The sequence below is a fragment of the Prosopis cineraria genome, unplaced genomic scaffold (genome assembly GCF_029017545.1).
Source record: "Prosopis cineraria cultivar Desert tree isolate PC_DT_omini unplaced genomic scaffold, ASM2901754v1 PC1, whole genome shotgun sequence".
In the NCBI taxonomy this organism is placed as follows: Eukaryota; Viridiplantae; Streptophyta; class Magnoliopsida; order Fabales; family Fabaceae; genus Prosopis; species Prosopis cineraria.
The window spans coordinates 49,200,820-49,271,292 of record NW_026555332.1 but is presented as its reverse complement, the minus strand read 5'-3'; the positions used below and the strand labels follow the sequence as shown (position 1 = coordinate 49,271,292).

The 70,473-nt window shown below is 33.1% G+C and overlaps 7 protein-coding genes, 1 long non-coding RNA gene and 1 other non-coding gene across 17 annotated transcripts; 6 read left to right on the top strand and 3 right to left on the bottom strand.

Moving 5' to 3' along the window:
* Positions 1 to 6,926: 6,926 nt before the first annotated feature.
* LOC129286121 (myosin-binding protein 7-like) lies at positions 6,927 to 11,387 on the top strand. Of its 4 annotated transcripts, none has more exons than XR_008587484.1 (6): positions 6,927 to 7,354; positions 7,594 to 9,109; positions 9,586 to 9,632; positions 9,742 to 9,838; positions 10,183 to 10,960; positions 11,209 to 11,387. XR_008587484.1 is itself a non-coding variant. In XM_054922146.1 (6 exons), exons 2-5 carry the CDS (start codon positions 7,787 to 7,789, stop codon positions 10,913 to 10,915), a joined length of 1,554 nt encoding a protein of 517 aa, XP_054778121.1. In that variant the 5' UTR covers positions 6,928 to 7,354; positions 7,594 to 7,786; the 3' UTR covers positions 10,916 to 10,960; positions 11,209 to 11,387. The 4 variants fall into 4 exon arrangements, 1 of the variants encoding a protein (XP_054778121.1); XR_008587485.1 differs by lacking the exon at positions 11,209 to 11,387 and having other exon boundaries at positions 10,183 to 10,279; positions 10,756 to 10,786; XR_008587483.1 differs by lacking the exon at positions 9,742 to 9,838 and having other exon boundaries at positions 6,928 to 7,354; positions 10,183 to 10,279; positions 10,756 to 10,960.
* A 2,606-nt stretch (positions 11,388 to 13,993) lies between these two features.
* LOC129317212 (pentatricopeptide repeat-containing protein At5g06540) lies at positions 13,994 to 16,374 on the top strand. Its single transcript, XM_054961610.1, has 2 exons — positions 13,994 to 16,082; positions 16,161 to 16,374. Exon 1 carries the CDS (start codon positions 13,994 to 13,996, stop codon positions 15,854 to 15,856), a length of 1,863 nt encoding a protein of 620 aa, XP_054817585.1. The 3' UTR covers positions 15,857 to 16,082; positions 16,161 to 16,374.
* Positions 16,375 to 16,513: 139 nt separating this feature from the next.
* LOC129317311 (uncharacterized) lies at positions 16,514 to 18,068 on the bottom strand. 3 transcript variants are annotated; one of them, XR_008594975.1, is made up of 5 exons: positions 17,899 to 18,068; positions 17,561 to 17,726; positions 17,154 to 17,242; positions 16,943 to 17,072; positions 16,514 to 16,828 (listed from the first exon to the last, which is right to left on the bottom strand). XR_008594975.1 is itself a non-coding variant. In XM_054961686.1 (4 exons), the coding sequence occupies exons 1-4, from the start codon at positions 18,030 to 18,032 to the stop codon at positions 17,070 to 17,072; spliced, it is 354 nt and encodes a 117-aa protein (XP_054817661.1). In that variant the 5' UTR covers positions 18,033 to 18,068; the 3' UTR covers positions 16,514 to 17,069. The 3 variants fall into 3 exon arrangements, 1 of the variants encoding a protein (XP_054817661.1); XR_008594974.1 differs by having other exon boundaries at positions 16,514 to 17,072; XM_054961686.1 differs by having other exon boundaries at positions 16,514 to 17,072; positions 17,154 to 17,204.
* A 1,289-nt stretch (positions 18,069 to 19,357) lies between these two features.
* Positions 19,358 to 24,508, top strand: LOC129290742 (calcium-dependent protein kinase 20-like). The gene is given in 7 exon segments (XM_054927667.1): positions 19,358 to 20,507; positions 21,546 to 21,689; positions 21,804 to 21,894; positions 21,896 to 21,951; positions 22,486 to 22,601; positions 23,567 to 23,734; positions 24,055 to 24,508. Coding segments are annotated over 7 exon segments (1,695 nt in total). The 5' UTR covers positions 19,358 to 19,678; the 3' UTR covers positions 24,346 to 24,508.
* An 8,449-nt stretch (positions 24,509 to 32,957) lies between these two features.
* LOC129318630 (uncharacterized) lies at positions 32,958 to 34,445 on the bottom strand. Its single transcript, XR_008595264.1, has 2 exons — positions 34,305 to 34,445; positions 32,958 to 34,166 (listed from the first exon to the last, which is right to left on the bottom strand). It is a non-coding gene; the product is annotated as an uncharacterized LOC129318630 (long non-coding RNA).
* Positions 33,750 to 42,924, top strand: LOC129318613 (ABC transporter G family member 22-like). Of its 3 annotated transcripts, none has more exons than XM_054963489.1 (10): positions 33,750 to 33,893; positions 34,439 to 34,801; positions 39,405 to 39,475; positions 39,946 to 40,337; positions 40,432 to 40,615; positions 40,700 to 41,011; positions 41,355 to 41,642; positions 41,738 to 42,022; positions 42,106 to 42,213; positions 42,309 to 42,924. In XM_054963489.1, the coding sequence occupies exons 2-10, from the start codon at positions 34,441 to 34,443 to the stop codon at positions 42,528 to 42,530; spliced, it is 2,223 nt and encodes a 740-aa protein (XP_054819464.1). In that variant the 5' UTR covers positions 33,750 to 33,893; positions 34,439 to 34,440; the 3' UTR covers positions 42,531 to 42,924. The 3 variants fall into 3 exon arrangements, with proteins under 3 accessions (XP_054819464.1, XP_054819448.1, XP_054819454.1); XM_054963473.1 differs by having other exon boundaries at positions 39,384 to 39,475; XM_054963479.1 differs by lacking the exon at positions 33,750 to 33,893 and adding an exon at positions 34,072 to 34,212 and having other exon boundaries at positions 39,384 to 39,475.
* Positions 42,925 to 53,518: 10,594 nt separating this feature from the next.
* LOC129321888 (sucrose-phosphatase 1-like) lies at positions 53,519 to 57,071 on the top strand. 2 transcript variants are annotated; one of them, XM_054967850.1, is made up of 9 exons: positions 53,519 to 53,653; positions 54,506 to 54,591; positions 54,683 to 54,982; positions 55,135 to 55,161; positions 55,402 to 55,596; positions 55,705 to 55,992; positions 56,239 to 56,425; positions 56,676 to 56,722; positions 56,836 to 57,071. In XM_054967850.1, the coding sequence occupies exons 2-9, from the start codon at positions 54,532 to 54,534 to the stop codon at positions 56,905 to 56,907; spliced, it is 1,176 nt and encodes a 391-aa protein (XP_054823825.1). In that variant the 5' UTR covers positions 53,519 to 53,653; positions 54,506 to 54,531; the 3' UTR covers positions 56,908 to 57,071. The 2 variants fall into 2 exon arrangements, with proteins under 2 accessions (XP_054823825.1, XP_054823815.1); XM_054967840.1 differs by having other exon boundaries at positions 55,135 to 55,236.
* Positions 57,072 to 58,505: 1,434 nt separating this feature from the next.
* On the bottom strand, positions 58,506 to 58,577 carry TRNAC-GCA (transfer RNA cysteine (anticodon GCA)). Its single transcript has one exon. It is a non-coding gene; the product is annotated as a tRNA-Cys (tRNA).
* Positions 58,578 to 59,149: 572 nt separating this feature from the next.
* LOC129296278 (uncharacterized) lies at positions 59,150 to 60,010 on the top strand. The gene is made up of 2 exons (XM_054934867.1): positions 59,150 to 59,516; positions 59,638 to 60,010. Exons 1-2 carry the CDS (start codon positions 59,375 to 59,377, stop codon positions 59,823 to 59,825), a joined length of 330 nt encoding a protein of 109 aa, XP_054790842.1. The 5' UTR covers positions 59,150 to 59,374; the 3' UTR covers positions 59,826 to 60,010.
* The last annotated feature ends 10,463 nt before the right edge of the window (positions 60,011 to 70,473 follow it).

The window sequence follows — 70,473 nt, the reverse complement described above, 5'->3', positions numbered from 1 at the left end:
TATAAATGAAATTTATTATATTATATATTATTTGAATTTGTCTTGTAAATTTAAATTATAAAATTGATATCATATTCTCTCATATCATGTTAATTATTAAATTTAATCTATCATATAAAATTAAATTTAAAACTAACATAACATAACATACTATAATACAGTACAGTACAATACAATATAATATAATATAATATGTATGTATGTGTATACACAAAAATACACACACACAAATGCATATATATTTCAAAATATATATATATATATATATATTATATTTTAAATTTTATATATCAGATACATCCACACATGTATGTATGTACATACACGAATATATATATATTTTGAACAATATACATATATAAAATTATATTTTAAATTTTATATTTCATAAAATATATATATATATTTATATAATTTGTTCATCTTAGATAAAGCATTACATTCATTGAATCTAGACGTATTCAAGGTTTAATAAACTTGAACATTATAGCTCAAGTTGGGCTATTCTTGTATGTAATTTTATAGGCCCATATGAAGTTGGTAGTAAGCTAATTACGCTACTAGCCTACAAATTACAAATGGCTTCTAGTACGATATTGCAACTACCTAATTCATACGAGAATTGATTATCCGATGTAATCTATCTATAATCGTATCACATCTCTTTTGTCATGTAATATTTTAATTAAGTATGAGACATGGAATTGTCATTCTCCTTTACTTGACCATTACTTTCTCAATCTCTGAGTGGACTGACTATAATAAGAAAAAAACTCTTTTCATTATAGTATGACTATACATTTTTTAGCCTTACTCATCGAGGGGCCAAGTAATGTCTCTTAATTAATGTGAGGAACAAATTCAATCTTGATCGCTCATATTCCTCTGTTTGAATATTACTAAACTCAATCGTAACCTTTATGATCACCCAATCAAAGTTAACTTTTATCTAGGTCAAATTTCAATAATCATCATGTAGGAATTCATGATAATCCCAGGTCAAAGGGCTTAGTAACATGGTTACATGAGATAAGCTTGTAGCTTATACCATGAAGCTTTTTCATAGAGGGTTGGTCCAGCATTTTGTACGTTCAAGCGACTACGACTTTGATTTATATCTCTATAATTAATCAAAGTCATATTAGTCTTCTTTACATTTAGGATAATTATTATAATTTATCCAAGGATACAGTTATCATAATGAACATATTGATATGATAACAAAAGAGAAATTTATTAAATAACAATGTTCATAATATAATAATTGACCTTAAGGTATAATTTTCAACAGAATCTTTATCTTCAATAGATAAATATATGGGCATAATAATATCAACCTTATCCCTACCTTGTTCATAAATCACAAATATAATTTTGTGTTTTTAGATAAAGGATCAATTTATTGAAAAAGGGATGAAGGTACAAAAAGTTTCGGTCAAAATAACATTTCAATTGGTGTCTTCTACATAAAATTTCTAAACCTATCATGACATACCGAAAGACAATTACAATAGGAGAAATGTGCAAGAAGCTAATCAATGGCATTGCTGATGATGCAAAAACTCTGCCTTGTTGTTGACACCCAAATTAACCTCCTTCTATTGGAGGGTATGAAAATACCTTGAGAATCAATGAACAATCCAGAAGAGATGATCTGCCATAGAATATTATGCAAAAACCAAAAAATGGATATGCATACATTTTGTTTCAGAGGAATAGGCTAAATAATCTTTTTTGGGAAAGAACCTTCCAGAGCAATGAAAACTATGGTATTAATAGTTTTGTCATTGTTCACCTTCCTTACTTCGTTCCAAAATAATCACCAACTGCTAAAACCTAGGCTCCTGTATGGAAAATATATAAATTAAATCCAAGGTGGCTTAAGAATAGGATCCTTCACCTTCCTTTTATCCAAATTTGTTAGCTACCTGATGTTTAAAATTGCCCTCAATTGAGCTAGAACTGTGGTTAGGCTTGTGTTATTGCCATAAATGGACCCTTTCATTATTGTATTCCCAAATTTTACAAATGACAAACAATTATTACCATTGTAAAAACCGCATTTGGGTCTTTATTGATTAAATTAACAAGCCATCCTTTCAGCCATTATATAATCCCGCATGCCTACATTTGCTTTATTCATAGTCTTAACAGAGATCCAAACTATATTGCACACACAAAGGGGCAAACCAGAAACACATGATTCAAGTCTTCTTGATCTTTCTTACGTAACATACAATCCACATTGACTGGTAGGCGATGGTTTCTTAAGATATCCGCTACTAAAAGAGCATTCCTCAACAACCTCTAAACCCTAATAATAATAATAATGATAATGATAATAATAATGATAATAATCCTGTAAGGCATCTTAAGGCTTCATAAAGCTTCTTATATGTGTGGCGGCTCTTATTCTTCGATGATTCTGGTTGCTAGAGCCTAACCCTTTGTCACACTATAAGAACCATAACAACGTCTTCCCCAAGATATTTTATCTTTTAATTCAAATAGTGAAAAAAAAGTGTTTTGCATAGCCCATTGATGTTCGAAAGAATGCAACCACTAAAGAAGTCCTAGGTTCCAATCTTAACCATTATACTATAGCAAATCCATGATCCGGCTAACTTTTAAGCATGGTTCAACCAATCGACATTAGCCATTGTAAATGGTGATTTAGAGGTGTGTTAGATCCAAAGTAAACCTTCCACAAAAGTTGATTGGAGCTTAAATCCTTAACTTGGGGCACTCCTCTCCACATCCAAGATATATAAGACAGAGCCTTAAAGGTAAGTGTCTGTTAATCTAAAACTTTCTTTTTAAATATTCTTGTGATAAAAAAAAGATGAATTATTAGACAAGATCCCCTACAAGTGTTTAGCTAGAAGTGCCTCATTTTAAAAGATGTATTGTATTATGATCCTTATTTTCACCCTATAAGAAGATGCTACAAATATTATCGAGCCGTTTAGCCCATACTTTAGGAAGCTTAATACATGACAACTAGTAAACTAGAAAAGAAGAGAGAATGGATCTGATTAGTGCTAGTCTCCTTACCTGTGAAAAAAGAGCAGCCTTTTGTGACTATAAGTGTGCAACAACTTTATCTAGTAGTTCTTAAAACAGCTCCTTCTTGCTTCTTCCTGTGTCTATCCAAATGGCTAGATATTTTCCTAATCTTGGTGAAATTTAATCCCCACAACATCCATTATATCTTTCTTTAAGGAACCAGAAGAATTAGGACTAAACACTAGCTCAAATTTCTTCTTATTAATTGTGAATCTAAGGAATAGACTAAATTCTTGAAGGACTTTGTCAATTAGCTAGCCTTGCTTAATCAAGGCTTTGAAAAAGAAGACTGTATCATTAGCATACATAAGACAAGACATACTAATAGAATCCCTCCCTATGTTAATTCCTTCCTATAGCCTTTATTTTGTAGTGGCATGATAAAACATTGGCATATATTATAAAGAGAAATAGAGAGAAGGGATCTCCTTATCTAATTCCCTTTCCTAGCACAAAAGGTTTTAATAGAGCCCCGATTACTAATAGACTATATGAAAATGTTATAACACATTGCACTATCATGTTAATCCACTTATGAGGAAAATTCATTCTAGCCAAGACCTTTTCAAGAAATTCAAGCTAATAGAGTCACAGGCTTTTGAGAAGTCAAATTTTAATTTCAGCAAAGAATTTTTCCTTTTCTCAGAGAACGAACCTCATGCATAACTTCTGAGGTTATTAGAATATTATTAGAGAAGAGTCTTCCTTTGACGCACTTTGATTAAAAGTAATGTAAGGATCAATAATATCTTTCAATCTATTAGAGAGGACCTTTGAGATGATCTTACAACAGACATTATAAAGACTGATCGATCAAAAGTCTTTTGATAGCAAGGTAATGGTAGACTTATTCATGTCCTTAAGCAAAAAGCTTGAATTTTAGAAGTGAGACATCATATCAAAAATTCCTTACTTGATTGGATCCTAATGCATTTGGAAGGAACGAGCATGAAAACCATTCAAGCCAGTTGCATACATACCCCATTGTCATCCTAAATACGATCTACTCTATAGATTGCCTTCCTCTGCTTAACAATTGTGTGGAAATATTTCATGTTATGGTCCCCATCAATCATCCAGGTTAACTTTGCCTACTGTGCCCAGATCACCTCCTCACATTCATACAAGTATTCCAATTTGTTCTTGAGTGTTTTCTCTTCATAACCCTTAAAAGATACATTGTTTGAGTAAAATGCACAATCCACATCTAGTTGTAGTCAAAACAATTCGCTTGACAATTCTCTGTACAAACAAGTAGGCCCTATGTATCCAATTTCTCCTGATTTATGGGCTAGGACTTTTTATTCTTTATGCGCATTCATAAATGATTTTTTTACATAAAAGATATTTTATTTTTTATATAAAAATAAATGATTTTACTAGCCAAAGCATTTTTGAATGAATCATCATTTTTTGTTTATGTATATAAAGCATAGAGGGATGACCAATGTCTTCAAAATAAAAGGAAAGAAGATAAAAAAGGAACCATATGATCTACATCGCCACATGCTCTAGGATGACTTTTTTTAGTACCAAAATAATTATCTTATAGTGGTATTTTTTTGGGTAAGATCTTAAGAGTAATTTTTTTTAGGTAAAAGAAAGAGGTACAAGGCCTAGCTACAAACTTTTAAGGGTGACATTTAATTGCAACAACTGTCAAATTGTGATCAATCTTTGGTTTGTAATGAATTCATTATAATTGTAAGAACAACGAGACAAAAATACTCACAAAATCATCAATCAGGGGCACTCAATAGCCTAGAGTAAAAAAAAAAGATGGGAGTACCTATAGTGTTATTTTAGTAGGTGTAATAGTAATCAATCCGTCAAAATTACTCAACATTTGTTACTTTTCTACCTAAACCTCAAAATTCATGCCACGTGATTTCTTCCCATTGTCACATATCCTACCCCTTCCTTCCATCCCTTTTTACTTTTTTTTTTTTTTGCAAAACCTGAGATTCAACACAGTAAAATGGGTTGCATGCAATCAAAGATTGAGAATGAAGAGACCATGACTTGCTACAAAGAACGCAAGCACTTCACAAAGGAGGCTTTCTCTGCTCATAATGCCTTCGTGGCACGGACTTCTTACCTCACCTACCTAAGAACATTGGCGTAGCCTTGAGCAATATTATCCACGGTGAGGTTCAAAATCCCTAATTGGCTTTTTTGTGCTACTGCTTCACCCCGTAATGCTCCAATTGTGGCGCTACTCCTGCTATATGAGATTGTGAACTTGAAAATGATGAAATTGATTCAGGAAGCAAAAAAGGCATTTACAACAATATTCACAACAAAGATTTCAAACATTTTCCAGCAAAGATTGCTTGGAGAAATTTCTAAAGGGCTAGTAACTGTTACATTTATTATAGTAATATTATAGGTATTTTTATTTTTTTTTATTTTAAACTATCAGATGTTCTTAGATGATGATTTCGTGAACATTTTTGTCTCTTTACCTAATGTTTTTTAGTTCATAAAAAAATAATCAATTTTTATTTAAATATCAATTAAATGGTTAATATTTGAGAGATTTAATTGACTGATTACTATTACACTTATTATAATAATGTTATGAATATTTTTATTATTATTTTTTATTTTAAGCTACTAGATATTTATAGTTGATAATTTTACAGATATTTTCACCCATGTTCCTGATTGTAATCAAATGGATAGATGTGTTTGATGATCACGAAGCCTAATTTTAGCGAAGCAGTACGGACGGTGGATGGGACGGTACTCGTGGATTTAGCTTTTTCACTTGTGATGCTTATCCCCTGCCGCGATGAGCAATCGAATTTAGCTTTCTCACCTGTGGTGCTCGCCTTTTTTTTTTTTTGCGTAAATTAAAAATAGTTAATTTTTTTGGCTAAAGCAACATTAATTATTAATCACGATCTACCAATCAAGACCCCATCATGAATCATGAGTTATAATTATGAGTGGGTTGAAAAGGAAGCAAGAACATAATTTTATAGTTGAAAAATAATTGCAATTTACTCGTATTGCTTATACAGCTCGTGTTTTCTATCTGTCGATCTTCAACAGTTTTATACCCATTCCCTTTACGTGGCAGCCAGAGGGAAATCTTTTTTTTAATGCCATCAAGGCAAAAACTGTGTTGGAAGGGAGTGGAAGTAAAATAAATAAGAGGAAATTACATTTAAGTCCTAAAAAAAGGTTAATTATTTAGTTTATTAATAATTAAACTAAGGTTATTAATTGTTAATGAATTTTAGCGTAATTAATTTTTTTACATGAAATATATATAGTTCTTTTAATAAATAATTATCCATCTCGTTTTACGTTCAAGCTAAAGGAACGAAATGCACTACTATTTCACAGCCCACATATTAAAAATGGATTATCTGTTACTCAAACTAACTTTCCTTTTTTAAAAAAGGTCAATAATAATATGTGTCTAGATAAGATCAACATTTGACGTCACTATGACAAAATTTACCTCTAATTAGACAACTGGAGTATTTTTACAACTGAAAATACTTATGTAACATTAATTTTTTAATTAGTCATGAATTGTCACTCATCATTTAGAAGTAAAAACTAAAAGAGATGGAAAAGAAAGGAAGAAATGAAAATTTTTAATAATCATAATTTCATATCTTTACTTAATAAATAGTAAAAAGATAGAATAATATTGGTCCTCAATATAAAATTTAAGAAATACTATATGGTAAAAATATATAAATCGCAGTTGAGGAGGGATTAAACGACTGAACTAACGCGGTAAATAGGTTCAAAGTTGGAATCGAAGAAAGCAGTACGAGCCATCAGGCAGGTCACTATTGCGGATGATACAAGGTGACGACTTACAAGCTACGCACCCTCTCTCTCTCTCTCTGGGTCTCTGGGGACAGCATTGACATTTGAGAGAAGCACTACTACGATTTTCAAGAAATCTTAGCCCTGACGAATAGATACAAACAAAAACAAACCCCGCAGCATCTATACGTAAAACAAACAAAATCACATTCTAGGGTTTCCAAATCATCTCTCCCTTTTATTTTTTCCCTGTTCTATTTTCCCTCCCTCCAAACACCGTTCCCGCTTGTGCATACTTCTCTCACAAGAAAGCGGGGACGAATGTTTTGGTCTTTTTCTCCCTCTCCCCCTCTCTTGATTAGTTGTTTTGTGGCCTCTTCTTAATTTTGCTTCGGACCTCTAATTGAGGGTGAAATTTCCAGGAAATTGAGCTTCAATTTCTGCTGCGTACGACCTCAGCCGGCGGCTCTTGATTCCTCACAGCTAATTCTTTAAGGTTATTTTTTTCTAATTAAACTTTCTATTTCTGGTTTTTGTTTTTATTTTTCATAATACTCTGCTTTAGAAATATTTAACTCTGCTCGAATTCATTTCTCGTTAAGGTTTGAGCTTATTTCCAAGTCGAAAATGCCGGCACTGACCCTTGTTCTCTGGAATAATCTCGTTTCCACCATGCTCGCGTTGTTAATCTGTTTTATCATCTGGTTTCATGTCGTTATCTCTTCTTTCTTGTAGGTTTTCCTGAGATTGTTTGGTCTGTGAGGGACAACAACGAAGGATCTTGGGATAGCGTGAGTGTAAGAGAATGCCTGATGTTGACGCGAAGGGAAGATGCTATAGCTCGCTTGAAATATATTATTCTCAGATTATTGATTTGTCAGACCTTTGGTGATTTTCAATTCGTTGAAGTTCGAATGTGATTTGGTTTATGGATTCGGGAGCAATTCCATCTTCCACAAATTCAGTAAAATGTTGCGACTGCGCCTGCAGTTGTTCATTGGCAGCTGATTCTTCGGCAACCTGGCTTCGTACAGTCAAAAGGAAGCTTGGTGAGTTTGAACGGGACGACAAATTCTCTGTACCCGAGTTGGATTCATTTTCAGTTGCACGGGTCCAAATAGAAAATGAATGTGAAGCCTTACGGGAGACAGTTGCTAGGCAACTACAAGCAATACAAGATCTACACGCTGAATTGGAAGAGGAGAGAAATGCTTCATCAACGGCAGCAAATGAGGCCATGTCTATGATATTGAGGTTGCAGAGGGAGAAAGCAGAGATTCAAATGGAAGCCCGGCAGTTCAAGCGATTTGCAGAGGAGAAGACATCACATGACCAGGAGGAGCTTTTAGCACTGGAGGACTTGTTGTATAAGAGGGAGCTGACAATACAGGCGCTCACATGTGAAATTCAGGCTTATAAGCACAGGATGATGAGTTATGGTCTCACAGAATCAGAGGCTGCAGGTGAAATGAGCCTGAACATGGGGGAATTGAGTGATCAATATGAATTGCCCTCCTATGACTACCCTCCTTTAAAATGCAGTGGACATACTGCCATGGATGCTGACAATGATGAGACAGATATTGAGAAATATGCATTTGTTGAAACTCCTTCTGATAGGTTGAGAAACTTGGAAAATAGAATCTCCCAAATGGAGAGAAATTCTATTCATCAGCAGGTGGATGAGGATAATAAGACAGGGAAAACAATTCTAGAGAAGGAGGTAGTTGGACAGTCTCCAAGGCGGATTAGACATTCAAGAAAGATATCCAATGACTCAAGTTCATTTACGGTGGATTCTCCCAAGAGCTTTAGGAAGATGGAATATGTCTCACAACCAGATGATCGTTCCCATTTGAGAAGGGTAGATTATGCATCAGAAGCTGGTGATGATATGGGTGACAGAGTTTACACTATTGACTCTGTTCATACAGTGACACCAGACAAAGGTATTTCAGAGTCCAAAAGTGGAGTTGTTCATGAAGATTATTCGACTGCTCCAATGGAGACACTAAATCGTGCTGAATTTGAAGATCCTGACATAAAGAAGCTTTACGTGAGACTTCAAGCTCTTGAGGCTGATAGGGAATCAATGAGGCAGGCTATCATTTCAATGCGCACTGATAAAGCACAGGTTCTTCTGCTTAAGGAAATAGCTCAACATTTGTGCAAAGAGATGTCACCGCAAAGGAGAATGACAATGAGGAAGCCGTCTGTTATTAGCAGTTTTTCATTCTTGTCAATTTTTAAGGTAAAAAAAAAAATCTACTGGCATGATACACGTGTTTTTACCATATTTTGGATGTGACTTTCTCATGTCTATCCATGTTTTATTTATTTGATTTTTTTGGTGCCATTACTCATCTATTCTTTATTAATCATTTGTATGCCCTTCAGTTGAGGTTTTAAAGGTTTCTTGCTGGAGGTTTCCACTTCCATTTCCCAAATTTTTGAAAATTTCTTACAGGCAATTGCCAAGTGAAATCAAATTTTTTTTTTTCAAGTTTGTTTTTCAATATTGGTGCGGTTAACTTATCAAGTGAGTGCATGAAACATTTCAATTAATTCTTTAATGGCAAGTGCTCCCCCCTGGCCCCCAAAATAAAGGATAAAAGAATCCCGAAGTCTTGAGCATCATCAAGCTAATGATTGTTGTGTTATTGTTTTCATCAGGACAAAATTCAGTGCTGTTACTCATGATTTTTTTATCTCATTTTTTGTATTCAGTGGATGATATCGTTGGTTTTGTGGAGGAAAAAAGCTGGTCAAAGCAAGTAAGTAGATATCATTGTAATAGCTTAAAAAGATAGTTTTGCTTTGCATGAATTGATTTCTATTTGTCACTAATGACTGAGTAGGCTACTGAAATTTGTGCTGAATCAGGAATGAATTGCAACCATTTTAGCACAAGAATTTATTTTAAAGAGAGAACAATTGCAGAATTCACGCAGCTAATGCTTATGAAACATACAAATTCAATGTAGAGTCTCCTCCTTCGACCTTATGATACTTGATTCATATTGGCTTAAGTTTGGATATTTTGAAAATTATCGGAAGATATAGTCTCATAATGGTATAGAAGCTGCTAACATAATTCTATGCTAGAACTTTTCGGATTCTCTCTGAATTGGTGACTTCATATTGATACTATTACTTCAAGGCACACGCACATTGGCAATTTGATTGAGTTGGTGTCTTCTTTTTATGCTAGCATATATTTTGGGAACCACTTGTGTTAATATTTTTAATATTGGGTTGAGACGGTATCCTTGAATAATCCGTTGACCAGATATTATCTATCTTCCAAAATTTCTTTGACAATAGGTATATGTTTGGGCTACCAGCCAGTGGTGTGGGCTTGCTAATGCTTTTGGACAAGAGGCCACGTGGAAGGCCTCGGAGATGCGTCTCAATCACCCAGGTGGGAGATTAATTCTTGAATTTCTTTACTGGCTTACAGAGGGTAAGCTCAGATGTGGGAATACCAGTCGCGGATTGAATTTTAATCACACTACTACCACTTTGAGATTTCTCTCTCTCTTTCTTGCTGCCTGGATCATTGTGACACACAGAAAATGGTGTTCTATGCAGTTTTCTATTATTCCTCTGGCATAAAATTGAATATAATTTGTTGGGTGACTGGTGAAACTTGCGGTTTGAGCATACATGCTCATATGGTTAGTTTGAGTTGAGATTGTAGCATACGTCTTTTGACAGTTCTCCTGTACATCACTATGTTTCGAGTTTCATCTTTATTGGACTATGTAGTTCCACTTCATTTCTCCATCTCACCACTTACCACTAGTTTGATTGTGGGTTCTTGCCCATGTCGTCTCTTTCTGTATTGATAATGTAAGCTTGTATAATATTCATATTGTATATTTGATCAAGTATCAGTGACAATTTGTGGTTTACCGATGGTCCGCTATTTTTGTCCCAATTGAATCGGTGAATGGGATTGGGCTACCAGGCATGCAAGGAGAACAAGAAGTTGACCAAGTCATATTTGACAAAACGAATTTGCAGCTGCACTCTGGCCCCACTTGCTTTGAGTTGATTGTTGACAACTCGGAGATGTTGGAGAATTACAGGCTTGCTTGAGGTACGCTGCTCTGAATTTGCATGATCATCATGTCTATCTTAGAACCTTTTGAGGACAATTCACGAGTGGCATACACGATTCATTAGCTAATTTTTAAAAATAATAAGAGGGAGAAAGGTAGGGCAATAGGTCGATTGCATTTAAAGATGAACAAAGGGATAAGGATTTTTCTTTCATTGTTCTATTAGAATTAAATTGGAGTAATAATGGATTGGATTGATCATTTTAAAACTAATCTGGCCTTGCAGGTTGTGCTGTTATGTTGTCCATACTTAGGCTTAAAATGAGGTAGATACGTACGACTGGGTTAACGACGATGTGATTGGCCTGAATAGAATTTCAATTTAATATTCCAATATAAGTGTATTGAAAGTTGCATTGTTGACAGAGTCATGAACACCATTTATTTATTTATTTTATTTCTCTATTTCCTTAGCATAAAGTTGATAGTGTTTAAAGTATTCTTAAAGTGAAAATTGCTCTAATTTTTTTTTATAAATATTGCTTATAATATTTTAAAAAATTTATTTCATATTTTACACCAAAAAATTTCATATTTGTTGTGTTGAATGTTAAAAATTTAATTTTCTCTTAATTTTAAAAACTTTTATTTTTATATTAATCAAATTATACTTAATACTTCATTTGTTGTATGAATTTGGTAGTTTTCTGATTTTAGAAAGAATTTAAATTTTTTATTTAGAAGAAAATTGTGAATTTGTGTGATGGACGTAATTGGCCTGAAAAGTTGGGGGACTATAATTTTTTATTTTGAGATAATTAATAGAAGTTGAGGAATAGGTTAGTTAATAGTTATACTGGCTTCGGAGAGCATAATGAGTGATGGCAATTTAGTTCTTTTGTTTTTTTTTTTGGGCCTGAATGTAAATTAATTCTGAAGCAGTTAGTAAAATCTTTTGAATTTTGAACGCAAAACATGGTTTTCTTTTTAATATCCATTTAAGCAATAACCTGCTATATCCTAAAAGAAGCCAAATTCTGATATTGAAACTTGTAGGGAAGATGACAATAATTTTTTCTAATTATATAAATTATAATTGAATTTGTTGAAATGTCAAGATTTCATTAAAGTTTTTAAAATTTTTTATATTATTAATAAATTTATATAAATAATTAAATTATTTTTATTAAAAATAAAATGATCACAAATTTTATTTAAATAATTATAATTTTTTTCTTGTATTCATAATAATAAATTATAATTTTATATGTTAAATTTTTATTATTGCTATATGCGTTGAAAATAATAAATAATAATTATAAATTTTATTTAAATTAATATAATTTTTTTTATTTGTAATAATGCAGCAGTAAAATAATTTTTCACATGTTAAATTTTTTATATTGTCACAAGTGTTAAAAATAACAAGTAATGATTATAAATTTTATTTAAATGATTATAATTTTTTTATATTAACAATATTACAACAGAAATTATAATTTTACATGTCAAATTTTTAATATTATTGTAAAGGTAATTTTGTTATTTATATAAATTTATTTATGATTGACAAGTTTCTAAAGATCTCAATAAAGTTATAGTATTTTGAAAGATCAAACTGTCAAGATTTTGTTGTTATTTTCTTCAAATTTATATTTGCAACTAGATAATTGAGGATGAGATTTTGAAATGGTCAAGTAACGCTCATAACTCTGAAAATACAAATACAGGACAGTTAAGGAAAATAGGAGAAAATGAGGGTAAAAATAAAAGGAGTTAAAGTAATTAAAAAATATTCAGAAAAATTCGGAAGCTATTGAAAAAAGTCAGAATTTATTATAGAAAATTGAACCATCATCTCCGATTATATGTTTAGAAAAATAAATAAATGCACTGACATGTTTGCTTACTAAACTGTCTAAAATAATTAGATCTAATAATTTTTAATTATCCACCTTCAAAATACAAATCTCTAATAAAATCTAACATGACTTAATTTTTATTTCTCTTTTACATGGTTTCTCCCTAGCTTTGTATTAGAAAAAAATAATTTAAAAATGGTACGACGTCGGAGTAACAGTAACGATCCAGTTACCCCTATTTTTGTGGTGAAAACAATCTACTGATCCATTTAGCCTTGACGTATTACATTGATGTTTATGTAGCTACGTCAATTGAAATATATTAAGTGGCATAATAGTAGATGGATCATGACAAGCCGCTTGGAATGACGAAGGTGTGATATAAATAATGATTAAAAGTTTAAATCCTCTTGCTATTAAAAAAGCATAACAATTTTTTTAGAATAAATTACGAACTCTTTTAGAAGATTTGCGAAATGCATCTTCTTTCATCTATCTGCTGGAAAAAAAAAATGCCTTGTTAGCATCTTCTTTCATCTATCTGCTGAAAATAATAATAATAATAAGAATAATACCTTGTTAACTTTCTCTAAATTAAAAGATGAACTGCAATTATATTTATTTTTATGAAAATTGATTTCATATGGTGAGATAATTATTAAGTATGTATTTGATTGATATAAAAATAAGCTATTGCACTTGACAATATATACAAGGAAATTTCACATGCTGCGTGGTGAAATCGAAATTTAAATCATATGGCTAACAAAATTGGAATTTTAAGTCACACAAAATTATAAATGAATATATATATAAATATATTTACCAAAGAGCAGATGTCTTGGTCTTTCCTTCTGTCTACGAAGCATGTGCGAAATATCTGGTACATTGAAATCATAAAACCGATTTCATTAATCTCCCGTGTATGAAATCTACAGATCCTTTGACGCGACCCCACCTCATTAGTCATTCTTATAGTGTTGAGTCTAAGTCGGGGTCGACTTGCGTGTTCTACATGGATTTAAGCAAAGCCGTTGTGGGCGCAGGATGGCTCATCTACTTTGAGGCGGGACCAGATAGGGGAGAAGCCCGCCATAAAGCTCTCTGACTTTGAATCCCTCAATTCTGATACGACAACATAGTAACATGTGGAAGTGCTCAACCTTGTTTCTGTAGATTCTTAGCCCACCGAAACATGAACCTCCGAAAATGACCGGCAGTAGTTTGATCCTGCAAACGCTGAGGCTTAAGAACCCCAAGCTTCTGCTTCTGGAATATTGCTCCAATCTTCGTGATCTCAATATCATCCATGCTCATATGATAAGAACCCTTGCCTTCTTCGACGTATTCGTAGCCAGTCGCTTGGTTGCCTTCTGTATAGACACCACCGTTGGAACAAGCTTGCTGGATTATGCCGTTAGGGTCTTCTCCCAAATCCAGAATCCTAATCTCTTTGTCTACAACGCGTTGATCCGCGGCTGCTCAAGCAGTGAAAATCCAGAAAATTCATTTCATTACTACACACAAGCGCTTCGCGCAGGCATTCTTCCTGATAATTTAACTTTCCCATTTTTGGTTAAGTCATGTGCCCAGTTGGAGTCTGCTGCTATGGCCGCTCAAGCGCATGGTCAAATCATTAAGCATGGGTTTGAAAACGATGTCTATGTGCAGAATTCCCTTGTTCATGTGTATTCAACAGCTGGGGACATTAAGGCAGCGAACTGCATTTTCCTTAGAACTCATCGATTTGATGTAATCTCCTGGACTTCCATGATCGCAGGTTATAATAAATGCGGGGATGTAGAATCTGCACGCGACCTGTTTGATAGAATGCCGGAGAAAAATTTGGTGACGTGGAGCACTATGATCGGTGGATATGCTCGGAACAATTGTTTTGATGAAGCAGTCGCATTATTTCAAGTTCTTCAGGAAGAAGGACTGAGGGCAAATGAAGTGGTGATGGTGAGTGTGATATCTTCATGTGCCCATTTAGGTGCTCTTGAAACGGGGGCGAAAGCCCATGAGTATGTGATAAGAAACAACTTGACTATGAATCTGATCCTTGGAACAGCTATTGTTGAAATGTATGGAAAATGTGGGAATATCGAGAAAGCTATTCAGGTTTTTGAGCAGCTCTCAGAAAAGGACACAATTTGTTGGACAGCTTTGATTGCTGGACTAGCCATGCAAGGTTATGGGCAGAAAGCCCTTCACTGTTTTTCTGAAATGGTGAAAGCAGGGTTTAAGCCAAGAGATATCACATTTACAGCAGTATTAGCAGCTTGCAGCCATGGAGGATTGGTTGAAAGAGGTTTGGAAATATTTGAAAGTATGAAGAGGGTTTACAGTATAGAACCGAGGTTGGAACACTATGGATGCATGGTTGACCTTCTTGGCCGAGCGGGGAAACTGGAGGAGGCGGAGAAATTTGTTCTCGAAATGCCAGTGAAGCCAAATGCTGCAGTGTGGGGGGCATTGCTCGGAGCTTGCCGGATTCACAAAAATGTAGAACTTGGAGAAAGGGTGGGAAAGCTTTTGATACAGCTGCAGCCAGAACACAGCGGATATTACGTGCTGCTTTCAAACATTTATGCACGCACTAACAAGTGGGAAAATGCGAGCATCGTGAGACGAATGATGAAGAACAGAGGAGTTAGAAAGCCACCTGGTTGTAGTCTCATTGAGATGAATGGAAAGATTCATGAATTTATGGTTGGAGATAAATCACACCCAGAAATAGAGCAGATAGAAAGAATGTGGGAAGATATACTCCAGAAAATCAGATTAGCAGGGTACGTTGGAAGTACAGGTGATGCATTGTTTGACATAGATGAAGAGGAAAAGGAAGATGCACTTCACAGGCACAGTGAAAAATTGGCCATTGCATTTGGAATTCTGAAGGCAAAAGCTTGCATTCCAATACGCATAGTGAAAAACTTGCGAGTCTGTGAAGATTGCCACACGGCCACAAAGTTTATCTCAAAGGTTTTCAAAGTAGACTTAATTGTCAGAGATCGAAACCGTTTCCACCATTTTAAAGAAGGCTTGTGTTCTTGCATGGATTATTGGTGATGAGCTTTGTAACGTTTTTTCATTCGCCAAATGCTCACGCTTGGATTTGAATAATATATATTCGGGAGAGGCTTAACATTTCATGATTTATGCACTTGTCAACTGTGTTGAAGAGCTCGCTGACACATCTATGAATAAAGCTCGCTGGATTATTTGGGTTGTGGGTGTTTTCATCAAATACTTGTTCATTTCCTCTCCCCAAGACTTTCAACTAGTACCCTTGAAGGTTAAGTTTCAGCCTTCGCCATCTCTCCTTCCTCTGTTTTGGGGAAGGTTAAATACTAACTAGTATCCATTTTGGCAGGTATAGAACACTGCAGCCGCTTTTGAGCTTTGGCTTTGCAAGCTTGTTCCATGTTCAAACGCTTCAATCATTGTCTCTTAACTCCTATATGCTGTCCTCCACATCAACTTCACATCCATGGCAGTAAGCGGAGTCCGAAGAACGTTTAGCTAATATATAACTAACTGTTCATGTTGTTTGCTAGCTATTTTTTAGAGTATTTTAACTTTACTAACTTGAGGTTCAAAGGCAGCTCGTCCTTTCAATGTTTTACCCTATAAAATAAGTGAATCTAAGTACAACAGGAAAAGGAAAATAGAAGTAATGGGGCAAATACCAAGAAAAAAGGGTTTGCTAGTGTGTACCGAGTCAATAGCTGCCAAGGCAGACGATTGACCAGCAGCTGATGAAGGCTCAGTAACACTGAAAAACTTGGCTGCACTTTTGAATTGTTTGACGGGCTTGCAAGATACCGTTGTTGCGAATTTCAGCAACAGAATTTTCAAGCTGACAGCCTGACGCTAATTAGGAATAGGATCAAACCAGGGAAAAATTTATATACTGAGGCAAAGAAATTGCATAAACACCACAAACCATGGAATTCCTTGCTGTCTCTTGGCAGTTGAATCAGGAAAAAGAAAGAAAGAAAGATTCTCCAGGTTACTGGCCTGCTTCGAAGGTGGAATTTTCTGAATAAAGTAACACGGTAATCTCAACCCATTTAGAAGCAGTGATAATCTAAACAAGACGTCAACTGACAAATTAAAGATAAGTCTCATGATGAATTCAAAGAATATAATAACCTTTGCATTTTCTTTTCCAGAGGACAATTTAAACCTGGATATCTTTGCAGGAAATAATTCACCAACACGTGTGTCAGTGTATCTTGGGTTTCTTAATAATCCTCGTCTTTTGATCCCGTTATCCATCTCACTAGGTTGCAAAAATAAACAAATCAAGTCATTAAAATCTAGTCTAGTGAAACAACTACTTGAAAGAGAAGCAGAAACTTACTTTGTAGGACCACTCAAGGTCTACAGCATATTCCTTCTTCAACTGCTCTCCCTGTCAAGGTACAGATGATATAGACATGAGAATTGTCCCTGCACCAGAGTTCAGAGACAGTTAACATTGCCCATAAAGAATAGGAAACTTATATGAAATTTTACTCCAATGCAGCTGACTCAAAATCATCATGATCTTTCAAAAATGCTTAACAGGATGCAACAAGCTAATCGATAGGAGATCAAGCAAGCCTTAATCTTGCACCGGATAATTTCAATATAGAATGACACATAGTCAGCTCCAAGCAAAACATATGAAATACATACAACTCGATATTAGTCTCTTCAATTCTATCCTTAATTTTAAAAATTCGCGTTTCCATCAGAACCAAGATATGAAAGCTTGATGAAACTTACTCTCAATTCTGACGGTGACTCTCTTTTTACCATTGTGCCAGCGTCAGCCCGATGAAAGAGGGGAGATAAAGAAGTTGGTGCGACATTTGCCATGCGACGGTCGAGATCCGCAACCGCAACTTCATTACTGATCAAGATACATTCAGATTTAGCGAGTGAGCTGCATCTGATTTGACACCGAACATAATTTCCATAATCAGAGAACAAGCAACATAAACTCTAGCGTATACGAAATGAGGGAAGGAAATTCGGTTTACGGCCATTCACACTGTCAACATTATAATAAGCGAAAAGAAAGGGCAATTCCAATGATAGGAATTTGATATGTGTGGTCTAACCTCTTAGAATAAGAAATTTCCCGAGCACAATGGCGCCTGAAGTACGAGTTAGAGCGGATGGAGAAGGGGATGAGGTAAGGAGTTAAGCGTGAAGCTAAGCCCAGGTGGGAACTTGGCGATGAAGTTTGTTGCATTTATTATAACCTTACATTTGAAACGGAATTTTATTTCCCGCCTGTTTCTGACGCCGTTGGGAACGTTAAAAGTTTTTATAATATTTTTTGCTAAATCAAAGCATGATTTTTCTATTGTACAAAATTCTATAAGAGAAATTGTTGCTAGTCTAATTATAAGAAAATTTAAAATAATATTATATATATTAATAAAATTTAATAAAAACATTTTATAAACTTATTTTTTAAAACAAAAATATAAGTTTTTAAAAATTCCTTTTATTTAATATAAATTTAAATTTACACATTTAATTGTTATATAAAAATCATTGCAATTCTCTCTTTACTTAAAAGATGGTATTATAAAATTATTATTAATAAAATTTTATTTTTATTAAATTATCTCATATTTTGAAATAACAAAATACTTTAAAAATTTTGTTATAATTTGGGAGAGTAGTTTTTATGAGGAGAATTTTACTTTGGGGGGAGGGACCTCAAAATGAATTTATTTGTTGTTAACGTTTGTATTCAGACTCACTTTTTATGAATTAAAATACAATTTTATCCCTAAATGCTTTTCAGTCCGTTATTGTAACTAATTAAACTCATTTGTTATTATCTCTCCTTTGTTAACATTAAATCATATCAAGATTTTAATTAAATTGTGACATTTCAATTGCTGGATTGATTTTTGACAACCACTTTATAATGATCTATATATAGGCTTTTTTGTTTATAATGTATATGAGAAAATATATTTATTTATAATAATTAATCTTATAAATTAATCTACTTAAGACAATAAGAAGCCAATCCTTTGTTTTTCAAATTGTAGGAAATCATTGAACCAACAAGTACTTTAAAATATATAATGCAAATATATAAATATATATATATATATAACTTTCAAACATTTTCATCAGCTATTATGAATTTTGAACGAATTGTTGTAAACTTTTAAATAATGGCGTCATAAAATTACAGAAAATTTAAACTTCAGCTGGCAAGGTGCTGACAGCGAATTGTTGAAATTGTAAGGGGATGTGCGATGTATTGTTCACATGGAAGTCGGTTTCAAAAAGAATACCAAAAAGGAAAAACCTAGAAATCCGTTTGAACGAATAATATTAATTTTTGTTCAAGTATGGTGATCGGAAAAAAATTTTACGTGGCATCGCAATTGGGGTTTGTACCGAAACTCAACCCGTAGGATGTGCATGTGTGCATGGATATTGTTTGTCAAGAGAGCACGAGTGAGGCCGAAGAAAGATGTTACATGATCTTTCATCAAGGGCATAAAATCCAAACGCTTTCTATGGATTCGTTTCTTTTTCTTTCTTTCTTCAAACTCCCGAATTTTATCGGATGTTCCGAAGGGACATTTAACCCCTGACTCTGATACAATGTCTTATATCGATTGATCATAAAAATATGAAAAGATCCCAAGAACGAGTGACATAGGAGTATTAATTATTTTTTCTTTAAACAATCAATTGATTTTACCATTCATAGGAAACAAAATCCGGCCTATTGGGTCATGGGACAATTCCAAATCCCTAGAATCGATGCGGCTCCCTTCTGTGAAGCGGATTCAAATGATATTTACTGTCTCCCAATTTGATGTTAAAGGGCCAGTGGCGAACGCGCTAAAAACATAAATTTTGATGGGCAATAACTGTGTCTTGCAATCTGTTTCGGCCGCTGTCTGGCGAGACCGCCCTCCGGCCGGCAGGCTTCCTCGGCCGGATGTCACCTCCACGGATAGAACTCCGGCAAATGCAGCTCCTGATTCCTCCAAAGTTTCCACTGCTCCTGAGGGTCCTGACCCTTCAGGTGCGGGTCAGAGTAGACGACCTGAAACGATGGAGATTGCCGATGTCGAATCCAAACCATGGGAGCCTGAAAAGCCTCCCGCTGATGCAGCGAAAGCTGACAAATTCATTCACGTTAAAAGAGCGTCCAGTGCTGGACGTCAAATTGAATCGGTGTTAGGAAGAAAAACTCAAAACTTGAAGGATGTGTATCTGGGGAGGAAGCTAGGACAAGGGCAATTTGGGACGACATTCTTTTGTACAGAGAAGACAACTGGAAAAGAGTTCGCTTGTAAAACGATCGCCAAGAGAAAATTGACAACTCTTGAGGACGTGGAAGATGTTAGAAGGGAGATTCAGATAATGCGCCATTTGGTTGGTCACCCCAATGTGATACAAATAGTCGGTGTATACGAGGACGCCGTTGCCGTAAATCTTGTTATGGAATTTTGTTCTGGTGGGGAGCTTTTTGACAGGATCATACAGAGAGGACACTACACTGAGAGGAAGGCTGCTGAGCTCGCAAGGGTAATACTCCGTTTACTCCGTGTTGTGGAGGCCTGCCATTCTTTGGGTGTCATGCATCGGGACTTGAAGCCAGAGAATTTTCTGTTCTCCGGCCAGGAAGAAGATTCATTTCTCAAGACAATAGATTTTGGGCTTTCTGTGTTCTTCCAACCTGGTATAGTCATAACTAGACTCTGAGGTGGCTGGTCTGTAAACAGTATAGCTTCTTGTATATTTGAGATGATTATTACAGCCGTGAGTAGCATTGATCCGAGTCCTTTCATCTGTTTACCATATCCGTTGACTTTGGTGATCCATGCTTCTAGACTCAGCCTATGTCACTGTTCAATAGGAAATGCTTAGCTGTTTTATGAAGCTAAATTTTCTGTGTGTTGATCTAGTCTTAGTTCTTTGAATAACAATGAACAAGAATCTTTCAGGGCCATTTGTTGTCAGACATTCCAAGTTCTCCTCTAATTCTTTAAATGCTGGTCAAATTAAGTAAAGTCTTTATGTTACAATGCGTAGTTCAAAAAGAAAAGGGAAACAAAGTTAGATGGCTTCTTTTCCCATTTGTTTTCTTGACTACCTCCCCAATGTTCCATTTTAAAATCCATGTTTCCAATCAAGTAATTCTCTGTGGAAAATTGCAAATTAATTTTTGTTTTATTCAAAATCTCCAAGCAGCTATTGTTAATTGTTTTCATGTCTAATTTATTTTTAGTTGAATGGGGAGAAGATTTTCCCCCCGCAAATTTTGTAGATACAATAGGACAATCAGCAGTCAAAAACAACTGCCTTCTGTTACTTGAGTGTCTTGCTCAACAAATTCAATCAACGTACCCAAAAGGACCCAAAAGGAACCTATTTGTTTTAGTAGGAGTATTTTTTGTAAATTCTACAGATAGAAAGAGTGATAACCTGTTTACATGGGTTAGATATCAAACTTGTGAGCACAATGCAGGGTTCGTTTACTCAAGTTGCAAACAACAATTGTAATTAATAAACTTTCAATCATATTATCCTTGGATCTTAAGAGCTATTGTTTAGAACGACTATGCAATGTGACCTGAGGTCCATAGCAGATTACTTGGGTGCTGCATGATAGACTGTGTACCATTGTCTTTAAGCTTGTTGACACTTCAGCTCTTGCAATTTCTTGTGCTTATTAAGAACTTTTCAATTCAAATTAGGAAAATATTTATCCTTTCAGGTCAATCATTCACCGATGTAGTTGGCAGCCCATATTATGTGGCCCCTGAAGTTGTGCTGAAGCACTATAGTCAAGAATGTGATGTTTGGAGTGCTGGGGTGATCATTTATATATTACTATGTGGAGTTCCGCCATTTTGGGATGGTGAGAAAGATATACCATCTGACCTTGTTGTGTTAATTTCTTTGTAATATCTATTTGTGTTTGAGGTGTATATGAATCACATAAAAATTTGTAAAATCTTTTGTGATGGACCAGAGACTGAGGAAGGAATTTTTGAGCAAATTTTGAGAGGAGAACCTGACTTTATCTCTGAACCATGGCCTAGCATATCTGAAAGTGCAAAGGATCCGTAGAATGCTAATAAAGGACCCTAAAAATAGGATGACAGCACATGAAGTTCTTTGTACGTATGCATGTTGCTCTTTTACATGATTTGTCCAAGTTGCAACCTTGAAAAGTTCACAATTTACACTCTCCCTAAGTTTAGATTTAACAGCCTTATATGAAAGTTTATCTTGTTAGTTAACTACTTATCACAGTCTCTAAAAAGTGAGTTGATGCTGTCTGCAACATATTCTAATTTTTTTTTGGTAAAACAGATTCTGACGGTTTGTTCCAGCTGGTTGGTTGAGATCAAAAGCATATTTCTTATTAAATTTGGCATTTCATACAATTCCCAGCTACAAAGAATGTGAAGTATATTGGCATTTAGCCAGTTCAATTAAGCATATAGAGGAAAGCATAATTATTGAACCCTGCGGTTTTTTTTTTTTTCCCGGTTATATCTGTAACAAACCTGATGTTAAATCTAAGCTTTCATCCTAGTTAGGTCAATTGATCTACTCATATGATTGTTCTTAATGAATACCATACATTGAGGCCTAGTAAAATTATCTTTAAATACCCGAGTCCATTAGAATGAGCTCTTGATGTGCAGGCCACCCTTGGGTTCAAGTTGACAGTGTTGCTTCTGACAAACCTCTTGATTCTGCTGTTTTATCTCGTTTGAAAAAATTTTCTGCTATGAACAAGCTTAAGAAGATGGTCATTCGAGTGAGTACCCATCATCAACTTGAGATTGAAAGTCCAACTTGGAAGTTATTTAACATGTTTCTTATGTGATGTTGTTCTGTGTGTGAGTGCAAAGAAAGATTTCTGTGTCACAAATTACGAGTGTAACTCTTGGATTAAGACACTGGCAGTTTGTTCTTGACTTTTTTTACCCCAGAATCTACTGAAAATCTCTCTCTAAAAATCAAACACAAACATGATTTTTATTGTTTATGATATTTACATTTTGTAAGCATTGGGAGTTTAGGGATGATCGTGAGAGGATTGAGATTCAAAGTAAAAGTCTCTTGGTGTACTTTGGAAAACAAAGGGGAATATCATAGAAATGGAAGTGATAACCTAAATGGCGGCAAAATATCTCTACATAGATGAACAGAAAGTGAATAGCATCATAACTTTAGGTGAAAGTATTCTAAATTATACAAGTGCCCTTAAAATTCCTTCTCAACAAAAATTAGTAGTGGATGCATTTGTAATTTAAAATTTTCTTAATTCCTATCTCCTCATTTATATCACATCCAAACAAATGATAGAATCATTTCCTTCTCATTCTCATTGCCCTTAGCCCTTTCTCTCTTCATTTTATTTCCAAGCTAAGGATTAAAATTTTGCAACCTTGGACTGAGGTGTGAGACTAATGCTGTTTTTACCAATTGTCATTGATATTCAGATCTGTAATGGGCATATAAGTTCAGGTCTGGTGCAAAACTAGTATTTAGTTTTGAGTTTGTTTCCTATTTCCTTGTGATGCATATGCCTATGCTTCATGGTCTTTTTTATGGCTGATAGTGTTTTAGCTGTTTATAAATGGAAAAAATTATGTAAGAAATTATTTGCTTGAGTAATATTGTATTTGCATGTAAACAGGGTTAGAGTTTGTTCCGAACTACTATTTAATGTTGTCACTTGGGTTGTCTGGTTTGACTCCCTGTATTTTCCTTTGGAAGGTAATTGTTGAAAGTCTGTCTGAGGAGGAAATTGGAGGGCTGAAAGAAATGTTCAAGATGATAGATGCAGACAATAGCGGACACATTACTCTAGAGGAACTGAAAAATGGATTGGAGAGAGCGGGTGCCAATCTCAAGGAACCTGAAATTGCCAGCTTGTTGCAAGCGGTAAGCGTGTTATACACTGCAAAAGGAGGATGCTGTTTTCTTCTTCTTTCCTGGCATGTGCTAGGAAGTATGTGAAAGGAGAACATATTCTTCCCCTTCCTGTTCTAATTTGGCCATCATTCTGTGGAATTATTTTTGTGAGTGGAGTGTTGTCTCTCTACCTTGAGTCTTGGTATTATTGTGACGTGAACCCTGCCTGACACCACCTATGGACCATTGAGTTGCAGTGGGATGAAATAATGCATTATTGTGTTCAACTGAAAGGATTGGTCTTGTGTTCCATCTGTTTAACCTTGTGGCTTTTGTTGTTTAAAATTCAGGCAGACATTGATAACAGTGGTACCATCGACTATGGTGAATTCTTAGCAGCCATGCTTAATGCAAACAAGGTTCACAGGGAGGAACATCTATTTTCAGCTTTCAACTACTTTGACAAAGATGGGAGTGGGTACATTGCACGAGATGAACTTGAACACGCCTGCGAACAGTTTGGTCTGCTAGATGTTCAACTAGATGACATGATAAAAGAAGTTGACCGGGATAATGTAATTTATTATGTTTTACTAGTTCACATCTTTTCTCATGGACCTCAATATCAGTGTGCTACATAAATAGAGGATCCTCCATATATATTTGTTGTAGATCTCTGGCTTTGCAATTTTATGTCTCTCTCACACGATGCACGCAGACTTTATGCATGCCATTTCTCTGAAAAAGTGATGTCTTATTGAATGATAAAAAATGTTCATATGCTGTGTGAGGGAAATTGAGACTGTGCTTTATAAAAGAGGAACTTATTTTTTCCATCTTGTTTTCCCTTCCTTTCTCCCAAAAACTGAAAAAAAAAAAATTATGGATGCCATTTCATTTTCGCCCTTTTTTTTTTTTTTGGGTAACGCTGTAACCTGTATGTTATGCTTATTTCTGGATGGGCGAATTGATTACAGCGAGTTTGTTGCCATGATGGAAGACGCTGGTATTGGCAAAAAGGGACTATAAAATACTATGAGCAAAATTGGGGGTGCTTTCAATTAAGCATCGGTGAACTCTTGGCAAATAAGGGATCTGTTGCGCAGCTTTGGGCTGGCATCTTATCTTGCACATGTAAGCGGATGCTCTTCATATAAGAACGGAGGATAGGATTTTAGTTCAAGCTTTTGAGTTTGTTTGGATTGAAAAGAATGGAGGATAAGGAAAAAGGAAAAGTTTGGATTTACGCATTTCACTTGATTTAAATGTAAATAAAACCTTTCTTTAAAAACCTCCTAATTTTTGCACTTTTCTCACTCCGAACATGCTCTAAAGAGAAAAGGAGCGAAGTGCTTCCCTCGGTCAGTGTTACTCTTTGGTGCCATTGCCTAGCCATCGTGCAACTCCAACAGTGTGTATGAGTGCACTGTATCATGTTGTATCTTCTCATGTGTTTATCTGCACTGCCACTTCCAGGGTATACACTTCCCTGACTGTACCTTCTGTTTTGTTTTGTTTCTTTCTTTCTTTTTTGTTTTTTGTAAATCTCCATTTTTGCTGATAATGCGGTCCAACTAGTCTGATAAGGTGCATGTAGTGTTGAAATGAAGTGCCAGAATTTTGTGATCACAGAAAAACTGACCCTGACGTTTTGAGGATGAGATTATTAGTAGTTTTTGGAAATCTGTATTTTTTTGACATTTTACTTAGATCTGTCAATATTTGAGATTTATTGCTCGGATCTGGACCTTCATTTTGTCACTTCTGGCTCAGGCGTCCACTTCTTATCCAAGCCCAACTGGGTTGCATTAACTGTCTATACTTCTAAATGTGTCCTGCTTTGGTGGACGAAAAACAATATGTACTTCTTGTCTCTTTCTTTTTTGGTTTGGTTTTGGCTTAATTTGTTGGTCAATGGTGGATTTTCTTTATCTTAGCTAGTGAACTGATTCATTCTATTATTATTAATATCATTTGTGTGTGTGTTGCTACTTGCTATTCCAAATTTCCTTTTAAAATATGATGATGTCTCATTTAAAAAATCCTACAATCGAATAAATGCAGGAAAATTAAATAAGTATGCCCATCGTTGACACCGGCACGTAGCTTGGTGCGTATGGGTCAATTACTCGCCTTTGCATTTCCATGTTATGATATTATTTATAGTTGTCCAAACAGAACTCAATCGTAGTTGCTGGAATCTGACAGGAAGAGGCTAAGTTAGATCAGGGCACTTTATGTATGTACTTATGTAAAAAATCTCTAGCCGCATCTCATGCTAATTAGTAGATCAAATTTGAAGTATCTAATTTTGATTTAATAGTGAAAAAATAAAAAGAATGAAAGAGGGTGGAAAGAGGAGAGGGGAGAATACTCACCTTACAAGCATTGGGTTCTCATCTTTTTGTGTGTGTGTGTGTGTGTGTGTGATATATGATGTGAACGGTTTAAATTTAATTTAATTTCCATTCCAAAAAAAATTTATTTTATTTTATTTTATGTTTCTTTCATTTTTTGTTTTGATCAAACTTTCCCAACATGTGAAAAAAATACAATACAAATTAAAAACTTTAAATTTAAACTGTTTTAAAAGGATCATTGTAGTGAACAGTGAATGAAAACGCCGAATGGGGGCGCAAGGCATCATGTTCTGTAGTGTAGCAATTTGCTTATTCAATAATTGTCAATTATGTATTTTCGTAATATTGGCCATATTATTTATGTAGTAATAATATGGTATAACATGATTTCATAAAAAAATAGTAAGTATAGCATGAAATGGACTCTATATTTTATATTGATGATATCTGTATTATGCTAGCATATCGTATGAGTTTATCGAGGGAAAAGTTTGATATTTAATCATTCAAGATCAGTTTTGTTCTATAATGAAGCTTGGACATAATTTATTCATTAATTGATTCAATGTCATCATTCAGCAATTACAAATAATATAACTTGTTTTTCAAATTAGGTATAATTTCTTGTATATAGATATAGTTCTTAGCACACGAATAGTGACCCCTAAACTCAGCACCCTCCTTCACATTTACCTTCTCCCTCTCTCTTTCATATCCGTTAGACTGAGTCAATAATTTAAATAAGTAAGCATATTTCTCCGGACCACACTATAAATAATTAATTAACTAACTTATATGTCTTAAAAAAAGTTGATTTACAACTTGATTTTCTAAAAAATGTTCACATTTTCCCTCTTATGCCATTGAGTAGAATGTTTAAACTACCCTCATTAATTACATTAAAGATAATGAATAAAAAAATAAAGAAAACAAGCACATTTACTAATAAATGAAAAAAATATAACATAATCTAATTTAGTATAGGCTTAACTTGAAGTTAAATAGGACCCAAATTAGTTCATAAAATTGGAAGACTCATCTTGATAATTCTAGTACCTCACTTTGCTTTTTTTTCCCCTTTTTCCTTATAAGAGACAATAATTCATTCCAATTTGATCAACTTAATTATGATAACAAAGATATTTATAATCATATAAAAGTTATCACAAAACATTAAAAGCTAACCATAATAAATTTATAACAATCTCCAATAAAAACAAAGAACATTTCAATTACAACTTAAAGGATTCAAATTCATAACAAAATTCAACAAAGTTCAACATATCTAAACTATATTACAACAAGGGAAAATAGTAATCAAGGATTATTGATCGAAATTTATATTAATCAAAGGTTATCTATTGTCAAAACCCGAATAGATATTTGTTATTTCAGGTTAATTTTTTATCAATAAGTATTCATTCGAGTTTTAGCAATAATTTATTTTAAATTAATAATAGATTATTCAAGCTTGTTTTTTATTAGAGTTTTGACAACAATTGATTCTTAACTAATATTAATTTTAATCAATAATCCTTGATTGCTATCTTTCCTTGCAACAAGAAGCTAACAACAAACTTCAACTAATAATTATAATTATATTAAAATAATTTTATAAGACCAAATCAAGCTAAGTGGTATAAAATTTTGATCTCATATTCAATTTAGCTAAAAGATAAAGTCTAATCTCATTGATCTTTTTAGTTTTTTATATCAATTTTTTTACAAAATCAGATCAGACTGGCCAAGTTTATTTAAATTAAATAGGATTGGATGATTTTTACACTGCCTAGTCGAGGGGAGCATTTACTTTCAATGCTTTTCTTTGAATTTGTGATTAATTCAGGAAAGTTTTAAATGCCACCATTGAAGTGGCCAAAATTGAACAAGCACTATATGAATGAGAAAATTTATTTCATAATAACACGCGCCTGGTATATTATTTACTAGCCTTGACGGTCTTTTACAATCATCGTGCTTTTTGCTTTCCCATGTGCGATATTTCATCGCGTTTTTTTTTTTTAATCATCATTCATCCATTCAATAAACTTAAATCATGGAGTAAGAAGTTTTGAAATTCGCTTAAAACTTCCTTATCTCTAATTAATGACAAAATTAAAATTGTTGCAGATTTTTTTTTTTTAAATGGATCAAATTCGCAAACAGCCACATGCCCTTACTTAATTACTAATTTTTTCATAGGTAAGGCTAATAACCATTTCTTAATCAAGAAGAGTAAACATGCACATTCACCACAGATCAAATTTCTCTTACGGGGAGGAGTTTCGTCCTCATAAAGATAGGGATATGAGGATCAAGATATCCTCGCTAGGAAACTTAACCCAATCATTCATCACATTGAATATGAAACTTACAATCTTTCTCTATTTACGCGCATTAGAGTAACTTCTCACACCACTGTTCAGGGCCATGGAAGCCACAAGGTAAGTGAGACAATTGCCTTAGGCCTCCAAAAAAATATATTAATACCTCTATTATATATGTGTAATTGATATTCATATTATTATATATTTAATTGTAAGTGAAAAAGAATAAAAAGTGTTGATTGTTTTTTCAATTGAAAAGTTCCAACCATTCCCAGTATAACATTAATTATTGAGTTAAATTCATTATCTGCATAACAAAAGAATAATGAGATTCATAATACATTAATTTGTGTTACATTAGCTTGCTTTAAATTCCTATCACAGTCTCACTTTTTGTTTTCTCCTTTTCTCATTCCAAAGCCTAAAACATTGACAAATATTAATATCAAGATTTTGTATAATTTTAAACTATCAATACGACACTTTTAAGCCTTACTAAAATCTTATTTATAATTTGTATAATTGTTATTAGTTTTTCACACTAAGTGTTAATATTATTAGTCTTAATTATATCTTTTTTGTTAAAATGTATTGCTATCCCATATTAGTATTAATATTCTATCTCAATATATAAGATAGGGTAGGAGTATTTTGTCAATACTAATTTTTATTTAACTATTAAATTAATTTAGTATTTTATTAGAATTACTATACTATAAAATTTTAATATATAATTTTGTGAAAAATGATCAGTGGATTTTTTTTAAAGGATAATTACACATGTTTGCCAAAGGCCTTAAAATATCTTCACACGGCCCTGCTGCTATTATACTCTAGAATGAGATGATGATAAAAATTTTATTCCTTTAAATTTATTTCAATTATCAGTTTTATTTTTAAAATTTAATATTTATCAATTAAATCCTTCAAGATTGTTTTATATATCTTTTTGTTTTTTCAAGTTTATCTCAGCTTCTGAGATGAAGGAACTGTGATATACATGATGAATCAAGGGAGTATTTCAATTAAGGATCATCGTAGAGAATTAATTTCAGGTGGATCTAAAAAAATTTTAAAATTCTAATCCAATTCAAGAAAAAAAATCCAAAGAATTTCAACAATAAAAATATCAAAATATTCTTCACTTGTTATGCAAGATTATTAGTTTTTAATTTTCTTACTGCACTTGTTAATTTATCAATATCACTTAAAAATTACATCCGTTTGTCAAACAATCAGTAATATTAGTATTTAATTTATTTATTTTACTTGTTAATTTATTAACATAAGTTATAAATTACAAGACCTAATAGTAATTTACAACTAATGTTAATAAATTAACAAGTAAAATTAACAATTTAACAACTGATACTATTGCTTATGATTAAAAAATTGATGTCAAATTTTATATAATTATTGACATATCAATTCATATAATTTACAACTCATATTAATAAATTAACAAGTACAGTAAAAAATTAATAACTAGTAATTTTACATAATAAGTGAAGGATATTTTGATATTTTTACTGTCAAAATTTTTTTAACTTTTCTTTCCTTAACTAAACTGAAATTTTAAAATTTTTTTGAACCTGCTTAAAATTGATTCTCCACAATGGTCTTTACCTGAATTTCTCCCATGAATCAACAACGAAAAACTTGCCAAAAGAATGATGAACATGATGATGAAAAGGCCAACCAATAATAAGAGGTGATGACTATGTTTTGATAGGGTGATTTTCACTGTACAATTATAACACTGTTATTATTTTTCTTTTAAATCATGAGAACTAAGCAAAGTTATAAAAATTTAAAGATTTTATTATATGATTTAAAATTTGAGGTGGAAATAAATAATCTTGACAAATTTAAAAAATAAAAAATTTCATTATCTCCATTAAAACTTTAAGAGCCAGGTCAAAGTAAGCTGATTCCTCTTTATTTTTTCTCTTTCTATTTTTTCTTCAGTTTTTATTTTAATTATTAAATTTATTTTTAAATGATTAAGTTTCAATGTTGCATAAAATTATTATTAAAATATAAAATTTTATAAAATATTAAAATGTGAAAATAATTAATTAATTAATTTAATAAAATATTAATTTTAATCATTTAAAAGTAAATTTAACAGCTGAGATGAAAAGTGAAAAGGACAAGGTGAAGAGAAGTCAATCCCAGCTAAAAGTGGGGGCAGCGCCCCTGAGGGCTGGGGATCTAATTATGAGACGGTATAAACACGTGGAAGCAAGATGGAGGAAGAAGGGCCAGATGGTAAGCACGTGTCAGATGATGTGCAGTGCTTGTCACCGGCATCCATCAAGAGACAGAAAGATCTAAACGGTCCACTGTGGATTCTGGAAGGCACACGTGGCGAGTAAGCACGACTCAGCTCCGCATCTTGCTCCCAATCATTGACCATATATCTGATCTCTTAACAGCAACATTAAAAAAAAAAGTCATTTTTTAAAATAAAATAATTATAAAAACGCATATCCACGTATATCATTTTGCATCAAAGAATTCTAAATTTATCATGTTTAATTTTATACATATTATAAATTAAATGCAAATAAATTAATCAACAATAATCCGTTGGGGGAGAGCCATTATCTTAGGGGCCTAACATGGACACTCCACCTGTCACGACCACATCCTCGTCACGTGACTTTCCCTTCCACCCCGGGCACCGCCCCATCTCTCTTCTCTCCATTTTTTGTTGTTGTTGAGAGAGGGGTTTTGTGGGGTTGGGGTAGGACAGTTCGTGGCAGAGGTGGACCCTTGGATTCTTCGTATACTCTGCCTTTTCCAATGCTACATGCTTAAATTACTTTTTTTTTTTTTTGGTGTGATTCCTCCCTTTAATCCTTATCATTTGAAACTGAGAGATATTTAAAAACTATGGTAAAAAGAGAAGTTCTTAAGTAATCTTCGAGCCTTGAGTATCTGAAAAAACTTGATTTAAACGTGTTTCATAGGAATAAAAAAAATTTAAAATCCATCAACCTTATCTTCAAATTTAACAAGTTTTCAAATTTATTTTAATTAAATGTATATACTTTAAAAATATTTTTTTCAACACTTAATGTAAAATAAAAGGAGAAATTTATATTGAAAATTTAATAAAATGATTTATAAATAAAAAAAAATCTTCTCCCCACCCCATAAATTAATAACACCAGAGGGAGTATGTAATCATCGGAAGATTGATGCCACGAGCCTACGACAAGAAGTTTGGTCAAGTAAATTAATCAGCATAGGTCATGATGTCATAAATATAGATTAAGGCTTAATATAGTGCGGAGGAAATATAATAATCAATTAATTAATGTGAATAGACCAAAGAGGGAATGACTAGGTGCAGCGATGGAGGAAGAACGACCAGCCATCCACGAGCTTTGAGACAGGGGCCTTTATTACCGCCAATCACTCGGCATCCACCCAACATATTCTTCTGGTCCCCACACTTCTTCCACACCACAAAATTGTCAATGTACCCTTTTGTCCTTTCCTTCCCCTCTAATTACCTTTTCTCAATAAAGCCGTCTTTCCCATTAGTATTGCACCAGATATGACATTGCTCAGGAAAAAGTGTTAGTGACGGTTCATTTTCTTCCCAGTTACACAACTTCTTGCCGTGTCCCAAAAAAAAGAATTTTGCAGATCATTTTCCCCGTCATACTTCTTCTTCTGGCCCGGCTAACTGCCCCATCTAATGATACGTACGTAGCTGAAATTTTTGTCCCCTTCCTCTCAGCAGAAAACTATTACTCCGTGGCAACTATTACCAACACACGTTTAAAATATCGCATTTAGTTTGGACTACAAAAATATTGAGAATTAGTTTTTTCCCATGCATGTGCATTTAATTTCCTTGACATCTATTAGCTAATTAATTAAAATCAACACCAAAAAAATTATAGTGGGAAAATGGGACAGAGTATACGTACGTTCTGTGAAAAGTTAGATGGCTAATGTAAAAAGCACGCAGAAACATGCACGTCAGAGAGATAAGAGAGCATGAGTATAAGATGACATCATTAGTGTACACTTCATTACTTATTACTATTACTTTAACCCCACCTACACGCCCTAAGCAATATACGGGTAATAATTTAGAGCATTGAAAATTCCGATCACGCGAGTTTTCTCTGAACAGGCTGAGCGATTGATGCTTTGAGTGATTATTTACCAAGGGAAAATAATGTTTCAAGTGACAATTATTTAATAAAAATTATCAATATATATATATATATCAATATAATCAATACCTTCAATAAAATATATAACAAAACCAGCCATATTCTCTAATCACGACCGTGTAATACATGGAGAAACATGTGTAACTATTGAATATTTAATCAATCATCATATCATGTAGCCGTAGGCAACACAACCTTTTTATCACTCTGAAAATTAAATTAAAACTGGCCCTGTTCGCTCGTAATACAACACACTTTTCATGAAAGTCTAGCAGTGCCCAGCATAACGACGATAGAATTTGGACAGAACAGAATTATACCTCTCATGAAAGTTTCAAAGAAGATTTCTCATAACAAGGAGCTGTGCTGAGCTTAAATGATAAAAGAGATATATAGAAAGGACAAGGAATAAAGGAAGTCGACACGCACACTTGACGAGGCACGTAAGCTTGTAGCTACCTACTATACGAGTTTGTCCTTTTGCAGTAGCAACATAGCTAATTAAATTCAAAGAACTTACACAAATGGAATGGGAAACACACGAAATATCAGGAATCTATCTTAGAAGGGAAGATGCAGACATCTTTTTGGACGCAAAAATCCAAGAACCTAGCTTCCCTCCCGTGCAGGGCAGCCTTGGAGCAGCGAGGTCGTCATCCTTCTTCATGGCTTTTGTCTGCAACTGGGCTACTTGATCACAAGCCGGCACATCCGCCACCCTCTTGCATGCACATATACAAGGTTAAAACTGGCATTAAGCAATTCATTAATAACAAAAGTACGCGTGCATGCATGCCAATGTCAATCATGTATTCACATCATTCATCTCCATCCTCATCAGTCATCACAATACTGGGAAAATGAGAAACGAGAAACACGTTAAATCCCGGACACGTGTACGGCAAAGATTGATGGGTCGGAAGGAATGAGGTGAGGTGATTAATGCATGTCCATTAGATATCTCTACGGATTTAACAGGTGCGGTACTTATCAAGAATTGAATTTTATGGGGTTCATGTACACTTGCCTTGCTGTGATAGGATAGAACAAGGGTATTCTGGTAACTGTGGCTGGGCCTCTTGATTGCTTCGTGTATGTAAGAGGGTGTGTGATGGTGAGTCATGAATGTGCTCCAAATAAAGTCCACGTGGATGGAGCAGCTGGTTCTTTAAATTTATAGCTAGTTTTGGAGCAACGTTAATTCCCATTCCGTATAGGATCTCTAAAGTAAAAATAGCCATCTCTCTTTGTCGTCGACGCCTCATCGTCTTCTTCTTCGCAACTTTATTTTTCGCCTGAAGCGGTATGGCCAAACTCAGCTATCCTCTTGTATTATCGCTGATGTTCTCCTATATGTATCCGTAACATTCAAAAGTCTCTTAAATAATTGTTATATATATATATATATATATCTTTCATCTCCACCAATAACATTTTGAGTAGTAGAGACTGCCACATCACGTATTGGCTATCTCTGGCTCCCAGCGTGTCAGAAGTGTTATCTTCTACAGAAGTAATAGCGTTCCCGACCCATTCTTTTTCTTTTTTCTTTAAAACTCTCCCTAGATATATACGCCTGGCAGGAAACAAGTTATAAAGCATATATATCAGTTTAAATTCCGGTATGGATTTAATTATTGCGAGAAATCTACAGTATAGTTGTTTGCATTAATATATGGAATGACAATCACAATGATGGAGGGTAATATCAAACCTCTAAACAAATGCTTGCCACTCAAGTGTATGCTGAGCAAAAATGATATGATTTCCCTGTAAATAAATTAACAGTTATATATTGGTCAACTTAATCTAAAGATGGGATTCATTTGCTGTGTAATATCATGTCAGAGATGGAGAAAGCAAATTCGAGTGGGTTGGCAAGGACGAGATCCGAGCAGCTGGTGGAGAAGGTGGTTGCAGCGCTGAAGTCAGCGCCGTCGAGTGAGTCGATGAACGGAATAATGGATAGTGGGGGAAGCGGAGGAACACTGTCTCGGAAGTCAAGTAGGAGGATGTCGCCGGGAGGGAAAAACAGCCACATAAGGAAGAGTAGGAGTGCTCAGATAAAGGTGGATTTGGATGACGTAGGCAGCGGCGCCGCCCTCAGCCGAGCTTCCAGCGCCAGCTCGGGCCTCTCTTTCTCCTTCACTGGCTTCACTATTACTCCTGATGAAACCACTGACTCTAAACCTTTCAGGGACGAAGACATTCGTAAGTTCCTTTCTTCTTCGCCCTCACTCGTTTTTCATCAATCACATGCACCTAAATCTATTCATTCATAGTAACTGGTCCGAAGGGGTCCGTCTACCGTGCTCATCAGGTGTTCATGCGTTCTTCATCGTGAACGGTCCAAATTTAAAGTTTTTTTAATTTTAATTTTAATTTTTAAAATTTACAAACTTTTTAACAATAATTTATCCCAATTTAATTTTAATATTTTTATAAATTATCTATCTAGATATATTCTGGACAATCTAAATTTAACATTAATTTTTTATAATTTTTATTTTAATAAATACAATATTAAAAATAAAAATAATATCTTAACAATACTTTTCTTTTACAAAATATTTTTTTAAAAATTTATTAGTTAAAAATTTTAAATTTGGACTATTCAAAATAAATATGGATAATCAAGTTATAAAATTATAAAAAATTAATATTAAAATTGAACAGTTCAAATTAAACCTAGACTGTCTGGTTGCTAATAAACAAATTTATTGAAATTTTTTATTATTTTATAATTTTTTATTTTATTAAATATAAAATAAAATTTAAATTTAAACCATTCAAATTAAATCAGCTGAATGGTCTAAATTTCATCAAATTGTGCTCGTCAGATGAACATTGAAAAATGAAGAAGGCTCTGGTCTGAAGAGATGTCAAAACGGTTATCATTTTTTATTTTTTAAAATAAAAACATTTTAAAGTTATTTTTATTTTATTTTTCTTATTTTCAAAATATACTATATTTAATCATTAAAAATTACAATTATCTTAACCAATAATTGCAACAAATCACTGTCATTAATCACAGGGAACCATCAATATCGATCAATTATTTAATTTTAAAAACTATCTTCAAATTAATACAACCAAATTTTTTTTTGGTTTTGTTTTGAAAAATAATTTCAAAAACGTATTGTAATGTTTAGAAATACAAACTGAAATAGAAAGCACTTACACTATATTTAGAAGTTTTTTTTATAGGAAATTAAAATAGAATGAAGTGAGATAGCTAAGAAATTTAAATCATTGTTTATATGTTTTTTTTAAGGGGATGGAATAGCAAAAATGGGCCTTTGAGACCTCCTTTGTCATCTACAGTTTAATATTTTTTGCCTTTTTAAATTGGGAGGTTAAGAATAAAGTGACATAATATTATTATTTTATTTATAAAATTACTCTTAACCTCCTATCTTAATAAAAAAATATCATATGTTATTTTATTTTTCCACCATTTCTCTCGCCTCTGGCTAGAGCCACATATGGGCAAGGTTGGGTCAGACATCATCACTACTCGGTGCCTAGTTTGATGTGCAGTCGAGTGTTAGACTAACTTGATTGACTTGAAAATATTTTTATAAAGATATAAAAAAATTTCCTTAAAAAACATTATTATTACTTAAAATATATTCTTCATAAAATTAATATTAGAATCAAAAGTAATATTTTAAAAGTTTAATTGAACAACATTTGCCAATTATTTTTATATAACAATAAGTTAAAAATAAATTTTAAATTTTGAAAGAGATTTAGAAAATTATAATGATAAAAAATATTTAAAAATTATAAAAATAATATAATTCATGATAAATTTCAACAAAAAATAATTCCACAAGATAGATATTATTTATTAAAATTTTTTTAAAAAAATAAAAAACTTACGCATGTTCAGGTAAGGCAGGGTTTGACCCTAGTCGATGCCCGACCTAGTGTGCCCAAATCTTCAAGTAGGGATAGCTGATGAGCATTCAAGCATAGTGCAAAGTCTTATATTCCACCATATCTCTCTCGCTCCAGTGATCTCTCTCTCTATCCCCTTTCAACATTACAATTCTACTATGTTTTTTTTTGGTACAACATGTATGTTTGCTTCAGTAATTATGTTACTTGTTTTTTTTTATTTTTAATTATTGGGCATTTTGTTTGACTATTAATTTTAATTATTATTATTGTTATTTTTTGGACAAATATTATAATTATTTAATGGACATTATTATTTTCTTTAATTAGTCATATAAGTAATATTGAAAAAAAAAAGTTATATTCCATTTATTTTATAAAAACTCCCAAATAATGAAGATTTTTGTTTTACTCCACTCTGATCCACTCCACTCTATTTTATTTTATTAATGATTATTTATTTTCATTCAATTTTAAATTCTCAAACGCACTCTTAATAACTGACTTTTTTTTTTGTTTTTTTGTTTTTGCTCCTTCACTGTACACTATGAATCCAGTGGTACTGGCTATATGCGTGAGGTTGATGTGTTATATATAGGTTGGCTAGTCAGTAGTCACTACTCACTATCATGTGCCCAATATTTTTTTTTTTATCAACTTCAATTACAAATTTGTAATTCTTCTGTCGGTAGAATCAGGTCATATTTTTTTATATATTAGATAGACTGTATATTTTTAATAATAATAATAATTTTTTATCAAAAAATTAATTTAAAAAGCATCTTCATCAAAAATTATAAATTTAGTTTAGCTTAAAACTGTGTTGTAATATACTATTTAGGGATGGAACAGATTAGGTCGAGTTAGGCTTTGGTCATATGTCTAAGCCTATATGTTAAATTAAATACTTAAGCTTAATTAAAAGCTTGTATAAGGATTTTTTTACGGCTTAAGCCTGAGCCTATTTAAAATTTAACTTGGTCTGAAAATTTATTTAAAAATAAAATTTTTAAATAGACTCATATTTTAATTTTAAATATTTTAAGTATATTTTAAAATTGTTATAGTTTACAATATATAACTTAATTTATCAATTATAATATATAATAATTGAAAGCGCTTACAAACTATAATACAATATAATAATAAAGTATACAGACCCAATATGATCAAAAGCATAACTACAAATAAAAAAAAAATAGAATGATTAAAATTGATGTATTTATGATATATTATTACATAATATATATGTGTATAAATAGGCCAACTTATTGAATTCATGGGCTAAATCTTTAAAAAATAAGTTTGATTTATTTAATTATATAAATTTAATTAAAAAATTAAATTTAATTTGAGTTCGTTTAATAAATAAATTTAATTGGATTTAAAGTAGGTTAAGTTATAGGTTTTTAATAAAAAATATATACAAAAAGCATGACCTGGGTGGTCAAAAAGCGAGTGGTGCAGGTTGCTCCCAGCACAAAAGCGAGTGGTGCAGTTATAGGTTACACCATGCCACTTGCGTGTGCGTGTTCTCCTTAGCGAGTCACGGGCAATTAGCATATTTCGAATGCCCTGAAAATTCTTGTTGCGATATATATTTACCAAAATACATTTAGATCCACCCACTGGCATTTAATCCACTAGTCACTTTAGTACGAGAGGACTTGGCAACCATTGAGAGAGCAATCAAAGCCAGGAGTGATTATCTCAACTATTTGCTGGTGTGGAAAACGGGAATTCGGATTTGGAATGACCCCTCCTATTAAATTGTTTCCGTTCTTGTCAACTAGACATCAAACCAGTTGGATCATGTTCTGTCCTATTCCATACTTTTCTCTAGCAAGCGACCACTTGCACTCTGGACCCCAAAAAAAAAAAAAAAAAAAAAACACGAGCAAGTTGCACTTCTTGTCTCCTCGTGGTTTTTATTCGTAATTTCGTATGCTATTGTAATATGAAAAAAAAGAACAAGTCAGTTTTAAATAGTAACAGACAACTACTCAACCAGTGTTAGTTCAGTTGGCCTATAACCCTCCGCGATGTGTTCAAATCTCGCTATTATTGATGTGAGTACCTTATTATATTAGATAATTAGTAAGCGTTTGTTAAAGTTAGGTATAGCTTAGTCTTGGCGAACCCTTAAACTGGACTCACTTAAAATTTTTTGGTGTAAAAATATAACAGACAGCTGTGTTAAAAAAATTAAGGGGAATATCCGAGCTCCATGTCACCACCATTATTGGAGCTGCCCCCTCTGTTTTCAAGTTCTTCTCATTGTTTGTCGTTCTGTATTCCTATTTTGCGGGAGAACATTTTGTCTCGATGATGGGCCCCTCATTCTAATTAAAGTTTGACTTCTTTCGTGCCTCCTTCGCACTTAAACCTTGTTTGATTTGAGAAAAGAAGAAAAAAGGAGAGGGAGAGGGGCAGGGAGAGTTCCCCCCAATTTGGGGGGAGGCCTTGGAGTTTACCAAATCCTCCCCTTATCCCATTCAAACAAGGGTTATCCTCCTTTTGTTTGATAAAGTGGAGGGGATTGAAAAATTTTTTCTCTCCTTCCTCCAACCAAACAAGCTCTTAACTTTTTATTGTCTCTTGTCTTTTGATCAGTCTCTTTGACTTTTCATTGATTCATACACATACATTAGCACTGTGCATTGAAGTCATGAGAAACGGAATGCTCTCATTAATGCTCTAATATTTTTTTTTCCCTGCTAATTAAGGAGAATACCACCACATATTTCATTAAGCATACTTATAAAACATGCATCATATCATATGTGTACGCCCGCACTGTACTGAGCAAAACTCTTAGCTGCCTGGAAAAGAATGAAAGGCTTCTGCTGAAGGATCTTCCTTCTCCCTTGTTGTATTGTTTAAAAAGGATTGCATATGTATATTGCAGCGGAGGATATTGAAGCTGGAACTTGCCACCTCAAGTTTCAAACGGAACCCACTTTGCCGATTTTTCTCAAGGTAAGCATCTCTCCTCTCCTCTCTGCACCTACCTACCCCTCTGCTAGGTCTTCAAGGCTTCTATAAATAGCGCGTATGATTCAATGTGTTATGCTATGTATTTGGGCAGGAAATTTAGGGCGAAACATCATTTAGCAATCAACGCCTCCAATATAATAGAATAGTCAGGTTGAGTCTTGTACAGAGTTTCATTTCATGGCATTGTACAAGACTACCTCTTTGTTAACCTTGAATAATTAGAGCATATAGCAGGGCCGAGCAGCACGTTCACACACATTAATTTCTAGCATACCTTAAAGACCTTGGTTCGGGTTTGAAAGTGCAAAACATGGTTTTGCTGAGAAAGAAGGGTGTTTACTGTGTAGTGTGCATAGCTAGTTCACGAGAAAATTGAAGATATCTTGGTGCATTGAGCTAAACCTTGATGCTAATTAATTCAACGAACTAAATTCTTTTTCTGTAATGCGCAGTTCAAGGATGTGAGCTACAAGGTGGTGATCAAAGGCATGACAGCAAATGAGGAGAAGGATATCTTGAATGGGATCACTGGCTCTGTGAATCCAGGAGAAGTTTTGGCGCTGATGGGACCCTCAGGGAGCGGAAAGACTACCCTTTTGAATCTGCTTGGAGGCCGGCTGATTCAGTCCACTGCTGGTGGTTCTATCACTTACAATGACCAGCCGTATACCAAATATCTTAAAAGCAAGATAGGCTTTGTGACTCAAGATGATGTTCTGTTTCCTCACCTTACTGTGAAAGAAACACTTACATACGCAGCCCGGCTGCGACTTCCCGATACATTCACAAAGGACCAAAAGGAAAAACGAGCTTTGGATGTCATCTATGAGCTTGGCTTAGAAAGGTAACAATTCCCATGAAGTGCATGGTAAGAAAGTTTATCTTTATGATTTAATTATTATGGGCTGTGAGGGATGCTCTCTTTTCATGTAACCTAGATGCAAAGACACTATGATCGGTGGCTCCTTTGTTCGTGGGGTATCTGGAGGAGAGAGGAAAAGAGTTTGCATCGGTAATGAGATTATAATCAATCCTTCGCTTCTTTTTCTGGACGAACCAACTTCTGGTTTGGATTCTACAACAGCCTTGAAGATCGTTCAGATGCTACAAGACATAGCAGAGGTACTAATTATATAATTCTAATTCTTTCCCTTCGGGATCAAATTCGTGTCAACTTATCAACAGAATACTCTAATTTGACGGCAGGCTGGTAAAACAGTGGTGACAACAATTCACCAACCATCAAGCAGACTGTTTCACAAATTCGATAAGTTGATCCTGCTAGGAAAAGGCAGCTTGCTGTACTTTGGCAAGGCATCTGAAGCAATACCTTACTTCCAATCTATAGGATGCTCCCCTCTTATTGCCATGAATCCGGCAGAGTTTTTGCTAGACCTCGCCAATGGAAACGTAAATGATGTTTCTGTACCGTCCGAGTTGGAGGATAAAGTGCAGATCATGGGAAATGCAGAAGTTAAAACAAAGAATGGGAAACCATCACCAGCAATGGTACATGAGGTGAGTTTTCATCTTATTAGAAAGGAACACTTGAGACTACTTCTTTGGAAAAATATCGATGAAGAAGGATAGCTAAAGAAAATTTATGTTAGTTAAAGATTAGTTATTATTAAAATATGAATGAAAATTTTTTTTGGATAAACTATTATTAATTTAGAATAAATTATTGTTAAAACTTGAATGAATATTTATTAATAAAAGACTAATACAAATTAACAAGTATCCATTTAAATTTTGACAATAAGTAACCTTTATTAATATAAATTTTTTCTGGCAGTTCTTTATTGATATTTTCCCTGCTTCTTTTCCATTTGATTCTAAATGAATTAATCACAAAATGCAGTATCTAGTAGAAGCATACGAGACTCGAGTTTCAGAAACAGAGAAGAGAAAGCTAATGGTGCCCATCCCACTTGATGAATCACTGAAGTCCAAGGTTTGTTCCCCTAAAAGACAGTGGGGTGCAAGGTGGTGTGAGCAATATTCCATACTGTTCTGCAGAGGAATTAAAGAACGGAGGCACGACTACTTCAGCTGGTTAAGAATCACCCAAGTTCTCTCCACTGCAGTCATCTTAGGATTACTTTGGTGGCAATCAGATGCTAACAATCCAAAAGGGCTTCAAGACCAGGTAAACACGTATATGAGTCTTCTATTCTTCTTACCTTACAGTACTAGATGGACCATTTTTCCTTCTCTAAAACCTTGAGTTCTCTGCATTTACAGGCAGGGTTACTTTTCTTCATAGCGGTGTTCTGGGGATTCTTTCCGGTGTTCACAGCAATATTCACATTTCCTCAAGAGAGAGCAATGTTGGCAAAGGAGAGAGCAGTTGACATGTACAGACTAAGTGCATATTTTGTGGCTAGGACAACAAGTGACGTTCCGTTGGACTTGATACTACCAGTACTGTTCCTGCTGGTTGTTTATTTCATGGCCGGTCTGAGACTAAGTGCGGACTCCTTTTTCTACAGCATTCTCACTGTCTTCCTCTGCATTGTGGCGGCTCAGGTACACATATATGCAAATACATAGGAGGCGACACAATAACCAAAATAAACACAGATTTCTAACCATGGCTGATGGTGAAGCAGGGACTTGGACTGGCTATTGGGGCCACACTAATGGACCTGAAGAAGGCAACTACTCTGGCTTCAGTGACTGTGATGACCTTCATGCTAGCCGGAGGATTTTTCGTAAAGGTAAGCTGACCCCCTTTTTTTGTTTTATGTTTTCTTGGGTTGCAAAATCTTCAATCCATTTGATTAACCCATTTACGTGGTCTTAAATTTGGCAGGAAGTACCGAAATTCATATCGTGGATTCGGTACATTTCATTTAACTACCACACGTATAAACTTTTGTTGAAAGTGCAACATGGAGGCCTGCCGCGAGGCATAAATGGGATGAGAATTGACGATGGGTGGACGGAGGTTGGTGCTCTGATAGCAATGGTTTTTGGTTATCGATTATTGGCTTACCTTTCCTTGCGGCGGATGAAACTTCCATGCGGAGTTTAGAAGGAACGTTATAACTTATAGTTTGAGTTGCTAGGGTTTTCATCAAATAGATTGAAATGCCGAGCGTCAATGAAGCTTCATGCTCTTTAATTTTCTATACGTAATGTATTTTCGAAGATGCTGAAACTTGGAATACTAAACTAGCAAGATAGGCGTTGGAGGCTGCGAAATTTCAGACATGCTTTTGCTTCATCCTCGCCTCTTTGTCCCTGACTGCCTGTATATATTTGTACCCATCATTATCATTCCTAATAAGCCAACGCGAGGTTGCCTTGCCACATCCAACTTGAAGCTTTCCTCGGTTTCTCCGCTTCCTGTTTTCCTTGATGGGATTTTTATTATTTGTATTTTTTTTAATATTTATGAATAATAATAGTTTAAAATAATTTGATCATGTGATTACTGTGTATTTAATTTTTAACTTATATCTGTCAAAAGTCCATTTAGAGTATCCAATTATTTGTTGAATTTAATAAAAGCACATCTCAAATATAATTTGAATATACTTTTTAAAGTTATTCAAACGGACCAATAATAATTGGTAGATAATAAATTACGCAATATAAATTTAGAAATAACTCAAAAAATATAAAAATAAAAGTATGTAGCTTTTATGTGTGTGTAAAATTAATCATTTAATATTTATAGTTTTGACTTGATTAATACTTGTTTCTGGTTTTTGATGTTGTGCAACCCAATCTCTATAGTTTTAATTATTTAAAATGTTAACCCTTAATATTCAAAAATAATTTATTCTTTTTAGTTTTATTTTTAAGCAGGTAGGGACTAACATAAAAATTGAATTATACTGAATCAAGGTTTACAGGCTAGCATGATTGATTTCTTTTCTTTTTAATAATACCTTATTCTTATAGTTTTAATTATTTAAAGCATTGACTTCCGCTATTCAAAAATAACTTTAATTTTTTATAGTTATTTTTAAACATGTAGGGACTAATATAAAAATTGAGTTATTTCAAATCAAGCTTTATAGACTTGCATGCTTAATTTCTTGTTTTTTTTTTCATAATAGAAATAAGCCTCCACAGAGAGTAGAGAATAGCTTCCCCAAGATATTGAGAGCAGTAAACAAACCTCTTCCAATTAAATTGTTACATGCATAAAAATTAAAGGTTAAAATTTTAATTATTTAGTTAAGTAACGAGACCCCTTATTATTCATAAGTTAATTTTCGTTGGTAAATATTCAAGTTCAAGTGATCTCTCTTTACCCAAAAAGACTTGTGTTTCACACTGGACCCTCAGTAGGTCCAATTGCAAGTCTCTCCTGGGCTGGCAAAAGAAAGCCTAACTTGCGGCTGAATATTTTGGTTTGGCTTGAACTTGGGCCATTCGACATTTCCTAATTTACATTACAAGTTGGACCCCAAAAAAAAAGTGACAACAACGAATATGCTATTTTACATGGAAAAATTTCTAAGTAGATCATATGCATTATATCATTTATAATTTATTTAATAAAAATATAATATTTATATGATATTAAATATAAATTAATTATAATATTAATAATAGTAAAGAAATAAAAAACAGTAAATCAAATGTGCATTGTGTTGTAAACATAAAATCAATTAAAAAATATCGCAAGAAATTTTATTCATATTACTTTAAGCATTTTAATTGAACATATTATAAATAGTGTGACACACCCAATTTACCTAAATATTCTCCTTCTATGTGTTGGTAAAAGCTTTGCTGCCAAACCTCCCTTAAATATGCCACTGCTCATGACAGTTGCTTGTTCATTAATATACCTAAACAAAAAAAATTAAGGGTCCTCTTGATTTTCAACCATACATGAAAAGTTAATAGAGATTTTAAATTTAAGTTGAAGTCAATTTATCCCTTAAGTTACAAATTTTTTTGTTTCCATGGCTTTCATTTTAACTTCCTCAATTCTATTGTTATATATGAGTCCCATCATTTTGAATATCTTTTATAGTATAAAAAAATATGCCTCTCTCTCCTCTTTCCTTCCCTACTCTCCCTCCTGTGTCCTTCTTTCCTCCTTCCTTCCCTCTCTCACATGCCACCTCAATGAGCACGCGCCTCTCTTCCTCCTCCTACATAAATTGCATCACCGGCCACCCCAATGGCCACCCACCTCCAACGAGTTGAGACAAAATAACAACTCTTTGTTAGTATACTTTAGAGCATGTACATGCCATGTTTGGTACATCGAATCTCCACACCTAAAAAATGATTCATATGCTTGTGTACCAATTCAAAGGAAAAGTTGAATATCACCAAAAACTGCCATAATTTTGTTCCATGGCGCCACCTTCGAGGTGGCATCATTGCAAGGCCAGGGGATTGTCTAGAGGATCTTCTACTCGCACGTCAAAGATATCAAATAAATAATGAACAGTATCGTGCAAGTTTTGATATGAGATTGACTCATCGATTTATGAAGCGTCAATACATTAAATTATCTCATATATTATGATAGCAAAACTTGTTGGTATTTTTTTTATATATGTATTAATAGAGCATCAAAATATTATTTTTAATTTAAAAAAATTAATTTTTAATATGTATTCAATACTTTTTAATTTTAAGTTGATATTTAAAAGTAGATATTTTAATATTGTTTTTAAAAAATTAAATTTTATTAAATATCATGATATTAATTTTTTTGTTTCTAATATATTTCCATGATTTTCTTTTAAAGTCAAATATTATGTTTTCCTTAAAAAAAGTTTTAGACATAATAAAAGGATAAAAATTATATTTTTTTTTATTATAAAAATGTAAGAATATAATCTTTTGGCACATAAATCCTTAGGATAAAACTATTTGTAGAGACTAGACCATAGGCAATTAGGTAGAGATGGAATAAACATATAATTAATAATTACATTTTGTTTGGTATTACTATAAAAAACTATTTCCTCCGTTAAAAAATATAAGGCATTTTTAATTGAATTTTATCCCTAATAAAGTAGTTACATATTTTCAAACTAACCTTATTTTTTTATATATATTCCCATTAAACACCTTATAATAAATATAAAGTCATTCATTAATAGAAGCACTTTAAAAAAAATAGAGGCACTTTAAAAAAAAAAGCAATAATTATACTTCAAAAGATTAAAAATGCCTTACATTTTTTAACATTCAACTCCTTAAAAAATACCTTATATTTTTTAATGGAGGGAGTATATATATATATATATGCTATGTTGAATATTTTTTAGATTGAAATTATATTTTTAATGTTTTTATAATTTTTTTATAAATACATTTGCATGTATAAAAAATGCATTATATCTTATATTTTTAAAAATAAAATTGTGAACGTATGGGATACGTGCGTATTAGCATCTATGTAACATAATCAGCGATCCTCTAATCTTCACCATGGGACCATAACTCGGTGCCGGCATACCATCCTTAACAAGTACGATAGACAGTCATTGCATCATGCATGTCCCTTTCATTTTCGCAGTGGCAAAGTAAATAGCACAAAGAGGAGAAAGGGAGGCTTTAGGTAATAAAAAAAATGGTGGAACCCATGATTGACAAATGTACGCTTGGCATTTTTAATGCCATCGTTAGAGTGGTAATTCAAATGTTATGAAGTTAAGGTATCTTATCACGTCTAAAAGTTTATATAGTCAACTATAATTTTGACACCTTTAAATTTCAGACTTATTTAAACTAATTCAAATATTAATAATTTTTTAAAAATATTTTTTAATTCTTTAAATTAATTTTAATTTTTAAATAATTATGTTAAGTATAAAATGTTTTAACTTTAAAAGAATAAAAGAAAAATAATAATAAGTTATTAACTTTATATTTAAGCAATTCTGTTACTATTTTGTTGTGTTATCTATCATGTGTAATTTATTCATAAATGCTTTTTTTATTTGTAAGTTAATGTCTTAGTTATTTAAATATTACTCTTATTATGATTATATATAAAAATATTTTGTATATTTTAATTATGATCAAGTTGATTTCAATTTAATTATAATTAGATCACTAATTTAAAATTATTGCCCCAATTAATTTAAAGTTCTTAATAACTTTTGAGTAAACTATATTTTTTATTTTTAAAAATATGAAAAAAATATTCATTATTATATTTTATAAAATAAAATTATTTAATTATGAGTAAAATATTATTTTTTGAAATTATTTTTCTTTAATCTTTTATATTCTTTGACCCTTATATATGAGGAGTATTTATTATAGTTTATTTTTAATTTTTAACCAACTCTGGCCTAGACAATAACAAAATAATTATTCAAAAATATTATTTTATTTATTATATTTATCTAATAGTAGAATTGAGAATTCATACATGCCCTAATTTTATTGTTAAATTTACTTTTAATTTAATTTTTTCTTTAAAAGTAATTATCTTATTTTATAAAAAATATAAAATATATTTTTTTGAATATGTATAGGGCTCAAAAAAATTTAAAAAATAATTGGGTCATAAAATGTAAAATAATATTAAAATATAATTTAAATATTATTTTGAGACATTTTATTGATTAAAATTAATAAAATATGAAATATTAATATTTTTAATTTTTTTAAAAAATAACAATAGTAATGCACTCAATTATATGATATTTTAATATAAAATGACATAAAATTTAAAAAATTAATTAATATTTATTATAATTTTAAAAATAATAATTTTTTTTCGGATATTCAGGCTAAGTTCAAACTCGATTGGACTTGGCTTGAATTTTTTGAGCCTATTTGGGTTTGATTATATAAACCCAAACATTTAAAAAATATTATTTTTAGGTCTAGTCTTAAAATTTTTTAAGCAAGTAAAAGTTTGAGTTTGATCCAAATTATTTACTCTAATTATGATGATGAGAGAATAAATTTCATATGTTAAGAGATAAAATTAATCTTAAGTTAAATTTATGATCTCTAGTAATTTTTTAAGTATAATTGAGGGGAAAAAAAAAAACCTTCAACTCAAATGATTTTTTTCTTTTTACCAGTGAATCGATGAAAGACTGAAAGGCAAACCCTTTTTTGGGTCCGATGCTGTGCTGCTTCCAGAGAAAATTGCCCACCTTCTTAACAGTGCTAAGGGCCCACTCCTCATTCCATGCTTCGAATATGATTAAAATTTTCATGCCACCTATTATTAATATATAATTTTTTATTTACTTATTCATAAAAATAACTTTTCTGTTTTAGTTTTTATATAAAAAAATAAAACAGCCACTTTTTTGCGAATATATATTTTTTATAAGTACAAATAAATATTTTTAATTTAAGTCTGTTTATAAATAAAATGATTACTAATAATATCTTATTACCAATATAATGCAATGTCACCATACAAAATTAATAATAGGTTGGCTTTAATTTTTTTTTTTGGGGTGAACAGATTGGAATTAACTTTTATTTTAAACAGATTACTAGAAAAACATTACCATTGCTACTACACACGGAACAATTCCTGAGAGATGGAATTTTAAAAATATTATCACTACAAGGGATCACAATAGAATTTTAGGTATTGTTTGATTGGGGAAAAAGGAGGGAAGAGATTTTACTCTCCTTGATTTGTTTGGTTTGAAAAGGTAAGGGCATTAGGAAGAAAGGGATATAATTTTATTGCATAATGACTAATATGCCCTTTTTAAATAAAAGATAAAATTATGTGTGTGTGTATTGCAAATAATAATTATGTATTATAATTATAATCTTATATATTTAACAATGATAATTATATACTTATAGTTACATGTTAAAAACAATCATAACTATGGTTTATTAAAAAAATAATTTTCATAAAATAAAAGTAAATTTATTTACATATATATATATAATTATTTTTCCTTTTCTCTTCTCTTAAACCAAACTAGGGGTGTAAACGGGCGAGTACGGGCCACCCGTGGCTGTACCCGTTACTCACCCGTTTATGGATAAACGGGTGGCAACCCGCCCGTACCCACTTATGCCCATTTGCACCCATTTTTAAACGGGTGTAAATGGGTTTGGGCGGGTATGGGCCACCCGTTTACCCATAATACCCATTTTCTTAAAAAAAAGAAAGAATTAAAAGTTCAAAACATATGATTTTCACCTCACTATAACTTAATATAAGTATTTAAGTAGCATCATTCTAAAAGTTTAAATTTCTAAATAATACAAGGACAAATACTTTAACAACAAATACTAAATAAATATGGATCAATATTTCTAATTCTTAAAGTGAAAACCCATTTAGTCTCATTGGTCCTCATTTATTTTCTTCAAAGTCACTTAATATGGCAAAAGATTAAGCTATTGACTCTTCCTTTACAAGACAAATTAAGACAATTAGATTAGTAAATAATAATAATAAATATTATATAATATGGAGAATTAAAATGAATATAAATAAAATAATTTATTCATATTATTATTACCATCAACAGCACGTAAAGTCTCATCAAAATAGTCAATATCAATCTCTTCCAATGAGGTGCATGATGTTGATGATAGCCAATTCTGGGTGCAAATGAGTGCCTCGGCCATTTTTGAAGATAAGGAACTCTTGAAAGTATCTAGCACTCGACCTCCGATACTAAAAACAGATTCTGAAGACATTGTGGAGACAGGCATAGCCAACAAATCACCCGCAATCAAGCCCAGAACTTTATACTTGGAAGAATTCACTTTCTACCATGCCAAAATGTCAAAACTATCATCACAAGCATCAACTAAATTTGCATTTAGGTACTCTTCTACTTTTGAAATTGGTTTCTTTGGATGCTTATTCATTGCAGTGGCTAAGAAATCTTGCATTGCCACATCAATAATTTTTTTAGAAGATGGAAGAACTTACTTTCCCCCACCACTGGCACTGCTATCCCCCACCTCTGTACCAATTTCAGATGGTTCACTACCACTGGCTGTAAGAGTTGAAGAGTACTCATCAAACAAGCGATGCAAAAGCCCTATAATCTTCTTTTTCATCATTTCCCTCTTCGTGTAATCACCAATAAAATGTTTAAAAGCAACTTTAATATAAGAAAATTTATATCTAGGATCAAGAATCACATCTGTCACTAACAATGGATTCATGTTTTCTGCCTTTTCCCAGCACTTGTCATACTTACTTTACATCCTTTCTGCCATGTCACTCAACAAAGAATTAAATTCAGCTGCAATTGAATCCAATCGTGTATTGATTGCAACTATATTTTGAAAGCATATGTTTAATGTGACATAATTTGATCTAGAAAATTGAAGAGTCATAGTATAAAACAACTCTAAAAAGGTGAGAAATTCCTTTGCCATACTCCAATCATAAACATTAGGAGGTTTAACTGTACCTTCATCACTATCATGATCGCCAAGTTCATCTTCATCCTCCTCTTCCATCCTATCAACACAGGTTAAGCTGGAAGATAGTTTAACTTCCTTTTTGAAGAAGTTCTTGTAATCTTGATCCTCATCTTCCATTCTATCAAAGACCTTAGTGAACTTAACAGCATTTTACAACATGATGTATGTGGAATTCTACTTATTAAGATAAGCAAAAGATTTAAATGTTAGAAAAAAAATTGCATATCATAATGCAAACAATCATAATTTAACAATTATGTAAATTATCTAGTGGGACAATCCATGTTAAGAAGACTCTTTAAATCAATTCTCAAATTTTCAACAAGCTCCTTAAATTTTTTAAGCCTACCAGGAGAAGATCTAACAAACTTGATTGCATGCCGAATAAGTTCAATAGATTGATTCATATCTTTAAGGCCTTCTGAAACAATTAAATTCAAAATATGAGCAGCACACCGCATTTGCAAGAATTCTCCATCACACATTAAACCTCCTAAATCCTTCAAACGCTTTTTTAAAAACACAATAGCAGAATCATTAGAAGAAGCATTATCAACTGTAATTGCAAATACTTTCTCAATACTCCAATAGAATAAGCATCCCTCAATTTCATTGCCAATTGTATCCCCTTTATGGTTTTCCACCATACAAAAATTCAAAATTTGTTTTTATTATGTCCATTCCTTATCAATCCAATGAGCTGTCAAAGACATGTAGTTGGAATTTTGAATTGAAGTCCAACAATCTGTAGTGAGTGACACACAAACTTTAGATTTCTTAAAATACTTTTTCAAACGTTTCGCTTCTTATAAATATATCTTGTAGCAGAACTTAGCCATAGTGGTACGAGAGGGGCATGTAAATCTCGATTCAAACACTTCCAATATTTTTTTAAAACCTTGCCCTTCCCAACTCAAAATGGCATCTCATCCAAAATAATGAATTCAGCAACTGCTTTTTTGCACTGTTATGCATTATACGGGTGATGAGTCATTGATTTATCAAATGAAGTAGAGAATAAGGACTGTCCCGCCTTAGCTTTATTTGGATTCTTTAGGCAAGAATCAAAATGCCGCCAAAGGTTCTTAGTCCTAGTTTTAAAAGAATGGCCAGCAAAATCCTTTCCACAATAGTTGCATTTGGCTCAATGCTCACCTTTTTTGTTTATAAACTTTTCAAAATGATTCCACATTTCAAATGTTGTGCTCCTTTTACGTTTGGAGGATGGTGCTTTTTCAGCTTAGGTAGGTTTAGACTCAATGGGTGCTGTGATGGTGTTTTAGGTTCATGGTCCCCTCCCATAGCTTGCACATTTTCCATAGTGAATTTTAAAGTAAAAACTATATAACAACCAAAAAAAACCACAATCATAGACATATTTAATGTTAGGTATATCACATTAACAATCACACACAATACAAATACAATTACCAAATACCAACAAGCCTTAGGAAATGAACAATGTCTTGTGGGAAAGACTAAAGAGTCTCTAAATCAAAATAATAAAAAGGACAAACTTTAACATTAAAAAAAATATGCCACCAATAGTAAATTAAAGCAAATGTAGAAGTTTTATGAATTTTTAATAGACTAAATTTATCTAAGAATTTTCTTAAAATATATAGCTCTGTAACCTTTGTTTGCTATCAGTGAGAATTATAGACATAGTAGAATACCAAACCAACAACACTCAGCCAGAAAAATTTAAAAATATGATTAATTAACTAAAGAATCATGAATCTTCCAAACACTCAAACATGCATATAAATTTAAAATTCAATATAACCACAGAGTTGAACCAGAGAGTCGAATCAAGAGTTCAAATCAAATTATCAACATAATATAACCAAAGTGGCAGAGTCCAGAGAGTTCAAACTAAAATTCAATATGATCAGTGTATCATTCACCCAGAAGTTCAGACCAAATTACCGACAGATTATAACTGGAGAGCCGAAGAAGAGGACGAGAATGCACAAATATAACCAAAGAGGAGAAAATAAAATCAGTGAATGTAAAATGGTGAATAGCTGATTAGCTGAACGCTGTAGTGTTGTACAGTGATTCAGTAAAACTGAAGCCGTGAAGTGAAATCCCGAACAAATAAGAATGCTGCTCAGAGAAGTTGAAATCCCGAGCAAGCTTTACTCGACTGGCTATGAAAACTGAAAAGGAAGCACCGAAGCAACGAAGCTTGTTAGAACGAAGAAAACTTAAAATTTTAAACTTGAGATTATGAGCCATTAGCCCATCAAACTCATCGACAGATGTGAAGTCACTAACAAAGGAGGGGAGACGATTGATTTGTCTGAAAGAAGCTGGGCAGAAGGGCGACTGGTTATGGCTGGCGACCTGGCGTGGCTATTGGTGAAGGAAAATGAAAAATCAGAGGATGAGAAGCACAGTGGCAGTCTACCAAGGACGAGAGGATGATCAGCTCACAAGATTACAGCTCTGTAATCGGCTGTCGGCACTTAACACACTACTCAAGAGTCAGGACCTGTTTAAGGCACACGCACAGCTGAGACTCACTATCTGACACACCGACACACACATGGAAGGCATCAACAATGCGTCACGGGTCACGAACTCACGGCTAACTAAAATAGAGTTGAGCTAAAATAGAGCTGGTTCACATCAGACGTCACAGACTCACGGCCTTATGGGTAGCGCTGTAGCAGGTTTGGAATGGAACTAAATGCATGGGCCCAAACGGTCTGCAGAGTCTAAAAGTTTGAAACCAGAAGCTAGATGCCCAGAAGATGCATCCCAATCTCAGTCCAGACTCCAGTGATCCAGTGGCAACAAATGTTTTTTTAAAAATATAAATGGGCGAGTACGGGCCACCCGTAGCCTTACCTGTCACCTGCCCGTTTATTGATATACGGGTATATACCTGCCCATACCCATTTATTTTTCTCAAATAGCGGGTACGGGTTGACCCGTTTAAATACTGGTCGGGCGGGTATGAGCGGGTAAACAGGTTATCGGGTAAATTGCACAGTCCTAAACCAAACAAGGTTACATTGAAACATCTCCCTCCCTTTATTAAAATCCCTCACTTCGCCTCCCCCTCTCATGCAACCAAACACTTAATTTTGGCTTGAATATATTATAAGAAGAATTATAATTAGATTTCATATAAAAAAATTTATTACTATAAGGTTCATTGACAACTGAACTAAATTGTGCAGTTTAGTTCAGTTGTCAATAAATTTTACCATAATTAATTTTCTGGCATGAGATTTCAATATAATTATCTCTAATATTTTTAATTTAATTGTCAATAAATTTTATCGTAATTATTTTTGTGTGTGTGAGATTTTAATGTAATTTTCTCTATATTTTATATTACTTTTTACTTATTTAATACTCCTTCCGTTTAAAAATATAATAAATTTTTAACCAAATTTTACTCCCAATAAAATAGTTACCCATTTTTTAATTAATTCTATCTTTTCATATTTATTTTTATTGAATACTTTATAATAAATATAAAGTCATTATTAATAAAATTAATTTTAAAAAATAATAATTATATTTTAAAAGATTAAAAATATTTATATGTTTAAATATTTAATTATTTAAAAAATATTTTATATTTTTTTATTGAAGAGAGTATTTTTTATGCTTATGTGTGCTCGTCTCTTCTCCCATGAAAGAAGCGCCAACGAATTTCGATCCGATTCTTCGTTCTCGGTTGATCTCTACCCATTCCATTCATCTTCCGCATCTCAATTACCTTCTCCCAATCCTTCTTGTCTTCTCAAATATCTAAAACACTTGCAGGTAATCCTAGCCCCACTTATTTCCCTGCAAACACCATTCTCTTCTGTTTTGTGATTCAATTCATGGCATTCTTGTCGATTTGCTGTAGAATTTGGAATTTGAGTTCGATCGCTTCCCCTAGTTTGGCAATTTATTTTGTTATCAGTTTCTCTCTATCGGCACCTAGGTAGAATGGGAGGTCCTAGAAGTGAATTTGGCTTCCGAAAGTGGATAACTTCCTCTTTTTTGGACAATTAGAAGGCCCCTTTAGTTACAAGGTTAACGAATTTAGTTATAGGATTTACCGGAGTCGATGCGGTTTACGAGATTCATTTTCCGTAATAGATATGGGTTCCTCGTAGATTGTTAGTGTCTTCGCAACGCTTATGTTTTTAAACTACCTTCGAAATGTTACATTGGTGATAGAACTTTTTATTAGTTTTGGAAATGTTAAGGGTTTTGCTATTTTTGCTTCTAAAGAAAGTTCTGGCAATGTTTTCTAATATAGATGAACATGCAATTTTCTACTCTAAATATTCAACATTCTCTTTTGTCTACTATCAGGATATAAAGATTATCAGATAAATTATCTTTTTTGCTCGGAAAAAGAAAGAAAGAAAACCTCATAACTCATTATCCTTCTCTAATTCAAAACGGAAAAGAAAGATATTTGTTACCATTTTCTGATATCTGGTGCTTCTGCCATGCCAGAGTCGAAGTTACATATAAAATAGGGGGATAGCAAAGTTTAGGCATGTGTCTATGCAAAATAAGATGCCTATACAATCTTGAATGAAGTTACTTTGTTGTTTTTTCGCAATTTTTGGTGCTTGCTTACTTTCAGATGAATACTGAAGCATTGTGTGCTTACAGGATTAAATCGGGGATTGATTGACAACATGGATAGGCTAAAATCTCCTGCTCGTCTCATGATTGTCTCAGATCTTGATCACACAATGGTATGTTTCATATTTGTTTGTCTTTGCAGCTTTGATGCTTTATTATGTTTTGAAGATGATGATTTCTTTGGAGAATATGTTCTGCTTGTAGGTTGATCACCATGATGCTGAGAACCTTTCCCTCCTCCGCTTTAATGCCCTCTGGGAAGCCTACCATCGTCACGATTCTCTGCTAGTTTTCTCAACTGGAAGGTCACCTACACTTTACAAAAAATTGAGGAAGGAGAAACCCATGATAACTCCTGATATAACCATAATGTCAGTGGGAACTGAGATAACTTATGGTAAATCAATGGTGCCAGATGTTGGGTGGGAAGAATTTTTGAATCAGAAATGGGACAGGAATATTGTCATTAAGGAAGCAAGCAAATTTTCTGAACTTACTTGTCAGGTATAATTTATAGTTAGTCACAGTGTGATTGATTGGTTGTTGTTTGTGGTTCAGCTGTTGATATCTAGTATGAATTGTTAGATTCCCCTACAAAATCGCTTTGCATGGAATCATTAAATGAATTGATAATTAATGGAGGTCCTGTATTGCAGGCAGAATCAGAGCAGCGACCCCACAAAGTAAGTTTTTATATCAAAAAAGATAAGGCTCAAAATGTGATAGAAGCTCTTTCTGAGACATTGCAAAAGCGTGGGGTAAAGATATATTTCCTTTCTTGTAATTGTTGTCTTCACCAGTACAGGAATCCTCATTTCTTATCAACTAATTTTTGTGTGCATCTTGTCAGCAGTAAACTGACAATTGGTTTTTCTGATATAATAAATTAGATAGTTTTGTGATTGCACTTCACATTTTGGCAGTTGGATGTTAAAATTATATATAGTGGAGGAATTGATTTGGACATATTACCACAAGGTGCTGGCAAAGGTCAAGCTCTTGCATATCTGCTAAAAAAATTTGAGACTGAGGGAAAGCGCCCCATTGACACACTTGTCTGTGGTGACTCTGGAAATGATGCCGAGTTATTCAGCATTCCAGGAGTCTATGGTGTCATGGTTGGTGGTTCAATTTGCTTGTTGCCATAATTTTCCTAATAATGTTGGTTTGGATTTATCAGTGACAATATCTTTTGCTAACTTAGTCCATTTTCATTCATCATGTAGGTGAGCAATGCCCAAGAAGAGTTATTGCAGTGGTATGCCAAAAATGTCAAAGACAACCCCAAAATTATCCATGCCACAGAGCGATGTGCATCTGGGATTATACAAGCCATTGGTCACTTTAAGTTAGGCACAAACCAGACTCCAAGAGATGTTTCAGACGTTGCAAAAGATGTTGAAAATGCATCTCCAGGACATGAAATCGTAAAAATTAATTTGTTGAGTGAAAAGTGGAGACGTGCTGAAGTTGAGAAGTCTGAGCAGTTCCTTGCAGGTTTAGAAGCAGTTTATGTATGTCTGCTATCTTTGGACCCCAGGAGTTTGTCTAATATTATGATAATTTGGTTTTGGTTGAGTAAGCATAGCTATTGCTCTTCCATGTCCCCGGGACACTGTATCGCATCTTGTCCATTCTATTTACATCTCTAATATCTTTCATTTTACAATTTTACACTAATTTACTTATGAGAGTTATGATGGAACACTATTTAGTATTCATCTTAAAATCTATCTCAACCATTCTCTTCAAATATGCAGGATCCGTCTGGCACTTTTATTCATCCCTCTGGTTCTGAACATCAAATTGGGGTGCTTGTAAAATTTCTCAGAGATTCCTATGGGGACAAGCAGGGAAAACAATATAGGATTTGGGTGGACGGGGTGTTGGCTACTCAGCTTAGTTCAGATGCTTGGCTGGTGAAGTTTGATGTGTGGGAGTCATGTGGTGAGAATTTTTTCCTCCTCTCACATTACTAGACTACCATGGTCTTTAGTTCCTTCTGCTCGTTATCTCCGAAAGAAAAAGCCATAGCATGTTATGTAAGCGCGCTGTGACTCCTTACTATGTGCAACAGTCGATTTATGTGGAACTGTGGCTGGACATCTGTAAGATTGTTAGAAAATCTCCCTTGAAGCCTAGGGTTAAACTTTATTTGTGTATATTGCCTTCCACTACTAATTTGCTGTCCTTGTAGGTGAGATGCTGCAAGGATGTGTGAATTCTGTCATACTAAGGAAAAAGGTTGATCAGTGAAGTTTAATTCATCAAACAAATTTTCAGCCCAATTAAATGCATTAAATAATTTTAATGAGGTCCCTTTTTTGTTTACTGAGAAGAGTGAATATGACTTTCAGGATTCGGGCCAGTTCAGCTGGGTGCATGTGCATCAGACATGGTTGGAACAGCCAGCAGGGAAAGGTGCTTAATTGCTTTAGCAGGTTCCTGAGGCATAATTCTAAGTTCTAGAGTATCTTGTGATTCGTTCTGCAATAAATCTGCTTCGATATGCCACTAATTTCTGAATATTAACTGTATCAAGATCGATCATGTGAAGATGTCTTTTATTATATGTAATTATACTTTGAAGCTCCGGATTTCGTCTCTTGCTTTTTTTTTTTTTGGCCGAGGATTGATTCTCTTGCTCACAACATGATTTTGATAACCTTTGTCCCACTTTTTTTTTAATAATAAGACAATTTATATTAATCAAAGAGTGAGATCGCAAGGTAAAGGAGGAATTGAAAAACTATCATAAGGGAAATTGTCCGACTTTATTATAGATGATTTAAGTATGATCTTCAGGCTGGCAGTAATCCAGTCTCTGTTTTCACTTTTCACCCTTTTTTTCTCTTGGGGAGAGGGGGTTTGTTGTTTGCTTAATTCATTGAATGTACAAACCACCAAGGCCCTGCTTGGCGGAACTGAAAAGGAAATGCAATTATAAATAAAAACAAGAAAAGGAATGAAACTGGACTTTAAAATAGTACGCTTGGTATGTCAAAAAAAGAATAAAAGCAATTCAGATGTGACGTTTGTTTTGGAATGTGTATTTGAATAATGGAATATGGGATTTAAAATGAGCTGAGATTCAAGTAACATCATTTTTAAGTTTAATTTTGGATCAACTTGAAAAATGAGCTGAGATAATGGCAGTTCTAGATTCCGAAGCTCTTTTGTCACTGCTACAGTGAAAACTGCCGGTGGCTTGTGTCTAGAAAGCTAATTTAACCATGGCATTTTTTGGAAAATTGGCTTTGCATGCGCTAGTGCATTCCTTATTTTGTAATATGTTTTTTTAACTGATAAAAAGGAGATGCGAATAATGGGGGGAAAATAAGGGGGCATAGAAGATGGGGAAAAATATGTATGCTGTGTTAATAATGAAGAAAGATATGCACATAAAAATGTACCCAAACAAATAGAGCATCAGATTTATTCCCCTCCCATTCTACTTTCCACCCCACACCAAGCAAAATTTTCTTTCCGACTCTCCTTAGTCTAAAATCTTCCACAGCTAACAGACCTAAAGTTACTGGTTTTCCTTTAAAAAAAAAAAAAAAGCTGAAATTAATAATAGCATGCGCTTGTGTAATTTTGCGTGTGTGGGGGTGTTAGAATAGAAGGGAATTTTAAGAATTGACTTATTTTTCGGCCGAGAAATCAATGGATCGTATGCTCTATTTTATTGGACAATTAGTATATTTGATAGATGGACTAGGAAGGGAGGCTCTTCAACAGCATCCAACCTTCTTATCATTAGCAAAATACAGGGAACGCCAAACATATGCAAAAACCGATTACTTTCAGCTGAACGTCGAACAGCACAACCTCAATTATCTGGCTTGCTTTCCGACCCAAACAGGCTTAACAGAAAACTTCCTTTCAAGTACTTGTTATAATTATAACTATATGTTTGAATATCAATTCTTGAAAAGTTTGTCAATCAGAATAAGGTTCCCTATGGAACGGGAGGAAGAATGAAAAATAATAGACTGGTTAAATGAAAAAAAAAGGATCATATAAGAGGGCCCAACCGGGTTCGAACCGGTGACCTCTTGATCTGCAGTCAAATGCTCTACCACTGAGCTATGGACCCTCTGTTGACAATTATGCTCAAAATTAATAATTTAATATCATAGCCTTTTCCTTACTGAGATATTGCTAAGAGTAACACGGGCCGTGGAAGATGACCTCAAGAATAAATAGCAAAACTGAATTCCTGATTACCAAAAAAAGAAAAAAAAAAGGCACCATGTTTAGAAAAAAAAAATTATGTGCTTTTGCAGTTATGTTATTTTCGGGAAGCTAAATAAAAACCCGAATGTGGGGGCACAAAGGATAGGGGGATTCATATAATGGGTGGGTCATATAGTATCCAAGACATGGATAAACCAGAGACAGACACAAGTAAAAGATTCAGAACACAGAAATATTGGACACATAAAAATTGAGTCGCCGTTTAGTGGGGCCCCAAAAAAAGGAAGATTCACTATTTGAGGTCTTCTCCAACCAATTAGTGTCAATGCCTGAGGTTAGAATTTTGAGCGTGTTAAATAAAATAGGTAAACAAAAGCGACCGTTTGCCTTACAAAGAAAGAGCCTAATTCCGTTTCCACACGTTCCATGTATATATATATATATATATATGTATATATAAACTACAGAGACTTCAACAACCAAACTCACTTTTTTTCTTGTCTCATAATTTTCTTCCCTCCCTCTTCTACCGCGGAAATAACAATGATTCTTCTCCCCCTGTCTTCGTCTTTAAGTTTCCAATTCATGCCTCTCTCCATGCCCTTTTTCTTTCTCGAACAAGCCTAGTATTTGGCTTCTCCCTCTGTAATCCAAATACGTCCAGAGACCTTAAAATCCAACAGCAGAGCGGAGACGATGATGATGATGATGGAGAGCCCCAGCAGGTATGGAGTGGTGGCCGTCTTTGCCGTATCAGGAAGCATAGCTTTCTTGGTTCACCACCTCCAAAAGCGCTTGCTGTCTGACTTCATGAGGAAGTTGGAGTTCCAAATCTCTGGTACAATTTTCTTTTCTTTTTTGCCTTTCCAAGTTTATTTATCTTTCCCGAAATATATATATATATATATATATATGGATTTTATTTCTGGGTAAAATGTGGTGAGGTTTGTGAATATAAGGTAATTGTGAGAAGGGACAAGGGAAGAAGAAGAAGGTGCGGTTCGCAGAGAAAGTGATAGAAGTTGCAGCGGAGGTGAAAGAGGAGGAGAAGGGTCGTAAATTAGAGGACGTAATGCCTCCCAATAGGGCAGCACTTTATAGAGGGATTATTAAGCATAGGACCTTCCATGCCCAACTCCGTTTCTGACTTTATTGTTGTTTAGAGTTTAAACCTAGCATCTTCATCTGCTTCTCAGTTTTTACCAACTGAATCTGTAATTTTGTCTTCCTTTTTTTTTTCATTTTTATTTTACTTATCCCTTCATTTGAGTTTTGAGGTGCTTTGTATTAGTCATGGATGGCTTGTATTTATTAACTAGACAGTTCATTGTATATGGTAAACCATTGAAATGAATTTAATGACCTTTAAAAACGTAAATTAATTTATATTGTTAAAATTTAATTTACATAATTCAAAATTGCAATAGAGGCTCGACAAAATGAGATTGTATAACATGTCATATGTATAAATTAACATATTAGAATATAACTATTTTTTAAACAAAAGCAAAGTAAAAGTAGGAAACAATTTAAATTTGATAAGGGTTTAATGGTCAATTTAATTACTAGCTACCCCTTCTTCCTCTTCCTCTTGAATCAAATAAGAGATAATTAGAATTCTTCTCCTTTCATTTCCCCTTTCTCCCATTCTATCCCTTCCACCTTGTTCTACCAAACACACCGTAAAACAATCGCTAACTTCATGTATGTGTCAGAGGGGGGGGTCCATTTTAGGATATTTCCTTTTCGTTAGATTTTCAAATAATAAAGTTAAAAAAGTAAAAGAAAATTGTATCTTTATTATGTTCACCAAATTAAAATCTGACGCTTTGATGCCATTTGAGAAAGTGTCTTTATGAAATTTTTTATTGTTAATAGATCCAATAAATGTTACCAATTAGTCAATAAGGGAGTAGATATATACTAAAAAAATATTAAACTAGATCATGCATTAATTTTTTTATGAAAAAAAACTATATTATTGTACTAGATGAAAAACGAGGGACACAGACCACCAAAATGTCTCGATACAAACAGTTTTAGAGCTCATGAAGAGATTCCAAACAAACATTGCATTTCTGGCCTTGCTTAATACTAAAATTTGCAAGCCAATCAGCACGTATGTCGCTTTCTCGAAAAACACGTCTCACCCCGAGCTGCATATAGGTACTAATACAATTTTAAACTCTTCTCATTTGCCAAGGCACAAGCTTGTTGGAATATTTAAAAAATTAGATGCAAAATATTATACTCGACAGATGACATTTTTAATAGCGATATTACCTTTTCTAGCACTCAACAAATAAATAATGATTTGAAGCTTCTATCCAAGATTAACCGCTTGGGCAAAAGCAACTCCACAAATGAAGGAAAATGGGCCCACCTAAATACGGATGGGTTGGACTTGACACTGATGATTTTGTCAATACTAATAGTGCTGCAGCTTATGAAGGCATCATCAAAAATGATAAGGATAATTAAATTAAAGAATTTTTCAAGTTTTTTGGATATCAACCTATCACAGCAATAGAACTCATAAGAATATTCAAGGGACTTAAATTTTGTTGGGATGTGTACCAAGAATTAATTTTTACTCTAATTCGATGGAGGCGTTGTCACTCATTAACCGTACCTACCGTAAGAGTCACCCTTATTCTGACACTATCAAGAAGATCAGAGATCTTGCTGTAAGACATTGGATAGTCACATTTGACAATGTTCATAGAGAATATAACAGATATATTGATCTTTTAGCCCTTTGGCCTCCGCATGATACCTGTAATATTATGATTTTTAATGAACTACCGCATGAATATAGAAACCTCATAGTTTTAGATATCACTAGATCTTAATTTTTTTACACAGTTTTATCATGGCCTTATAATTCAAAAAATAAAACATTTCTTGAAGTTTTTGAACAACATAGAAATGCTTTCAAAGAATGATTTTAGTAAACTGTAGTTCACGAGCATGCTATTATCAATCTACTTGATACTTTGTTTGGCAAGCCAATCAACATGCAATTTTAAGTTTGAAGTTTGAAGTTTTAAAAATGTGCATTGACTGTTTCATTCTTAATATTTTATATATCACTTTAAAAAAATTCTTTTTTTTCAATAAAGAAGAGGGTTACTTCTATTACATTAAAAAGAAATTACACGGAAGGGAATTGAAATCCCAATCTATTGGAAGAGAAGAGACTGATCTCCTTAAGAATTTTGGAGCAACTTCAAATAAAGACGAGTAAGAACATCCCTTTAATTCTTTGCTAGCTTGTCTGCCACTGGATTTGGATTCCTTAATACATGCTGTATTTTAATTTCCCAGTTCCATTGCAGCATAATATGAATCAAAACAAGTCTATTAATGAGTCAAAGGAGATCCTGGTTTCATTTTGCCTTTTTTTTGGGGGGGGGGGGGGGGCCAGATTTTGCCAATTTTTCTACGATAAGGCTGGATGGTCAATGGTGGATGAGCGCGTCACCCGTGGGCACGCTTTCTAGAAATCATAATCATGGCTTTTCTTTTTTGGGGCCCGAAACCTAACCGTAAATTCAAATCTTCCCCAAAAAATATCATTACTATTTTGATCCTGTGAAGGGTGGAGTATTTATCCTGACCTTGCACGATTTGTAGTTGAAAGTCGCAATTAATATGATTGATGTTAGTATTATTTACATTCTTCAGCATATTCTAGAATAACTTCATTTTGGCTGGTCAAGTCCTTAACATGTAAGGCACCCTGATATGACACAAGCCATTTCTTCTATTCTTCTCCTTTTTCTTCAAAAGTTGCCTGTCCTTCAATCTTTACAAAATATACATGGTTATACTTTGATTCAAAAGTAACTCGAGTGGCAGGAAATACTGTATAAAATTTTATTTACAGCTAATTCGAATCATCGATTTTTAACAATAATATAGAATAATTTATATTTTTAAAACTATTAATTTTAAATTATCGAAATCGTCAATCAAAGGATTCATAATTGTAGCTGTCTTTATTTTCAATTAACAGAGATAAGCTTTTTTTGGAATGAAAAGATCTCCCATGAATATGAACAACTTTTTCTTTTTCCTTTTTTAATAGAAACATGAAATATCATTCAAAAACGTAGGATTTACAAAGACAAATAAGATACAACAGAAAAACATACAAATAAGAGAAAAACCAAAAATAAAAACCCTAAAGTCAACACAAAATGGCACAAAGAAATGAAAGAAATGACACCACCGAAACCATCTCAAACCTTGAAATAGAACTAAGAAGCAAGAAATGCTTCTGTTGATGTAAAAATTCCAAGAGGTTAAAAGTCACATAAAAAAATAGGGATGGGGGTTCATAGAACCATCCCAACGGTCCCATTCTTATGTAAATAATAACAGCTATCTAAATAGTAGATTTATCATCTCCGTGCATCATATTCCGCATAAACAGGGGAGACCAAGGTAGGTCATGACCAGGCGCCCCTAATTTTTTTAATTTTTTTAGTAAAATATAAAAATTATATACTATCTCTCTCTTAAATTAGCACATTACAGAATCCTCAAGACATTATATAAAAATTTCATTTTAATTTTATATATAGTCTTTTATGTATGTATAGCACAACTATTTCATTAGCTTGGAGATATATTGTTATCATAGAATCCCAACATATTTGCTTTCATTTTATATCTAAAAAAAATAAACTATTTCAATTTATATTTAATAAAAAAAATTATAAAAATTATTACTAACAAAATTTATCGAGTATTGCAACAAAAACTTTAACATATATTGAATGTTATGTGCTCAAAATCTACTATAAAATTTCCTATTCAAAAGCTAAGAGGTTATGTTTGATCTCATTAACATGTTGATATAATTATTTATTATAATTATCAATTGAAAGAATTAAATAGTAAATTTAATGAGTAAGTAATAAAGTTTTGTAAATTGAGTAGAATTTTAGATCCCAATAATACATTTAAATCATTCAATACTTGTAGAAAATATGATTTTTTTATCAATTTAATAATGGTTTATATCTAGAAGGGTATTACTAAAAAGTTTATCGCAGACATAATAATTAATAACCTGTGTCATGAAAAATTGATGAATGAAGATATATATTTATTTTTATTATGTATTCATAAAATTAAATATAAATATATATATATATATATATATATGTTGAAATTAATATTCATATTATGTTTGTGATATATATATATATATATAATATTTTTATTATCATATATATATATATATATATCTACTTTGTTATCTTTGCCTCTAATAAAAATTTATGGCTCCACTCCTATATATAAAGAGAACCAGAATCATCATCGACCACAATAAACCAGCTACTAGTATCATGAAAAAACTGCCCCATCTTGATGCAAACCATTTTGTTATCTACGAGGTACTTATGTGTCTCAGCACTATTCGCGGGCGTGCTCGCGTGTTTTTCTTTTATTTTTAAATGATAATGTGTTGATATATATATATATATATATATATATATATTCGAATTGAAGGCTACTGAACAAGAAGTTGTGTCATGTCAGTATTTTTTATGTTTATTTTTACTTTTTTCTTTTTGCTAAATGTTAAAAAAATTATTAAAAATAATTTTTTAATTTTTATTAGAGAAAAAAAATAAAATATATTAAATTTTAAGATAAAATTAATAAAATTTATTTTTTTTATTTTGATAAGATATGTTAGAATTGGATTACAAATGGCAATAGAGCAAATAAACATATTTTGTTTGGTTTGCATCCCTCGTGCATTCAGTACTTTAATGCAAGTCCAACAGTCCATTATGATTTGACTCAATAATTGTAATCACAAAGGCAATAATTGTAATTTTGGCGCGCAGGGTTTTCATTCACCGTGTCGGTTTTTTTTATAATATTTATTTTCATGTTGTAATAATCATATATCTTTGCATTTAGTCTTGTCTCATAAATTTAACACACTAATAAAATACTCTCCTGCTCCCACGCTGTAAAACATTTTTAAAAAAAATTTTATGTCTTAAAATATAAAATATTTTTATAAAATTAAAGTTTTATTAACGATACCTTTTCACCCTATGTTTGGTTGGGGTAAAGAGAAGAAAGGAAAGGAAAAATTTTAAAATTTTCCCTTCCCTTCTTTTCAAAACCTCTTCTTTCAAATTGGAGCCCCCCTCTCCTTGAACCAAATAGATATTTTTGTTATATTATCTTTTTTTAAAATTCCTTTATAAATAAAATGCTAAATGAATGAAATTTTTAAAAAATTATAAAATATATTTAACAAGTTTTATTAGTATATGTAATTTTATTTAAAAATATCTTATAATTTAGATTTGAGGTAATGATTCTCTTGTATTTTGAACTTGGGTCAGAAAAAAAAAGTGTGAAATAATAATAGTTATTTCAGGTTAATTATACTTCTCTTTGGCATGAAAATTTAAAGGGGAGAAAAAAGGTTCATTTAACTTCACATTCATTTCAAGAGCGTGCAGATCCATCCCGTGAAGTTGGTTTTGATGAATTAGGTAGTGTGTTGATCAATGATTAAAAATAAAATAAAAAGGAGAACATAAACCCACAACATTAGGTGCGCATGAAGAAAAAGCAGGTAGAGAGAAGCTTTGCTCAATGTCACAAGCGGCATTGGTGCTCATCGTTCGCGTGCTCATTTTGTTTTTTTGAGTGATCCTAGCTAACATTTCATTTCATCTCAAAATAATTTTCATATTTATTTTAAATTAATTTTTTAAATATTTTTAATATAATATCTGTGAAAATAAAAATTATAAATAAATTTAATATTAAGTCTGGAGTATCAAAGATAGTTTAAATTTAATATTAAGTTTTTTATAATTTTTATTTTCACAAATATAATATTAAGTTAGAGATTATCGAAGTTATTAGGAACGCAAATTCAGAGCTGAGACGGATAAGTCAAGAGTTAACATGCGCGGCCGATGTCCCACGAAAAAAGGACGTGTGAGGCACTCTCTCATTTCGTTGTCCATTCAGGTGCGGCCAGCCAAGTTGCCTATTGGGCTATTATAACTACTAATTTCAGATTTCTACGACTTGTTTCTCATAAGTTGGTTCTAACTTCAAAGGCAGTATTATTAACAATAACTTCAAAGGCAATATTATTAACAACATTGAGATATACATAAACACACCTTTTTTCCTCGAGCCAAAATTAAACACACACAAATACACAATACAATTAAAAGTCGGAAATCCAGTGCTGACTTATATTTAATATGTGTACGTGCGCGTTCCTCTGAATGAAATTTCAGATGATACATGTGTAGTTCTCTATTCTGAAAATCTAATTAAGATTGAATGGACAAGCAAAAGGATCCCATGAAGAAGTGAAAGGGACAAGGTGGAGTATATATAATCCCGCCATGTTTGTGTTGACCGCTAAGCATTTGCGATTAATGATGCTATATGTTTTCCATGCACGCAACTCCTAATGGGTTCCACGGAAGAGCCTCATTTGAGTTCTCCATTTTATTTGTTATTTTATTTTCATTGACACGATAAGGAGAAACATGTAATGATCAGATGATGATGAGTTTAAAAAAAATATATTTCACTATTTTAATTTTATTGTTTAAAACTCTCAAGTAATCCTCAATTCTTTTCTCATTCTCGTAGTTTAAAAAAAAAAACCCTCCCCCAGCCGATTGTCAATTAATGAAACAGAGTTGATAGGTTTTTTTTTTTTTGGATCCAAAAAACTCGTTGATTTTACCCCTTGTATAATACTTGTAGTATGAGATATGAGTTGCATTATTGAATAACTTGTTTTATTTTTTTATTTTTTTAACACTGGATACGTAAATGGAGGATTTTATATTCCATATAAATTTATACTTTAATTTATGTTGCATCGTAGGTCAACGCGTTCCAATTTGGGGACGAGAGAGAGAGAGAGAGAGAGAGAGAGAGAGTTAAGAAGCGCACAGGATGTGCGAGCGCGACCAAATTGAAGATAACTGATGCCTATGAAATGAGAATATAAAGAGTACTTCTGTTGTCCACCGGGGACTGGTTATTGATTAACCAATTGAAGGTGCGTGCATGTTACACACCCACACAATATAATGCCCTCACCATTATTTCGGTTATCACAGCTCCTTTCATTAGTTAATTTCAACAAAAGACATATATTGATAAGGAAGTTTCTCCTCACACACACTGTTTCCTGTGCTGTGCAAGTCTTATTGCGAAGGACATGAAATCCCACATTAAGACCAGGAAATCCCACGAATGATTGTACGGTTGACTCTCTGAACTTCATCCACCGCCATATTCGATGCTTCTTGTCGTCACGGTAGGAGGGTACTGTAGCAAGTTGAAGTTTTGGCTCATTAAAATAAACAGCTCACCTCCTTCCCACTGGCATGATGAGCCTGATTTGATTTTAATTTAAAAATGAAGATTAATATCCTATAGTGGCTAAAAAAGGCCTGACTTCAATTTTTATATCCCTCACTCAACATTTAATAATAACAAAAAATGAACCCAAATAGACTTTAATGATATCATCCAAAATTATTTGGGAGAAAGATAAAAGAGTAATTCAAGTTATGTCTTAAGTGTCAAATTTTAAAAATTTATAACTCAATCTCTCAATTTAGTAATTATATTATGATAAATTTATAACTTATTTTTTAAATTTTAACATAATTGAAAAATAAAAAAATTATTTTTCATGTTAAAATTTAGAATATAAATTGTAAACTTATCAGTTATAAAATTGGAAAATTAAGTTATAAATTTTTAAAATTTAACACTTAAAATATAAGTTAAATTAATTAATCCTTTTGGTATTTTTATATCATTCTCCCAAATTACTTCCAATGTCCACGCCCGCGCTTGTATGTATGGTGATACAAATCAGCCTCTCTGCGTCTCTCAGGGATGGTGATGATACAAGTCTCTTTCTGCGCGTACGTATATAAGACGAGAAGTAGATGAGATGGATGCGGGGGAGATTTCAGATGCTGGGGTTCACGGCGTGGGATGAAGCGTCGAGGCGGGTCAATCACTGAGCGTTCGGTTTAAAATTTATATAATTTTTTTTTTTCACGTTTTAGGTTTGATTCTACATAAAACCTAACCTGATTTAGAAGCTTATTTAAAAATTTATTTAATTTTTTTTAAAATAAGCTCATATTTTAGTTGTAAATATCTCAAATACATTTAAAGACTGTTATAATATACAATATATAATTTAATTTATCAATTATAATATATAATAATTGAAAGGACTTACCAACTATAGAAAATATAACAATAAATTAATAACATTAAAATTAATATATAAGTCTAATATAATTAGAAATGAAAAAAAGAATAGATTGATTAAAAAGTAAATGATAAAACTAATATGTATATTACATAATACACACACACACATAAGTAGGGCAGCTCGTTGCACTCATAGATTAGGCTTTAAAAAAAATAAGCTGACCTATTCAGTAAATAGAGCAACCTGTTGCACTCATGAACTTTGCTTGAATTTATTTAGCAAATAGTCTAAGTTAAACCTAAATAAGTCAGACTGTAGGTCCTTATTAAGGACATGACTTATTTTCACCTCTATCCTTAATTTCACCACAACTTCCTCTCTTCCTCTCCATGTACATATCCCCTCTAGTCCTATTTATAAGGTAAGGAAAGAAGATTTTTTTCATTCTATTTATAGATCATATCATTAAATTTTTATCACAATTTTTTTATTTTACTTTTCATTGAATGTTAAAAAGAAAAAATATATCATTAAAATGTGTAAATTTAATGAGAATAAAGTTTAAAACTTATTAAATTTTAAAAAAAATTTAATAAATTTTAAAATTATTTTAAATACTGACAAAATATATTAAAAATAATTTATAAATAATAACATAGGAGTACTTATTAAGCACACATATGCAATGATCTAAGTGCGGAAGAAGAGGTGTTGATGAAAGGCGGTTGCATTGGTTGCCACGTTTACAGGAGGCCAGGAGTCATAACCCCTACATTAAGCATCCTTACACCATCATCCTCACAACCTCCTGTCTAATGATTTTACTTAGTTGTCTTTAATCTGTACGCCTTTAGCCGCTGTCCTCCAATAACCCCAAAACAAAAAACAAACAAAATTACCGGCGTGTTTAAAAATTTATTCTGAAAACAGTTTTATATTTTTAAAATAAGATAATAAAAAAATTTATTTAATAATGTGTTTTCAAAAAGTATTCTAAAAAATAAAAAAATAAAATATTATTTTAAAAAATAGAAAAATAAAAATATTTTTTAAATATTATGTAATCATTATTTTAGAGAATAAGAGAGAATAAAAAAACACATATTTTTATTATTTTTTATTCTCAAAATATATTTTATAAGATATTAATTTTTAAAATAATAAAATAAAAATAATTTTAAACAACAGGTACAAACTCTCTCCCCGATACGCCAATACCCACGTCACCTTCCCCACAATCTCCCCTCCAGGCCATCCTTGCTTTCATTATTCATTATTATATTGCGTGGCTTTCCGTAACCCTGTTCGCTCTTCTGCTTCTCCTCATATTCTGCCCACCTCTCCTTGTATACATTTTCCACTCCCTTCCCTTTTCTTTCCCTTGATTTCCCGCTCCCCTCTTCCTCCAACCCGCTTTCATTCTTCCATCGCTTTCCTTCCTTCTCCCAACAAAATCCCAAGCTCCTTCATTTCTCAATTCATTCTCTGTTTTTTATTTTTTTAGGCCCGCCCCACTGAATTTCGCTCGCCATATCCTTAATTTGTCACTTTTTTTTTTTTTTGGTTCTCCTTTCCTATGTCGAGGGCCAGGCAGGTCAAACTCCAGCAGGCAGCCTCCAACCCCCGCCAACACCTGCTCAGAACCCATTCCGCAGCCTCCGGGAGCGCCCGGCTGAGCGAGGTGGTGGGAGTCACCGCGGTGGAGTGCGCCGTCGTGTGCTGCTGCTGCCCCTGCGGGCTCATCAGTCTGCTCGTGCTCGCATTCAAGGTGCCGGCGGGGCTGTGCCGGCGAGCCCTGAGGAACAAGCGGCGGCGCAGGATGATCGGCAAGGGAATTCTGCCTCAGAGGCTGCGGCGCTGCAAGTGCCGGTGCGACGAGGTCGAGATTCCGATTTACCCGATAGGCCGCGAGGACGCCTTGTCGGACATAGAGTGGCAGAAATCTGAAGAGTTGGACAAGGAGGCGATGGAGTTGGAGAAGGAGATGTGGGATATGTTTTCCAGTACTGGGTTCTGGAGGAGTCCTTCCGCCAGGGAATGTCCTCGAAATCCGATTCCTTCTATTAACTCCGCCGATTCCCTCTTCCAGCTCACTTCTGCCCGGCCCGATTGTCGTTGAGAGCTTCTTCATCTCGTCTTCGATGCAACTACAAGTTTTTTCTGCCCCCTTTCTGTGGGATTTGTGTTGTTGTTGTCCATTGAATTGTCGTGTCCATGAGGGTTTATTCTCAATTGGCGTGGAGTGGGGTTTTGAAACGCATTTCGACATGTTCGAAGGGTCAATCTCAGTATCATGATTGCGTTGATTGAAGAGGAGGATTTTTAAGGCCCCAAATGAAATGCAAATATCTGACTTTCCTCGTGGTGAGGTGGAATGGTGGATTCAACTAAAGATTGATGCGGATTATTGGTGGGTGTTTTTGAAGGGAACACAGAAACACAGTTCATTTCCTGTTCAAGGAATCATGATGCATCTAAACCTTATCATGTCTCAATTTAATCGTTCTTTTACGCTTCATGAATTGAATACGAC

Excerpts from the sequence above, each read along its gene's own strand:
- LOC129296278 (XM_054934867.1), top strand. The coding sequence starts at position 59,375 with ATGATGATGATGATGGAGAGCCCCAGCAGGTATGGAGTGGTGGCCGTC. Across the intron at positions 59,517-59,637 it reads GTTGGAGTTCCAAATCTCTG|GTAATTGTGAGAAGGGACAA; the intron begins GTACAATTTTCT and ends TGTGAATATAAG.
- LOC129286121 (XM_054922146.1), top strand. The coding sequence starts at position 7,787 with ATGGATTCGGGAGCAATTCCATCTTCCACAAATTCAGTAAAATGTTGC. Across the intron at positions 9,110-9,585 it reads CATTCTTGTCAATTTTTAAG|TGGATGATATCGTTGGTTTT; the intron begins GTAAAAAAAAAA and ends TTTTGTATTCAG. Across the intron at positions 9,633-10,182 it reads AAAAAAGCTGGTCAAAGCAA|GTATATGTTTGGGCTACCAG; the intron begins GTAAGTAGATAT and ends CTTTGACAATAG.
- LOC129317311 (XM_054961686.1), bottom strand. The coding sequence starts at position 18,032 with ATGCAACAAACTTCATCGCCAAGTTCCCACCTGGGCTTAGCTTCACGC. Across the intron at positions 17,727-17,898 it reads GAAATTTCTTATTCTAAGAG|ATGCAGCTCACTCGCTAAAT; the intron begins GTTAGACCACAC and ends GTGTCAAATCAG. Across the intron at positions 17,205-17,560 it reads AGTCACCGTCAGAATTGAGA|GGAGAGCAGTTGAAGAAGGA; the intron begins GTAAGTTTCATC and ends GTACCTTGACAG.
- LOC129318613 (XM_054963473.1), top strand. The coding sequence starts at position 34,441 with ATGGAGAAAGCAAATTCGAGTGGGTTGGCAAGGACGAGATCCGAGCAG. Across the intron at positions 40,616-40,699 it reads TGCTACAAGACATAGCAGAG|GCTGGTAAAACAGTGGTGAC; the intron begins GTACTAATTATA and ends ATTTGACGGCAG. Across the intron at positions 41,012-41,354 it reads CACCAGCAATGGTACATGAG|TATCTAGTAGAAGCATACGA; the intron begins GTGAGTTTTCAT and ends CACAAAATGCAG.
- LOC129317212 (XM_054961610.1), top strand. The coding sequence starts at position 13,994 with ATGACCGGCAGTAGTTTGATCCTGCAAACGCTGAGGCTTAAGAACCCC.
- LOC129321888 (XM_054967840.1), top strand. The coding sequence starts at position 54,532 with ATGGATAGGCTAAAATCTCCTGCTCGTCTCATGATTGTCTCAGATCTT. Across the intron at positions 56,426-56,675 it reads TGATGTGTGGGAGTCATGTG|GTGAGATGCTGCAAGGATGT; the intron begins GTGAGAATTTTT and ends CTGTCCTTGTAG. Across the intron at positions 56,723-56,835 it reads CTGTCATACTAAGGAAAAAG|GATTCGGGCCAGTTCAGCTG; the intron begins GTTGATCAGTGA and ends TATGACTTTCAG.